The sequence below is a fragment of the Cajanus cajan genome, chromosome 5, assembly GCF_000230855.2.
Source record: "Cajanus cajan strain Asha chromosome 5, NIPB_CcT2T_4, whole genome shotgun sequence".
NCBI lineage: Eukaryota > Viridiplantae > Streptophyta > Magnoliopsida > Fabales > Fabaceae > Cajanus > Cajanus cajan.
In genome coordinates this window covers 552,937-623,780 of record NC_138521.1, presented here as the reverse complement: position 1 = coordinate 623,780, position 70,844 = coordinate 552,937, and the positions used below count along the sequence as shown (strand labels likewise).

The window sequence follows — 70,844 nt, the reverse complement described above, 5'->3', positions numbered from 1 at the left end:
TTAAGTGAATAACATTTTTATCTTTAACATTATTAGGTCCTAGGAGTTTAATGACTAGTCATTTGCTAGCTTAAACTCTCCTTAACAAATTTGTTCTTTTAAAAAAAATATATATATGTTGCAAACAATAACGTTAATTAAGTAACACTTCTATTTTTAACGTTATTGGAGGGATTTATTGATTAGTCATTTGCTAACTTGAATCTTTATGCAAAATCTATTTCTTTAGATAAAAATATAAAAATATAAACATAATTTTGCTTTACGTATACATTATTTTTATGATTAATGATATTAATTGAGTAGCATTTCTACCCTTTAATATCATGTAAATCTTTTATTATCAACAAATAAAGATCAATAGCATTTGATTGAATAGCAGTTCTATCTTTCATGTTGTTGGGAGGGTTTATTGATTAGCCATTTGCTAACCTAAATCCTTATGATGTTATTTTTTATTAAAAAAATATACAAAAGAAACATCTCTCATATTTTAAAAAAAGAGATATATATATATATATATATATATATATGTATACACCTTTTTGAGGAATAAAATAAATGTTTATAAATTTATATAATTTTGCGCAATTAATTAAAGGTACTATTTTTACGGGCGTTGTAGGGTGTTAATACCTTCCCTACACGTAATCGACTCCCGAACCCAACTTTAATTTTAAAGATTATCTTTTAAAGGGTTTTCCAATGTTTTTCCCTTGAAATAAAATATTGGTGACGACTCCATTGAATATAAAAATGTTAGCGTCATCCCGTCGTGATCCCGGTTACGACAAAATATATATATATATATATATATATATATATATATATATATATATATATATATATATATAATGTTGAATACTTGATACCGTAAATAATAATATTGATACACCGTTGAATCCAAATTTTCCCATTACCTAGTACTATTATGAACAATAACTAGTAAATTATTTTACTTTGCTGAGAAGAAATTGTACTTAAATTATCTGGAAAATATTTTTTAATACTTTCTGGACATAAAAGTAAGTAAGAAAATTGTTAATTATAATTATAACTAATTAATAAATTTAAAATATAATTATAAAATCCTAATCAAATATATTCCCTTTAAAAAAATTCACTAAATATTAGATTGTTAGTTATATGTCCCTATCCAATAAAGTCCTCAAAATCTTTTAAATGTGATAAAAAAAAAAATTGACCATATTTATAATCAAATTAATTGAATGAGAGGAATTGGATATCCATTATCCCGATTAATCCGCCTCAAAGCACGGCTTTAGCCTTTAAAGCCTTCCGCTAAATCCTCCGTCTAAACTCTAATACGTGCCGAGAGTACTACTAGCACCATTTTTTAATATATTCTCTATTATAACAAGGTTTAGTCCTATTCACAAAATCGAATAAATATTCCATTCTAAGATATAAATTTTTTTAAAATAATTGAGAATTGTTTTTAGAAATTGAATGTCGTTATTGATTCATGGTATAACATGTAGTAAATGAAAATCCCATTCTTTATTCTACAAAGTTGTTTATATTTGATTATGTAACAGGTCAAACATACTGAAATGAGAGAAATCTAGATATTTGTACAAGTGTGAGATTTGTACTAGGGGTGTGCATAGTTTGGTTTTTTAAAAAAACCGCACCAAACTGCACCATACCATTTTAATAAAATAAACTGGTTTATAAATTATGTAAACCACTTTAACAAACCAGTTTAAAACTGAATTACTTTAATAAACAAGTTTATAATCGGTTTAAAACCAGTTTCATAATAAAACTGGTTTTTGAACCGGTTTTAAGAAATAAACCAGTTTTAACTGAGAGAAATATAGGTAGTTTCTTGATGGATTTGGAACTGGGTAAGAGAAACCTTTACATTAATGTGAAGTAACAACCAACAGTGTGTAGTTCTGTAACTATTACAGGCTTACAGCATCAGCATTCAAATATTCCATTCTACCATCACATAGGCATAGCAGTGAAGTAAGCATGAAGGTTGAGGTTTTCAACGCAAAACTGCCGTTCTAGTAGTATTTTCAATGTTCTTTATTCTAATTTGAATTGATTATGCTAATTGCTAAATCATTGGATGAAACTAAGCAGATGGTTTATCAAATTGGTTACTTGATCCACATAAACTGCAAACATATCTGACTTATTGAATGTATAAAATATCTCGTTGTGGTTTAAGTCCATGATTAAAAAAAATCGTTGAGTTCATTCCCAACTTGACTTTTTCTAGATAAACAGTCATAAGTAAATGAGCCACTCTCTTAAGAAAGGAGTGATGTTATTATATTACAAACTTGATGAACGTAGCAAAGACGCACTTTCATAAAGCACTTTCTGAAAATTAGTAAATTCTTAACAAATTGGATATACTGTCATTCTGCAATTCAAGGTTACATCAATTTAATATAATAGCACATTGCATCTTTATCTAAGAGGGTAACAGTTGGCTGCTACAAAATATGCATGCCTGCAAACTAGGTGCACAGAGAGATCTAATTTAGCGTCTGAGAGACAGAGAGAATGCGAGAGACAAAGTGAGTGCGAGAGACAGAGAGACTGCGATGCGAGAGACAGAAAGACTGCGAGTCCGAGAGACAGAGTCACAGAGAGAGTCTCCTCTCTGAGTCCGAGCGAGCAACAGAGTGAGTGTGAGTCCGAGCGAGCAACAGAGTGAGTGTGAGAGTGAGTGCGAGTGTCTGAGCGAGCAACTAACCAATCTGGAAATCCAAATATATTAATAAACCAAACCTTTAAAAAAATAGGTTTAGTTTTTTCGTTTTATTTTAAAAAATTAAATCTGGTTCAGTTTTATTATAATTGGTTCTAGTTTTTTAAAAATGGTTCAGTCTAGTTTTAAATTCAGTTCAATTTTTTAAATTTTTTTGAACACCCTTAATTTGTACTATTGTAGATGATTTAAAAAAATTAATTTGTATTACTTATACCATTAAGATACATCTACTTTTAGTAACTTATTACTTAAGAACTCAACAGTTAATCATGTTTGACTTAGGATAATTTAGAGATTGGTAACCTTCTGGAATGTTTTTTAATTATGAGTGAGGACAAAACACGTTGAAAAGTATTATGTTGGTTTGTGGGGACAGTCAATGATCCTACAGGCAGTTGAACATCTCAGAAAAAGGCTACTCATAAAGGGTTTTGATCAGTGAAGAGTTCTTATTAACGAGAAGTTGTGTGAAGTGTCATGGAGTGGAGCTGTTGAGACATCAAATCTGAGGGGTGTTACAAATGATATCAAAGTCTGGTTGATTCAAATCGAACTATGTATCGTGATTACATGTTCTGTGTGTACTATGATTTGTCTTTGGTTGTGTTTCATAGTATGGTTGTTTCCTTGGTTCTTTTGTTTGCTTGTTTATTTTGATACTTATTACTTATGTAAGAACTAGTGATTGTGAGTGGCATCGCTTGTATTGCTAGCATAGGTGCGAGTAACGATGGACAACACTTCATGTTAATCAATTAGAGATTGTTGGAAAATCTTTGTTCATGTGGTTTTGAACCTTTTAGATGAACTCTTTGATTTTTGTGCAACTTATTCCTTCATGTTATATGTCCATTTGTCAAAACTCAATTGGTTAACTTCTTCTAATTTATCATCTTCGTGCAACTCTAACTTGTAGTCTTGTTTATATTCCTAATTCTTATTTATAATGTCCTTTGCAAGTTATTGTTGAAATTCTAGTTGATTTAATTTGTTTGCCTTTTATTTAACTATATGTAATTTTTTTAAATGGAATGATTATCTTCCAACCAATTCTTGTTCAATTGCTTTAATAAATCATTTCTTTTGGTGAGAGTAAGAGTGCGGATTTTATTTTTGTCAATCAAATTAACTTTTATTTAAAAGAAAATGATAACATATACATGATACTTGTCTGTTTGAAACTTGAGAAAGAAAGTGAGTTAACTGAGATTCCCTAAGTGAAAGATTTCCCTGAAATATCCTGATGGGATCCTCCCTTCCATGGATGATTTCGGCTCCTTGAAGAGGGACTCCTTGCCCAAAGATCTAGGCTCACCAAAGGATGATAAATGGAACGTTTAGGGTGAAGGGGAATTTAGAAGTGAATAGATGAAGGTGGGGAAAGTGTATGGTTGCTCAAGGTGGGTTGGCTCACTCCAAAATGAAGATGGAGGCCACTCTAGGGTTTCACTCTCCAAGGGTGGAGAATGAAGTAGGCTAGCCGAATTAACCTAGTGACTAAGGATGGGATTTTGAGGCATAAAATGCTCACTCAATATCATATAATCCAAGGTATTTACAAGGTGTGGTGCATTGGGTATAAGGGAAGAAGATAGGACCACCATCTCAAGATTCCAAAGTGGTCTTAACCTTGAAATAAGAGACAAAGTTGAACTCTTACCATATAGAGATTTGAATGAACTTGTTCAACTTTGTTCTAGAGTGGAGCACCAACTCAAAAGGAAAACTTTTAGAAAAGACTCCACTCTATCTTATTCCAAGAGTTTCAAGAAGGAGGGCCCCTCTTCCAACCCTTTTCCTAAAGCAAAAGAAAAAGAAACCTCTCAAAGGACATCTTCCAAAGAAACTAAGACAAGTGACATCAAGTGCTTTAAGTGTCTTGGTCGAGGGCACATTGCCTCTCAATGCCCAACAAAGAAAACCATGATTTTAAAGGGCCAAGACCACTATAGTAGCCTTGATGAAGCTACTTCTTCTTCAAGTGATGAAGAAGGAATCTTAGAGTCCGAGGAAGAAATCTACCCTTGTGAAGGAGACTTGTTAATGGTTAGAAGGCTCCTTGGAATCCAATCTAGTGATCTAGATCATTCCCAAAGAGAGAACTTGTTTCATACAAGGTGCAAGGTTTTAGAAAACACTTGTTCTCTCATTGTGGATAGTAGATCTAGTTGCAATTGTTGTAGCACTAGATTAGTGGATAAGCTAGCCTTAACTACTATACCTCATCCAAAACCTTACAAATTACAATGGATCAATGAGGAGGGAGGTATTTTAGTTAATCAACAAGTGAATATACCTATCTCCATTGGCAAATACCAAGATGAAGTTTTATGTGATATAGTGCCATTGGATGCTAGTCATATTCTACTTCGAAGGCCTTGGCAATTTGATAAAAAAACTATTCATGATGGCCTAACCAACAAAATAAGTTTCCATCACTTAGGCAAGAAGATTGTGTTGTGTCCTCTATCACCTTCTCAAGTGTGTGAGGACCAACTCAAAATGAAAGTCAAAAGAGAGGGAGAAGAAAAAAAAAAGTAGAAAACAAAGGAAAGAAGAAAAAGACCTTCCCCTAAAGAATAAAGAAGGGGAAAAGAAGGTGCCAAGTTTAGAGGCAAGTGTCCCTTCTAAAGAAGTTGCTCACAAAAGTGTTCTATCCCTTAAAAATGACATCAAAAAAACACTTTTGATTGAACAACCTTTGTACCTTCTCTATTTCAAAGAGACACTTGCTGTCACTAGTCATGAGCTTGAGTTTTTACCTCATGAGGTTCAAAAACTTTTAAAGGAGTTTGATGACCTATTTCCTCAAGAAGTTCCAAGTGGACTTCCACCCTTAAGAGGAATAGAACATCAAATAGACCTCATACCGGGTTCTAGTCTTCCTAATAGGCCCGCCTATAGGACTAACCCTCAAGAAACCAAAGAGATAGAAGCTCAAGTTGATGACTTGTTGAAGAAGGGTTAGGCTCAAAAGAGCCTTAGACCTTGTGTTGTCCCCGTTCTCTTGGTGCCTAAGAAAGATGGAAAATGGAGGATGTGCACTGATTGTAGAGCCATCAATAACATAACAATAAAATATAGGCACCCAATCCCTAGGCTAGATGATATGTTAGATGAATTGCATGGAGCCATCATATTTTCCAAGATTGACCTTAAAAGTGGTTATCACCAAATTCGAATCAAAGAGAGTGATGAGTGGAAAACCGCTTTTAAGACCAAATTTGGTTTATATGAGTGGTTAGTGATGCCTTTTGGCCTCACTAATGCCCCTAGTACTTTCATGCGCCTAATGAATCATATTCTTAGGGATTGCATAGGAAAATTTGTGGTTGTCTACTTTGATGACATCCTTGTATATAGTAAGACCTTAGATGAACATCTTGGACATCTAAGGCAAGTCCTAATCATTCTTAGAGTCAACTATCTCTATGCCAACCTTGAAAAATGTACTTTTTGTCAAGAACAAGTAAAATTTTTTAGCTTCATAGTTGGCAAAGAGGGAGTACAAGTTGACTCCGAGAAAATAAAGGCTATCCAAGAATGGCCCACCCCAAAGAGTGTTGGAGAAGTTAGAAGTTTTCATGGCTTAGCTAGCTTCTATAGAAGGTTTGTAAAAGACTTCTCCACACTTGCATCCCCTCTTAATGAGCTTGTTAAGAAGGATGTACCATTCCTTTGGGGTGAAGCCCAATAAAAAGCTTTCAAAAACCTAAAAGAGAAACTCACCAATGCACTCATTCTAGCTCTACCAAATTTTGACCAAACCTTTGAGCTAGAATGTGATGCATCCGGTCTAGGCATAGGTGCTGTGTTACTTCAAGGAGGTCACCCCATTTCTTACTTTAGTGAAAAACTCCATGGGGCCACCTTGAATTATCCCACTTATGACAAGGAACTCTATGCTCTCATAAGAGCTCTACAAGTTTGGGAGCACTACTTAGTGACTAAAGAATTTGTTATTCACACCGACCATGAGTCACTCAAGTATCTTAGAGGGCAATGGAAGTTGAATAAAAGGCATGCAAAGTGGGTGGAATATCTTGAACAATTCCCCTACATCATCAAATATAAGAAGGGAAAGAGCAATGTGGTAGCCGACGCTCTTTCAAGGAGGCATACCTTGCTCTCCACCTTAGGAACACAAATACTTGGCTTTGATGATGTAAAAGAATTGTATGAGCTTGATTTAGACTTCCAAACCACTTATGTCAAATGTCTCCAAAAGCCTTTTGATGGATTTTATCTTCTTGAGGGGTATCTTTTTAGAATGGGCAAACTTTGCATACCCCAAGGATCCATTAGAAAGCTTTTGGTCAAAGAGAGTCATGAAGGAGGTCTCATGGGCCATTTTGGGGTTGACAAAACCCTAAGTTTCTTAAAGACTAAATTTTATTGGCCACACATGAGAATAGATATCCAAAGGCATTGCTCCAAGTGCATTACTTGTTTAAAAGCTAAATCAAGAGTAATGCCTCATGGACTCTATACCCCTCTTCCTATAGCTAGCTCCCCTTGGGTAGATATTAGTATGGACTTTGTGCTTGGACTTCCAAGGACTCAAAGGGGATTTGACTCCATCTTTGTGGTAGTGGACCGTTTTAGCAAAATGGCTCATTTTATACCATGCCACAAAGTGGATGATGCTAGCTATATAGCTAAACTTTTCTTTAGGGAAGTGGTCCGCTTGCATGGTCTACCCAAAACAATTGTGTCCGATAGGGATGCTAAGTTCCTTAGTCACTTTTGGAAGGTACTATGGGAAAAACTAGGAACAAAGCTTCTCTATTCTACTACTTGTCATCTAGGGTTGCATTTGGAGTATGCATGGCCGAAATTCACAAGGCAAATGCACTCCAAATAAAATGCAAATTAACCCTAGATGCAACTTGGTGGCCAAGGATGGAATCTTTGGGTTTAGATTGGCTATATCTAGGTGCATGATAAGACCATGCAACCTTTGCCCTCCACTTGGACCTAAGCCTTTCTAACACCAAAAATAGGTCCAAGAGCACCAAAAATTGCGTGACCTCCTAATTTAAAACCCTAGCCCAAAATTAAAACCCTAATCATCTAAAGCACCCCATAATACAAGGGTAAAATGGGAAATACAAAAGAAAATAAATTCTAAGTCCTAAACACCCCAAAATACAAGGGTAAAATTGGAAAATAAAATAAACCTTATACTAATGAGGCTTAGGAGAGAACTAATACTCTATGATCATGAGGAGAGTGTCCCTTGGTGTGTGAGTTCCCTCCTCCTCTTCAACTCTCCTAGCCATGGACCTAATGATGGGGCCCACATGTGTCTTCAAGGATGGTCCTCCACCATCCCCTCCTTCTTGAGAAACATCTGTCCTCAGATTAGAATCTTCATCCAAATCATCAGCTCCTAAAAATGGTGTGAGATCACATACATTAAAAGATGAGTTAGTGCCATATTCAGAAGGAAGGTCTAATTTATATGCATTATCATTTATTTTATGAAGGACTTGGAATGGTCCATCTCCCCTAGGGTTTAGTTTTGACATCCTTTGAGTGGGAAATCTATCCTTCCTCAAATGAAGCCAAACCCAATCCCCAACGTCAAAAGTGATTTTCTTTCTTCCTTTGTTGTTGTATTTGGCATATTTTTGTGTTTGCTTTTCAATTTGACTCTTGATCTTTTCATGATATTTCTTAATAAAATCCGCCCTAGATACTCCTTCTTTGTGAAACAAGGAAGGGGTAATAGATCAAGAGGAGTTATTGGGTTAAAGCCATAGACATCTTCAAAGGGTGAAAGATTAATAGTCTTATGGACTACTCTATTGTATGCAAATTCTAGATGGGGGAGACAATTATCCAAAGTTTCCTTATTCCCTTTGAGGAGTACCCTTAACAAAATGGATAGGGATCTATTTACTACTTCGGTTTGGCCATTGGTTTGAGGATGACAAGTAGTAGAATAGAGAAGCTTTGTTCCTAGTTTTTCCCATAGTACCTTCCAAAAGTGACTAAGGAACTTAGCATCCCTTTAGTACAAAAATTGTTTTTTAAGAAAAGTGTGAAAGGGCTTAGTGATTCCTACTTGATAAGACTTGGTTTTTAAGTGATTCCTTGTAGTCCACCTCCCTTTGATAGTTCAATTTGTACACTTAGGCCTTTTTTACACCAATCCTACACCTTTAAAAACTCTTTGTGAAAACCTTTTATAACTCACTCTTTGTGAAAACCTTTTTTCAACTTTTTTTTTAAAACAAATTTGTGAAAACCTTTTCTTGATCAAAGATGAGTGATCATTCTAGTGTACATGGTCATAATTCTTGTAGTACTAGGTCTAGTGTTAGAGATGAGATTAGAAAGTTAAAAGAGTACATAAGAAAAAAAGAAGAGGAACACATAAAAAGAGAGGAAGAAATTAGAAAAAGGGAAAAAGAAAATGCTAGGAATAAGAAGGAAATACAACAATTACTTGCAAAATTAGTTAAGGGGAGAGAAACTAGTGGATCCAAACCTAGGAATGTTCCAACTAGATCTCAAATAGAAAAAGAAGTTAGAGTCCCTAGGAGTATGCATGAGGAAGAAAATACAACAAGAGAGGTAGAACTTAGAATAAAAGAAAAAGAAAAGAAAATAGAAAAGAAAGAAAAAAAAAAAAGTATAGAAAAAGTTCAAGAGTGGTTAGAAAATGAAAAACAACAACCAACACTCTTAAAGAAGAGTAAGGAGGATAATGTCTCTTCCAAAGGGCTTATGCTTGAAGAGAGTCACTTTCCCATTGAAAATGATTTAAAAAAGACTCTCTTCATTCATCAAGACCTTAACTCTTTCTCCCATGTTGCCACTAGTCATGAAGTGGAGATTCAAAAACAAATCCTTTTTAAAGAAAAAGAATCTCAACTTCAAGATTTAGTGAAGAAGAAGTGAATTTCACTTAGTCCCACTTCTTGTGCTACTTCCTTGGTGGTGCCCAAGGAAGATAAGCCTTCTTTCTTTAAGACTCTTTCTACTTTATTTGTCCTCAAAAAGCACCCAACTTTTGATTTGTATGATTTTTTGGATACATCTCATGGTGTCCTATTTTCTATTTTTGATCTTGAGGGAAGTTCAAACTTATTTGAACTTAACTTGGTTACTTCCCTACAAGACAAACTTATATTATATGAGTTTTCTAGACTCCTCTTCACACCTTTTTCTCATATGTATCTAACAAATAATGCAATACAAAGTTGTTTAGGTAATTGTTTAGTTAAGTTTTCTTTATTTTCTAGTACATACCTAGGTCACTACATTGGGTACCTCCAACAAGATATTTTAGTTTTTGAGACTAATGCATTAGTGTGCTATAGTTTTAGTCTGTTTACCTTTTTAGGATTTGGTTATACATCTAGACTTCACCATGGGGAAGATCCTATCTTTTGCATCAGAGAGTCTAATGCTTATACTATTACCTCTAATGCTTATTTTTATGTTTTTGTTGGTCATGATGCCCACCATGAGGAACCTCTTGATTTGAGGTCAAATCCTTTTCAAGAGGGAGGGAATGATGGAATAACACTAAGGTCAAGAAGTCCAAGAGGTGATGTATTGAAGGAAGCAAAAGGAACGGGTTAGTGTTAAAAAACCATAGGAGGAGTGAGGCCACTTTTGGACCTTAGCTCCTAAGTTTTTATTAGCATAGCATTTATTTTTATTCCTATTTTGCCATTGTCTTTGATTTCCTATTTTACCCTTGTATTTTGGGGTATCTTAGACATAGGATCTATTTTACTTGTATTTCCAATTTTACCCTTGTATTTTGGGGTATTTTAGTCATAGGGTTTATTTTCTTTTGTATTTCTCATTTTACCCTTGTATTATGGGGTGCTTTAGATCATAGGTTTTTATTTTTTGGGCTAAGGTATTTGATTAGGGTGAGAACAAAAACTAGACGTATTTTTGTGGCTATTGGACCTATTTTTGGTGTTAGAAAGGCTTAGGCCCAAGTGGAGAGCAAAGGTTGCATAGTCTTATCATGCATCTAGATGTAGCCTAACTAAACCCAAAGATTCCATCCTTGGCCACCAAGTTGCATCTAGGGTTCATTTGAGTTTCATTTAGTGTGCATTTGGCATTGTGAATTTTGGCCAATGCAACCCTAGATGCCTCCCACTCCTATAAATACCCTAGGTTATGCATCATGTAAATACTTTGGAAATTGAATATAAAGAGAGCATTTTTGCCTTTATATCATCCTTAGTCACCCTTGGCTAAATCCGGCCACCACCCATCCTATCTCCACCTTGAGAGCAAAACCCTAGAAGTGGCCTTCATCTACCTTGAAGTGAGCCAAACCCTAGAGTTCCCTCTCACACATTTCATCAAACACCTCCTCCACATCTTCCATTTTCGTCCATTCTCTCACAATCCCTCCTAAAATCACACCCCACCTTGAAGAACTTGATCCTTGGAGTAGGCGTCCTCCTCCTTGCTCACCATCTCATGTTCATGCAAGCTAGGATGCCATCATATCCCCTATAAATGTGTCTAGTTTATCACTTGAGAGGGAAACTAAGTTTTCCATAGACTAAGTGTTTAGTACAACCCCTATGTTTGTAACACCCTATAGGATGTACCCTAAAGAGTTGGTTGTACTTAAGATACAAATAAAGGAACTTTTAGAGAAACAATTCATTCAGGCAAATGTATCACCTTGGGGAGCGCCTGTGTTGCTAGTTAAAAAGAAGGATGAAAATATGAGATTGTGTGTAGATTACCACCAACTCAATAAGGTGAATATTAAGAATAGATATCCTCTACCTAGGATAGATGACCTTATGGATCAACTAGTTGGGACATGAGTGTTTAGTGAGATAGATTTATGATCAAGATACCACCAAGTCCAGGTGAGGTTTGAGGATGCTCTAAAGATTGCTTTTAGGACTTGCTATGGACACTATGAGTACTTGGTTATGCCTTTTGGTGTGAGTAATGCACCTAGAGCTTTCATGGATTACATGAAAAGGAACTTTAAAAACCATAGCCCATATTTAACTTGTTGATAAAAGCCAACTATCCTTTCCTTATAATGTAATCATTTATTAATTTGAAATCTTCCGTTTTAGATAAGAAAATAAAATATTCTCAATTAACCCACCACCTAAATCTTATTTTTTTATTATATAATTATTTAAAACTTATAAATCAACCTCTATATATTAAAAACAAATCTTTATCTTGTATGAGAATGTTTTTAGGAGTTTTTCTCTGATAAGAGAGTTTTTAGGGATTTGTTTTAACTTTTTATCTAATTTAATTTTTATTTACCATAATTATTTTAAAATTAAAATTTATTTTTAAAATAAATTATCAATAAATAAAAATAATATTATGATATAATATAAATTATTTATCATAAATATAAAATATAATTTATATTTTTTAAAAGTCTGTACTTATACAATTTTTAAATACGATTTATATATTCAAACATAACATTTATTTATATAATAATTTATTATAAATTTTAGTTACACATAATAAATATTTAGTTTGTGCATTGCACGTACTAAAATAGTAGTAAATAAGATGAACATATCTCTTTAAATGATTTTGAAATCGTATTTTTTCTTATCTTTTTTGATTTTGCATCAATATTCTAAAGTTTCATATTAAACTAATATGATTTTGCTCGGAAATAATAAAGTCTTGTTGTTTTATCTAGTAAATAAGATAAACATATCTTTTTAAATAATTTTGAAATCTTATTTTTTTTCCTTATCTATAATTAGGGTGTTACAAAGTTTTGTTTTCTCATAATGTATCTTAATTTTTAGCTTAATATGTTTGATAAAAAAGATTTATCCTAATTCAATTTTATCTCTTTAACAAGTTTAATAATGAGCATAATTCCTATCTATTATCTATAAAATTACTATGAAATATTTAATCATGGATGAAACAAACTCTTTTATTTTTGTTCACAATTTCTCTTGCCTATATGGTTCATAAAGAGAGAAAGATTCGACTTAAAGAAATAGTGAATAGTTTTATCAATGCATAAATATATAATTCTTTGATCACTTTAATTATACTTACCACACACTCTTAATTATGATAAATATAATATTATTGAGATTTTTTTTATTATTATTAAGAAATATTTCTTGTCGAATATGATAACAATCTATTTCAAAAGTTTCACATGTACTAAATTATTAATATAAGATATAATTCAAATTAAAGATCATTATCATAAAATGTCTAATTTAGTTGATAATATTTTAATATTTGTTGTGAAAATATATTTTATATAATTTAATTTATGAAACTAGTTCAAAGATTTTTTATACCATCATAAATTATTATATTATGACATAATTGTTTTTATTCTTATTATAATTATCATGTGATTTTCTAATTAGTTAGAAATTTTTTTACATAAACATTTTATAGGAATTTGCTATATTGTATAATATGTAAAGTGCAAATTTATATGTAAGAATATTTTATATTAACAATGTAGATGAATTAAATTCATCTCTCTATAACTACATTTACATATGTAAAAGTATTTCATATTGAGATAGTATATAAATTAAGTGTTTAATTTTTATGTATGTCCTGTCTAAAAATTTTTTTAGACTAAACAATCAATTTAAAATCATAACACGGATGTAAACTAATACATTAACATGAATATATTGAGGATAATAACAAACGTCATGTGTAAGCGTTGTGATTTGTTTGGTTGCGACAGAAATTTTATTGCTTTTTAAAACAAAAAGACAACTTCTAATAAAAAAATAAAAAAAAAATTAAAACGACAGCCAATAAGTAGGGACAAAATAACAACCATCTGTCATTGAAAATGAAATCATACTCTATTTCATCTCCTTCCTCTTCAACTAACTTAAATGGTTAAGATTTATCATTTGTTTATGCAATAGAAAGTAGTTAAGGAATAAGGTTGTATTTAAATTTATCGTATATAAAAGGATACCTTCATTTAGTTGTCATACTTTTTTAAAGAAATTTATACTATTTTATAGTGACATGAATATAATGAGAGTAGATAGATATATCCCTTAATTTTAATTAAATTATTAATATATATTTAAAAATATTTATTTTGTAATCTTAATTGTATATATTTATCTCGTTAATGGTTATTTATATATATATATTTTATATGATGATTATTAATTTTTTTTAAAAATTGTTCCTACTAATTTAGGATCTTGGATCCATCATTGCTCCTTAATTATATATATATTTTTTCCATTAACATATTTCTTAAGGTAAAATAAGAGAAAAAATATGTGTAAAAAAATAATTATTCACTCTATCAAAAATTAATAGACTTTTTAGTTATATATAATAAACATTTAACATATGCAATAAACTAGTTAAAATACTAGTACTCATAGTATCTTTTAACAATTAGAATGCACGCTTTTAAAAAACAATTAATATTTTTTTACCAAATTAAAAAAAATCACTTTAATTAGAGATATTTTAGTCTAAAAATAATTAAGATTAATATATAAGGCAATATAAATTGAGTCTTAAACAAATAATTATTTTAAGTTAAATCTTATAAATAGGAACAAAAGTAATATTACATTACTCCTTCAACATACAATGACTGTATTATATAGTTTATATACACATATTAGAGATTATAATAAATGTATCACTTTTTATATAATTTGACTAAAATAACTCACTCTTTTAATAAATGGACTACTTTTAATTGTGAATGTTAAATAATTTATGAAAGAACAAATTAGAAAAAAATTGTAAATAATATTATATTAAAAGTGAAAACAAAATTTATTTTGAAAATTTTTCTAAATGTTAAAATTTCAGTCGTTGAGAGATGGATAGAATAAAATGTTAAAATAAAATCCCTTTATTTTAAATATTTAGTTTTTTTAGATTAATATACATTAATAAAAAAAATATTTAATAGATGTAAATTTAGACTAAAAGATAGTTATTAATATCTCATTATTTAAACTTTATTATCACATTTTTGTAAAAATAAGTCAATAATCGATGAAAAAAACATATTAAATATGTACATAATTAAAAAAATATTATTTATATTTTAAGAATCTAAAATAACATTTATTTTGGAACAATTTTTTTTAAATAACTAAAGATTTGGACGGTGGAAGGACTTATTTTGAAAATTATTTTCTTTTCTTGCACAATATTAAATGACACCGGTGTAATTTTTATTAAGTATTATATCTCTCAATAACTTTATATTAAATATAAATTTTATAAATTTAACCGTTAGATTAAAAGTTCTTTACTCTTAGATCATACATACAAAATTTTATATTAATCCAAAATGATTTGATATTCATTATTATAAAATAAAATTGAAGTAATATATAAATTTGAAAATATAATAAAATATAAACACTTTGATTACTTTTAAATTATTGTTCAATTTTAACAAAATTTGATATAAACATATAAAACGATATGAAGTTATAATTCAACGATTGAATTTACAAAATTCACATTTAATATAAAGTCATTGAGCAATGTAATACTTGATAAAAGTTACACCAGTCTTGTTTGAACTCCCCCCTCTATATATATATATATAATAAGTTAACGCATTTATATTATTAGATGTCTTTATATTATGTTATGCGTAAAAGTTGAGGTTATTAAAGTATTTTAACTCATTATAAAAAATAAAATTTGTTTAAAATCTTAACTAAAATTATAATAAAAAGTATTTTATTTTGTAGTTATATTCATAATCTAAACCCTAAATTTCTATTTGTTTTCTTTAAAGACATCATCATTCTCAAATTGTGTTATCATTCTCTAATCTATCAATATTTTTTCTCTCTTACCTTCTTACACAAAAGAGCTTTTTGAAGAAGTTTCTCTAGATATAATTTTTCCCCTATTTTTCTTATTATGAATTATCTTAGGTTTCTTTATTTTCAATTTTTTTTTATTTATTTTGTTCTCGTCTTCATTTTTATGTTTATATTTTATTTATTTATTTTATTTTTTCTAAAATATACAATTACACATATAGGTTTGCATTTTATAATTTTAATGTTTATTTTTTTACTTGATTGCGTGTAAAAATATACTCTTATTCAATAAGTTTTAGTTATTCTTTATTCTTCCAAATTCTTTGATGGGATTTATTGATTTTTTATTTTAAGATTTTTATTTGGGAGTTTTATGAATTGTTTGGTTTAATAAAAAAGAAAATTGTTATACTTCCTCCTTTCATTGAAAATCGTAATCTATTTTGGCTCCCTCCAATAACCATCTAATTATGTAACAATCAAATAAAAAAATGCATAATGTTTGTATGTAAAAGAACTTAAGTTTATTTTCTTTTATTTTTTTTTACAATATAGTTGTAAAATAATTTACAAAATCATTTAACATTTTTTTAATGTTTGTTTAAATAATAACTAGGATTTTATAACCAAATATATAAAATTAATAAAATTTATTTTATTTATTATATAGTTATAAAATAATTGAATTATTTTATCATTTCATAATTTGAATTGACAAAATTAATAAAAAATAGTTTTAAATATTATATAATTTTATAAATGTTTTTAAACTTTAAATTATCCTATGTTGTCTTTAGTTGTGCATTAATCCTTATATAATGTGTAATCACACTTTAATGAATTCAAATAAATTACTTAGTTATCACACAGTTTTACATAAGTGTTATGTCTTATTTGTATCAAAAATACATGTCTAAATAAAAAAAAAACTTTTTTATTAGAAGTTCAATTATTATATATAATTGCTTCATTTATCATATTTATTGATATATTTTCATAGTTTAGTTTTTAAAATAGTTAATGGTGAAATACCATATTATTTGTGTTAGCATGGTTTCAATTGTTTTGTGATCAGTTTTTTACAACTCATTTGTTTAACTTGCATATAGTATGGTGCTTACATTTTGTAGGATATTATGTATTTTTCAAATAAATGATTTTGACTAGAGGTAGAATGATCCATTTTTTTTTATATTATAATAATTCATAAATATCAATTTCATTTGTGTCTAATATAAAATTTACCTTGTATTTTTTTCTTTTGTATGCATTTTTATTATATTTTATTCTAATTTAATGTAGAGTTGCTTAAACAATAATTATTTCATAAAATAATTGTAACACTCCTCATATTTGATATTTCAGCGGCTCCACTCTATGATATTTTACATAGTGACATACCTCATTGGTCGAAACCCTTCACTAGTTAGAACCTTTCATGGGTAGCCCTTTCATCACAATACTTTATATAGTAACACTATCTCGTTGGTTAAAACCTTTCACTGGTCAGAATCCTCTATGAATAGTCGTCCTTGCTGAGATGTTCGTTCGCTTTTAGGATTAACGACTGATCCCATAAATCAACACAAGACTTTTTAGTGTGTTTTGTTCTCACTCGCACACTTTTTGAGAAGATCACTCATCCCTAAATTACTTTAAGTCAAATATGTTTAACTGTGGAGTTCTTATAGAATAAGCTATCGAGAAATAGATGTATCTTGTTAGTATAAGTAATACAAATTAATTCCTTTAAGTTATTCTCAACTATACAATCTCACACTTATTAATTTCTAGATCTCTTTCATTCTGATGTGTTCGGGCTATTACAATATCCAATAGATCACATCCATGCCCATCTCTTACATCCGTGAGCATGACACCATAATTTGGAATTTAAGTAAGAAGGAAGCTTATATAGTCAAAGTGGCATATTATTACACCATGGAAAAATTGATCACCAATGAAGTCCATCGTGCCTTAGGTAACTGATGTTAATATAGAATCTGAACCTACCTCAAAGGATGAAAATCATGCTATGGAGATTAATGAGAGGTTGCCGACTAAGGGTGGGTAGATGGACCTGGGTCCGTGGACCGGTCTGTAAGCTCGCGGATTTCGCGGATAACGGACCTGTTTTTTTTCAAATTTGTATGACTATGTTTAATTTTTGAGCCCGACCCGTGAAGTTCGCGAACTTGGTAAATTTAATCCGTGAGCTCGTGGACTAGTCCATGAACTTCACTAATTAATATTTTTAAATATTTGATTTTGATATTAAGTTGCGTATTTAATTTTTAAATTATTATGACATTAAAATTATGTTTAGTTGGTATATATTTGTCATTTAAATTATTATTATGACATTTTGATGCTTTTATTATTGAAAGTTTGGTACTATTATTTAAGTATTTATAATTATTTATTTTAATATTTTAATATTTAGTATTTTAAATCATTTTAACTATTGATAAATTTTGATAAAATTTAACTTATAAATAAAAAAATATTTTTTCTTCTAGTTTTATATATTTTTATTTTTAAAAAATTTATTTTTTTAACTATTATTTAAGCTTGGAAACCGGTCTATTATTTACGAATTTTGGCAGGCTAAATATAAATTTAAAAAATAAATTTATTTATTTTATGGATCGGACTTATCCGCGTTCCGTATACCCAACCCTATTATCGACGAGACAAAGGCTGCAGACGAAAGGAGTTCCATACTCAACTATCTGTGTTTTTTTTTGCGAAATTAATATCCAGAACGAGTAACATCTTCTTCGACTGCATTGAGTCCCAACGTAGGTGGGAGGAAGTTGGGCTTTGGTCTACTATCTGACGCATAGTATAAAAAGGTGATGACCTCACTAGTGTCATGTTCAAACTGTTGCATACTTTACCAGCATCTCAACGTCAAGATCTTGCCACTAAAAGTAAGCATCATAATATTTTTTTAATTATTTATTATAAAAATTAATAAATTTATTATATATATAATAGTTTATGTTGGAAAGAAAATATAAAAGTACTTTAGATTCTCAATACATAATTTATTATTAGTTTAACTATAAAAACAAAATTATAAAACAGTATTTATTGAATAGAAAATATTTTTTTATTCATAAAAATTACGATGACAATAATAAGATTTAACACAAAACTATGTGAATCGTAAAGAACATGATTAACATCATTTACCAATTTCAATAAAATTTATTTAATAAAAAATATATATTTAAGAATGTTCCATAGAGCAATTTTTTTTTGTCTGCGAATAGCAATTTCTTTATCACCCTTATAGTGTATTTGGATGGAGAATTTAAATAGAGTAATTCATTTATTTGAAGAATTTCAAATTCTTTGAGGTGAAATACCTTGTTTGGATGAGGAATTTATAAGGAATTTGAAATTCAAGCATTTGTGAAATTCCTTGAAATAGTAGAATTTCAAATTCTCCCAAAAGAGTAAGAATTTGAAATTCCTCATATTTTTTTCTTCTTATTTCACTTATATATTTTATCTTATCTCTTATTTCTTCATGTTTTTAATTATTGAATATTCAAAAAATATTTTTAAAATTATTAAATATTATTTAATATTAATTTTTAAAATTATTAAATATTTAAAAATTAGCAAATATTTGTTTTTATAAAATTTAATTTAAAAATCTCAATATATAAATATATTTTTAAAATCAATTTTATCATGATAGAATCAAATTATCATATCCAACCTAACAATTTAAAATTTGAGAAATTTGAATTGACTTATCCAAACAAAATATTTTAAGAATGATAGAAATTGAAATCAAAGTAATTCAAATACCAAAAATTTAAAATTCCTTGAATTTGTAAAATTTCTCATCCAAACACACCATTAATTCAATTAAAAATAATAACAATAAAGATTTCACCAAGAAAACATAAATTTTCTCGTATGGAGTTCTGGTTCGAAATGTTTTTAAGGAACATCTTATTTAGTGTTATTTTTTTAATGAAAAATAATGTCAGGGATGAAAAAAAAGCAAAAAAAAAATGAAAATTGTTATAGATAAGACAATTTTTTCAAAAGGTTTAATAGATTGATTTTCCTTCAACTTTTTTTTTTTTTATAAAAAAATTCTAATTAAGTTCCCTAATTTAAAAAAGTTGTAATTGAGTCTTAATTTTTTTTTATACATTTTTTTATTTGAATGTATAAAAATAATTTAATTTATTAGTATAAATCATTACAAATAAAATTCTCTAACTTAATAATTACGTGTTTATTTAAAGTATCCTTAATTTAGTTATATAATATAATATAATAAATATATCATGCAGGCATGTATAGAGTTTGTTTGTTTGTTTGTTTTTTTTTTTTTTTTTGTAGAGAGGCACATATAAAGTTGAATAATATAATATTTATATTCACAAAAAATTTACGGATAATTGACCATACATAAACCTAAGGCTAATAGATAGAAAACCACTATCAAATTATAAATATTTTTTATAAACACCCATTGGCCTGTATCAAGTATCAACATAATAAACTCCCCAGATTCTGGTAAGTGAAAAGTTTGTGCAGTGAGACTTGCCTCAGAGAAACCTAACAAGCTTGATCATATATACACCTTTTTTTTTTTTTTTTTTTTTATAAGTACGTCTTCTTTTTTAAAAAAATTAAAATTTTAAAGTATTATGAATTTTTAATTTTACATTCATAATATTTAATTTAATATTTTTGTTTTACACATCTTCTTTCTCTTTTTCAATTTTTACATGCACTCCCTTACCTTTCCTTCATCTCACCTATTTTAATAAAAAAAAAAATCTAATTAGGTAAAAATTATCGAGAAAGTCACACATATTTATAATATTGTCGCATTCTAGTTCTATATATGAAAAAGTGAAAGAAGTTAGGGAAGAAAATATTAATGTAAAAATCGAGAGAGTTAAAACTACATACCAAAATAGGTTAAAAAATTGGAGAAAAAAGAAATGATGCATGTGAAAATTGAAAGAAAAAAAAATATATGAAAAAAAGAAGAGTTGGAAGTATAAAATTAGAAAAAATTTAAAAAAAACTACAAATATTTTATAATTTTTAAAAAAATAAAGGAGGTGTACTTATAAAAAAAAGGAGATTCATGATATATACACCTCTTTTTTTCTATAAGTACACCTCCTTTTTTAAAAAAATAATTAAAATTTTAAAATATTTTTAATTTTTTTTAATTTTACATCCATAATATTTAATTTATTACTTTTTTTTTCACACATCTTCTCTCCTTTTTTCAATTTTTATATGCACACTCTTACCTTTCCTTCATCTCACCTATTTTGATAGCATGTGAAAATTAAAAAAGAAAAAAAATGTGAGAAAAAAAGTGTGTGAAAAAAAGAAGAAAATAACAAATTAAAAGTTAAAGGTATAAAATTAGAAAATAAAAAAAATATATTATATTTTATAATTTTTTTGAAAAGAAATAAAGGAGGTGGACTTATAAAAAAAGAAGATGTATATATCATGAGCCAAAAAAGGAAGTGTATATATATCACGAGCCACCCAACAATAGATATTGGGCCGAAGAAGGTGGGTAAGTATCCAAAACGCGGCCCAGAAGCCCAGTTTCATGTCGTTTCTTACTAACGGCTCAGATTTATGGAAGCCCAAGCAAGGAGTCACCGGAACTGAACGGGTTAAAAACTGAAAATCAGCAACGTTGTTATAGAACGGTGTGTTCTTTCTTTCTACTCAGATCTGCATCTGCTTCTTCTTCTTCTTCCTCTGTAGATTCTGCTTTCGTGTGATTTGGAATTGCGTAGATCTGATCTGATCTGAGAGAATTGCAGATCAGAAATGGAGAAGTCGTGCACTCTAGTGGTTCACTTCGACAAGGGAACGCCGGCGCTGGCGAACGAGATCAAGGAGGCGCTGGAAGGAAACGATGTCGCAGCGAAGATCGACGCGCTGAAGAAGGCAATAATGCTCCTCCTCAACGGCGAGACGATTCCGCAGCTCTTCATCACCATCATCCGCTACGTGCTCCCCTCCGAGGATCACACGGTGCAGAAGCTCCTCCTCCTCTACCTCGAGATCATCGACAAGACCGATTCGCGCGGCAAGGTGCTCCCGGAGATGATCCTCATCTGCCAGAACCTCCGCAACAACCTCCAGCACCCCAACGAGTACATCCGCGGCGTCACTCTCCGCTTCCTCTGCCGCCTCAACGAGTCCGAGATCATCGAGCCTCTCATTCCTTCCATTCTCTCCAACCTCGAGCACCGCCACCCCTTCGTCCGCCGCAACGCCGTCCTCGCCGTCATGTCCGTCTTCAAGCTGCCGCAGGGGGAACAGCTGCTCGACAGTGCGCCGGAGATCGTCGACAAGTTCCTTTCCACCGAGCAGGATCCCTCCAGTAAGCGAAACGCGTTCCTCATGCTTTTCTCGTGCGCGCAGGATCGCGCTATCAATTATCTTTTCTCAAATATTGATAGGATTATTGACTGGGGTGAGCAGCTTCAGATGGTGGTGTTGGAGCTCATTAGGAAGGTTTGTAGGAGTAACAAGGGGGAGAAGGGGAAATATATTAAGATTATTATAGCATTGTTGAATGCCCCTTCCACTGCTGTAATTTATGAATGTGCTAGCACTCTTGTTTCGCTCTCCTCTGCTCCCACTGCAATTAGGGCTGCTGCTAGTACCTATTGTCAGCTTTTGCTTTCCCAGAGTGATAACAATGTGAAACTCATTGTTCTCGATCGTTTGAACGAGCTCAAGAGTTCCAATAGGGATATCATGGTGGAGATGGTCATGGATGTGCTTCGGGCACTTTCCACTCCCAATCTTGATATTAGGAGGAAGACTCTTGATATTGCTCTCGAACTCATTACTCCTCGGAACATTGATGAGGTTGTTATGATGCTCAAGAAGGAGGTTGTGAAAACTCAGAGCGGGGAGCATGAGAAGAATGGAGAGTACAGGCAGATGCTGGTGCAGGCTATTCATACTTGTGCTATTAAGTTCCCGGAGGTGGCGAGTACTGTTGTGCATTTGTTGATGGACTTCTTGGGGGATTCCAATGTGGCTTCTGCCATGGATGTGGTTGTTTTTGTGCGCGAGATCATCGAGACCAACCCGAAGTTGCGGATTTCTATTATCACCAGGCTGTTGGATACTTTCTATCAAATCCGTGCTGCAAGGGTGTGTTCTTGTGCACTCTGGATTATTGGGGAATATTGCCTGTCGCTCTCGGAGGTTGAGAGTGGAATTGCAACCATTAAGCAGTGTCTTGGTGACCTTCCATTTTATACTGCTGCTGAGGAAGATGGCCAGGAGACATCAAAAGCTTTACAGCAGGTTAACTCAACCACTGTGTCTTCTAGGAGGCCTGCAATTCTTGCAGATGGGACCTATGCCACCCAGAGTGCTGCTTTGGAAACTGCCATGTCACCACCTACCCTTGTACAGGGGTCTCTGTCTTCCATTGGGAACTTGAGATCACTGATTCTCTCGGGTGATTTCTTTCTTGGGGCAGTGGTTGCATGTACCCTGACAAAACTCGTCTTGAGGTTGGAGGAGGTCCAGACCTCAAAAGCTGAAGTTAACAAAGCAACTACCCAGGCCTTGTTGATCATTGTCTCAATGCTGCAGCTGGGTCAGTCTTCAATTCTTCCTCATCCGATTGATAATGATTCTTATGACAGGATTGTCCTCTGCATTAGATTGCTCTGCAATACGGGTGATGAGATAAGGAAGATATGGCTGCAATCTTGCAGACAGAGCTTTGTGAAAATGCTTGCAGATAAGCAGCGCCGTGAGACTGAGGAGATTAAAGCTAAGGCTCAAATCTCTAATGCGCAGCCTGATGACCTTATTGACTTTTACCATTTGAAGAGCAGGAAGGTATGATAACTGCATTTATTTACTCTTGATTATACTAGTTATCTGACCCATGAGATGCACGGAACATTATAATTGTCTATCTAGTTTGTTAGTTTTTGTTCTTATATTTTATATATTATTATCATTTAATATGTTATCAATTTTCTTATACAAGATATATTGCCGCAAAAAATAGGCCTTCAAGTTATGAGCACCCCCTGTTAGCTCATATAGGTGCTTAGACCAATGCAATCAAACAAATTAAATAATTTAATCACTACCCCACTAAAAGGTGGCAACATGAAAACAATTTTGCTAGATTGTGAGTGTAGATGCCTTTGAATGGATGAAGAGTTATGTGAACTTCCACTGACACAGCAGTAATATATGTTGGAGTGACCAAAACTGAAACACCCCATTCCCACACTGATATAGTTAAATTGCTTGGATTTCACTATGCATAAGGTTAGGATTTATATTTGGCTTTGGTATTTTCCATCCTCCCCCCTCCCTTATTTCTAGATGAGACGGAGGTTGTGTTATTTGAAAAATGTAGATGAGATGTTTCACAGGATTATCTCTCAACTTGATTTTCTGTATGAATAGTGAACACTTCATTTTGTGTATGAACAGTGAACACTGGAGGGAATAGATACATATTTTTTTTATTTATAATTTTTTATTGTACTCAATTTTGTTAGCAATAATTTGTTTACATATTTTATTTTTGGGTAAATTATGTTTTTGATTCCTTTAGAATTTTTTAAGTTTGGTTTTAGTTCCTATTTTTTTTGGTTCTATTTTGGTCCTCTAATTTGAAAATGCACTACTTTTGATCCTTAAAGTGGTTTAGGTAGCGCTTTATAACCATTTTTGAGTGCTATCTAAATTATTTTAATTACCAAGTGATGCATTTTCATATTAGAGGGACAAAAATAGTTCAAAAATATTTCAATAGACTAAAACCAAATTTCAAAAGTTTTAGAGGGACTAAAAACATATTTTTCCCTTTTTTTTATATCAATTTACAACAAATAATATTTGAACTTGTAGACCTCTGACCCTTCACAACTAAACATATCTCTTGCATGACACATGACAAAAATAGTTCAAAAAAATTTCAATGGACTAAAACCAAATTTCAAAAGTTTTAGAAGGACTAAAAACATATTTTTCCCTTTTTTTTGTTATTATCAATTTACACCAAATAATATTTGAACTTGAAGACCTCTGACCCTTCACAACTAAACATATCTCATGGATGACACATGATAAACAACAGTAAAACCAATAGAGCATAATGGTAGTTCATTAATAATTACTCATTGCTATTGAATTTCATGATACCTTTTAGATTCTAGCAAAGACAACTTCTTATTGTTATTTCCTTCATAATGATAATAAGGAAAAATTACAGAAAGTCACTAAAACATGTGGGTACTTATCTTCATAAATCAATTTCTATTAAAACTATTATACCTTATGCAATTTTATAGTTCTCATAACCTTCAATGTCACAAGGAATAATCTGCGTTATTGAAGTTGCGAGGAATCAAAAGAGAATGAAAAGGAAATGAAATGAGAGATTGAAAAGATAAAGAAAATGATTACTTTGTGGGGTACTGTGTCGCTAAAAATTATAGATTCCAATCTTGTGCAATCAAAAGAGAATGAAAAGGAAATGAAATGAGAGATTGCAAAGATAAAGAAAATGATTACTTTGTGGGGTACTGTGTTGCTAAAAATTATAGATTCCAATCTTGTGCAAATAACACCAAGTTTGTGAATGTGTATCTTAAGATTTCTTGAGTTCTTTATTTTGCATGATGTGAATTTTTCTGTATTTTATGTTAATATTAAGTTGTGATAATATGCATTGCTTGAATTCATGATGTTAAATTGGCTTGTGTCACTTGAGTGTAATTCCTGCCAGTGGCTTATAATACAACAAATTTTGTAGCAACATCTGTTAATGTGTTTAACACACTAGCTTTTCTTGTGTTTCTTTTCTAATGTTCAATCTGTGGATTTTTTTATATTTTTTTTATATATATATATATTTTTCTGAATTCTTCAGGGTATGAGCCAACTTGAGCTGGAAGATGAGGTTCAAGATGATCTCAAACGTGCTACCGGAGAATTTACAAAGGATGCAGATGATGCAAATAAGCTCAATCGCATTCTTCAGCTCACTGGATTCAGTGACCCTGTTTATGCTGAAGCATATGTAACAGTGCATCACTATGACATCGTTCTTGATGTTACTGTCATCAACCGTACCAAGGAAACTCTTCAGAATTTGTGTTTGGAGTTGGCAACCATGGGTGATCTCAAACTTGTTGAGCGTCCACAAAACTACACTCTAGCTCCAGAGTCAAGCAAACAGATTAAAGCCAACATTAAGGTTTCGTCAACTGAAACGGGAGTTATATTTGGTAACATAGTCTATGAGACATCTTCTAATGTTCTTGAGAGGACAGTTATTGTTCTAAATGATATCCATATTGATATCATGGACTACATTTCTCCTGCATCTTGTGCTGATGTGGCATTCAGAACTATGTGGGCTGAGTTTGAGTGGGAAAACAAGGTATATATCTTTCCTCTTTCTCTCCTTGGGTATTTTTTAAAACAAGGGGTAACAAAATTATGGTGCTAACTTTCTTTCCCATAGCAATCCCACTTTCACACAAAATTTTTTTTGGTACTTTAGCGTTTAGAGTCATGGTTTGCTCTTTTAATGAGACCTGGATGTTTTTATTAAGTATGAGTTCATAAAGTTATGATATGAAATTTGTTTTTTAATAGCACTTTCTCTTCAATATATGCATTGGTTATGGTATCTTGATGGTTGAGATCATGCTATTTGACTTTGAATTTCATATATTTCTAGTCATATCCTGCTAATATGCATCAAAGGCAAACACCAACAACAATGAATTCATGGTGTACCCATGTCGTTGGTGTTTCTAGATATACTTATAATACAGGTATGATGCCAAAATTGGCACATCCGTGCGTTGGAAGTTATCACAGAAGCATAAATGTGATAGGGATACATGTATTCGGCAGTGTATTTCTTCATGAACTGGATGGTATTTCTGATTCGTTCATTAAAATGAATTTTATGCTTAGGTTGCTGTAAATACAGTATTACAAGATGAGAGAGACTTCCTGAACCATATTATCAAGTCTACAAATATGAAGTGCCTGACTCCACCGTAAGTTCTCTGACTCAGCACAGGTCTTGTTGTAGACGCTAATTTTAACCACGAAAGATTGTGTGCAGACATGCAAATTTATGACAGATATTGTATGTGTTCCAGAGCATCTACTACTTGGGAAAACCTGTTTGCTTTTGCTTTTTCCAAGAAAAATGTTTTTAAAATTAAAAAAACAACTAAAATAGTTATAAAAAGCTGTAAATAAACTATATTTTATCCAAAAGACATTTGTGGAAATTGATAGTTCAATAGCATAAACAGTGAAGCTCCACAGAGATTTTTTTTAAATGCTGATCTTTTCTCCATATTCATTTTGTTGAACCACTTGATATCTGCATCTTCGTTTCTGAAACTTAACTTTGCTTGTTATTTTATTTTTTTGGTCACGGATGAGTTTTATTTTGACAATATATAACATCATTCTAATAAATTGTAGAATGTTACTTATCATTAATGTAGGGACATTGTCATGTCTTGATTTTACGGGGATTCAGTCCATATAATCATTTGGTTTTATTGTGTTTTGTTTAGATCGGCATTGGAAGGGGATTGTGGTTTCCTTGCTGCAAACCTTTATGCTAAGAGTGTTTTTGGGGAAGATGCTTTGGTGAATGTGAGCATCGAAAAGCAAGCGGATGGTAAGTTGAGTGGATACATCAGAATAAGAAGTAAAACTCAGGGAATTGCCCTCAGTCTTGGGGATAAGATAACTTTGAAACAGAAGGGAACCGCTTGATAGGAGCAAATGCCCCGTTTTCTCTAATGTTTCTCCGGTTGTATGTCTTATCAACTTTGTGTAGCTTCTGGTGGCGGCTAACTTCAAGCTTGGTTATTGCTTCAAATTCTTGTGGCTCTTGGTAGCAGCCGACTTGTTAGTATTAATATTTTTCCCTTTTAAAGTTCCAATTTTGTCTGTATTCTTTCCTTGGATATTGCTCAAGAAAAATCCTTATTACCCATCATCTTTTATTTTTCTACACATGGGAATGGACACCGTATATTGATATGAGATTCAATCAAGTGACTATTTGTTCTGGTTGGTCTTGCTTGCATATATCGCCAGCCTTCGGATAATAATCATCAATGATTAATGGTAGCAGTTATCACGTAATTACTTGTGCCTTGGCGATCATTAATAGTTTTATAATTTTACGTTCGTGGTTTCCCTTCTTTCCCCGTGGTTCCGTTGTTTCTTCTTTCAATAACTTTTGTTTATATAACATTTGTAATTTTAACATCCCCTCCTTGATTAATTTAGAAACATCCAAAAGACACCATAATTCTTTTATTGGTTCAGAAATGTATCATATTACTAGTAAGAGTTAAACTTCAAACCTGCATCGTTCATAGATCATAATTCATAAGCTATGACCCTGCTCTAATGAAACAAGAGTTCGTCTCTATGGAGTTTATTGTAGCACAACTCTGCAAAGTGTGCGATTCTTTGTAACATTCGATTGTATTTTCATTGTTACGGAACAAGTTGAGAGGGAACAAAGACAATACAGTATGTACAGCCTTTTACTTGTTTGGATACGATTAAATGAGTGTTTGGTATAAGATTTGATTTGATTTTTATAAAGCCATCTGAAGTAAACAAGAAAATTAAGTCTAATTCAATTTAAATGAAATATGAAACTCAAATCAAATTAAAATATTTTTTTGTGATTTGATTTGGTTTAATTTTGCGGCTTTTAAGATTTGATATTTAAAATTTAACTAAAAATATATAATATTATGTTATTTATTTAAAGATCATATGTAAAAAAATAAAAGTAAAAATATATTAAAATATTTTGATCATTTAATATATTTAACATCAATGCTTATTTTATTATTTTAGTAAAAACATTTTTTTAACACAAATTTTAGTTATCATATTAAATATTTTTTCTCACGTATATATATATATATATATATGCGTGTGTACAATTTGTTCTTTAAAAAAAATTGTAAACAATTCACAAATTTTTATTCTAAAATTCATATTAGTAACTTACAATTTTGTAAAATACTTTTTAAATATTATAACGTATATTTGAAAAGAAAAATACTTTTGAGTAGTTTAAAATTTTATAAAACATATTTTATGTTATGTATCAATTTTGTATATATGTATTATGTAATATCCCACCTTTTCATAATAAATTAATACAAGATTTTTAATTGATTAATTGGGATTATATTATATTTTGAGTGATATTTTCAAAATAATAATAAATACTGTTTATTAGTTATTTTCAAAATAGTGAAAAATAATTAATTGGACTTTTTATCAACGAGTTATGCAAGGGTTAGGGTTAGCGGTTTATTTAAATATGTTAGTAAGGTTAAAGTTGCTTAACTTCATCAATTAACTCGTGTGTCTTGTGATCCAAAAAAGAAGGAGAATTAGAGATGGTTGGAGAGGAGCTCAAAAACTCAAACCCAACTTTTAGCATCCATCAAGGTAAGGAGGGAGTGAGAATCTCACTCCAAGGTGTAGGTTATTTGTTGGGTAGAAAAATTAACTCTCAATCTCGTTACTTGCAATTAAACCCAAATTTTGTATGTAACTATAAAGTGTATTCGTTGCCTTTTGATTTCTATATATGTAAGTGTGTTGTTGATATGTAAATTGCTCTTAGTTATGAATCTATAAGTGTTTGTGGGTTTTCGAAAAAATCCTAAGGACGAATAAAAAGTAAATTATTGAAGAAACAATGACATATAGTAATTACTTGTGATAGAACGAATTAATTAGACTTAGATATCCTCTTATAACATGAAATCGTGACGATGGTAAAATCCAAATTGAGAGTGTAGCTCGTGATTTTGTAGAACAAGTTTTTACTGATATCGCATCAAGCACCATCTTGGGCTTGCTAGGTGTGTAAGCCCAAAATGCTTGCCACATCATTGACGTTAGGTGTGAGTTCCAAGGGACTCCTTGTTGTGATCTTGTTGGGCACAGGAAGAGTCACACTGAGGCATGATCCTTCTAGAGGCTCGCGACCTTAATCGTGTTAGGTGTTGGGCACCCCATGTTGGACATCGTCCTTATTTGAGATTGGTATATGTAAAATTGTGTTTTTGATTATATTAGCATTGATTGACGAATCACATGAATAAGTTGAGTGAGTTATTGAATTACTTGTGTAATGTGAAGTAAATGAATAATATGTGATGTGCTTAGGGTTGAGAATTGAGAATGTATGAGGAGTATTGGAAGCCTATAATATTGTTTAACATGAATCATGTGATATATAAGTGATCAAGTGAGCAAGTCTAAGTATAACTTAGCGGTGAAGCAAACTGAGAATTAAGAGATTACGTGGATATGATTTTTGTGATCATGCATGAGAGTTTGTATGTCATTCATCATTTGCATAATTATGTTTTTGTGTGATGAGTACTATATGAAATACGTTGTTAGAAAAGGTCCCCCTTATATAAAAGTTTGGGTATTCCATGACCTTAGAGATAATTAAGTTTGAGAGCCCTAGTCCTACCACTTTGTATGCATAGGGTGAAACTTGACTAACATAATTATTCCGATGTGCCACTAATGCATTTTCTTCTAGTATAAATTGCTATGATGGATTGACCCAATATGTATTCTTAGACTACTCAAACTTCGGATGGTGATAAAGTATTTTACTAGTGCCACATGCATGTAGTTAGGAGAGTCTTGTCCTTGCATGAGCATAACATACCTTTGTATATTAATTATGTTATTATGATGATATGTGGTGTGATAGGATATGGAATGTTCATTGTTTTATTACTACATTGCGATGAATAAATTATTGTTATTGATTATATTTTATCTAGTTATATATTTTGTATGTTTGTAGCTATCCGTCCATTTCCTGCATCAGTAGTCAGAGTGAAATATGTTCTTACTCTCATTTGTCTTTTGTGTCTTGTTTTTGGTATGTTATGCAAGTGACTTTGACTTTGGAGGAAATTGAATTGGTGATGAGATTGCTCTAATAGGATGTGACATTGGGACTTTAGTACAAGGGTTATTTTCTATTTTATTGCATTAGAGATTTTTATTTCTTTTCTTGAAAAAAGTTTTTGCAACATTTGATATTTCTTGTAATTACTTTAATTTTAGTCTTGTTATGTTTGGAGTTTTGAATGTGATATCTTTTACCCTTAGTTTTCAATTATTAAATAATGTTTTTCAGAATATTATTTTATGATATTGAATTTATGTATGAGGAGTAGAGGGTGTCACACACTATGCATTTAGATTTTTTTTTACAAATAAGTGTGATTTGGTTTGATTTGAAGTGGTTTCACATTCTAATCCGAAAACTGAATCAAACCGCGCAGTTTTAGAAATTTAAAAACCAAACCGAATCGCTAATTTGCAATTTTTTTTATCAATTTTTAATTTTTTAGATCAGTTTACAATTTTTCATTCGGGTTGATTCTGTTATGAACACTCTTAGGAAGAATACAAATGTTGACATTCTTTATTTGAAAACAAAAAAGAAATAGTAAGTGTAAATAATAGAAAAACCTTTTAATTATGTACTTAAATAAGTAATAAGTAATTACTTAACATTTTCACATGACACATTTTCGTGTTATGTCAACATTGTGTCATCTACCTAATTGAACACCATGTCATCCATTAATTTCATATCAACTAAAATTGTTGGACTTTTAATAAAAAAATGATTGAGAAAATAAAATTGCACGATTATGTTACTTGAAAAAGTAACTAGTTTCACATAATTGTTATGCTAAAGACTAAAAATATAATTAAGCTTAAATTTAATAAGAGTTATTGAAATAAATTAAATTATTTTGATAAGTTTCATTCAAAAATCAATAAAATAAATAAATAAAACTTTATTTATTTGTAACAAGTATATCCTCCAATAGTCCAAGATTCATTCTTTGAGATATCAAAGTGAGTTTTTATTTATTTATTATTATTATAGAATCAAACTATCAAACCATTGAATCGCAAGTTATTTTTATAAATTTAAATAAATTTTGTAAGAAGTTTTTATCTCGCGTTAATCACGAGTGTACCTGTAAAATAACAACTTCGTAACTTGTATGCTTTTTCATTGTGACATTTGCTTCATGACACCAGTTACAAGACAAATTAAAGGCGCGTAAAATCAAAAGGAGTTGCGTGCAGCGAAAACTCGAAGTTCGTTGTATTTTGTTGGGAGATTGTGGAGGCAATTGAAGCAAGACTAGCAAGCAGGTGTTGGTCGTCTAATAAAACAACAAAGCTAGGCTTGACCAACACAATATGAGGAATAAACAATGACTACAGAAATTAGTTGTGCATATGGTACCCTAATTCAAGGAAATTCTACCGCCTGGTGGTTGAGATTACTGAGATGTTTGTATTCCAAGTGAAGTTATCTCCCTTTTACTTTGTTTGTTGAGTTTGGTGAAGGAATGTGAGTGGGGGCGATGAACAAGAAACCAACAAAGATTATCTTTTTCATTAGACCAACCTTCATGTGTAACTTAATGCAATCTAAAACTAAAAGCCAAACTAGTAATCATTTCAAGTTAGTACTTGATTTGCCATTGACATGGAAATCAAAGGGGATCTTGAAGCAGCCAGAAATAGCTTGACAACTAGTTTGGAAACATCAAGCGCTATTGCCTCTGCATTAGATGAGTCTGGATCAAGATTGGAGCTACTTAACCAGAAATATCTGTCCTTGCAAGCTTCCCTTAGACCCATCTCAATGCAAAGGTGCACATTAGTTAACATTGACCATGGTATAGACAGTGTTCTATGTTCTGCTGCTGCCGTCCTCAAGGTTTTTGACTCTGTTAATCAGTTGGAGCATTCTCTCTTGAAAGACCCTTGTTCTGATCTACACACCTATGTCTCAGACACAAAGAAGCTTGAGGAGGCACTGAAGCTCCTCACTGATAATTGCAGGTTAGCAGTTGGCTGGTTGAAGGGCGTTTTTGAGTTCTTACAAGACAAAGCAATTACCAATGAGCTTTACCTGTTGAATATGAAGAAATCTTTGAGAATATTGCAACAATTGCAGGCCAAGGAGGAAGGTGCTCGCCTTGATGGAGGACTTCTTAGTACTGCTTTTGACAAACTAGAGCTTGAGTTCCACAGGCTTCTGATAGCAAACTCGATGCCTCTTCCTTTGGTTTCGTTGACATCACACATTGGCCAACAATTTTTGCCATTGACAGGTTCTTTGGCAGGGAAGTTGCATGCCATCATTGAGAGATTACATGCTACTGGCAGGCTAGACAAGTGTCAATCTATATACGTTGAAGTTCGAGTTACGAATGCTCGTCGAAGCTTGAAGACTTTAGATTTGAGTTACTTCGAGACTACAACAGCTGAATTTGAGGCTGGGCAGTGTATAGAGAGTTACATAGACCAATGGGGCAGCCATTTGGAGTTGGTTGTGAAGCGATTGCTTGAGATTGAGTGCAGGCTCTCTACTATTGTCTTTGAGAAAATTGGGCCAGAAGCATGGATGGGGTGTTTTGCAAAGATTGCCACTGAATCAGGGATTCTTTCTTTTATTCAATTTGGAAGGATAGTTACTGAGAGGAAAAATGATCCCTTCAAGTTGCTGAACCTGCTGTCCATATTCAGGGTCTTAAATGGCCTAAGACTAGAATTCAACCAGCTTTTCAGCTGGAAAGCTTGTAAAGAAATTAGAACTGTGACAGAGGATCTTATCAAAAAAGTAGTCAATGGTGCCAGTGAGATATTCTGGCAACTTCCAGCACAAGTTAAGTTGCAAAGGCCAACTTCTCCTCCCCCAGATGGCAGTGTTCCCAGGCTTGTAAGCTTTGTGACAGATTACTGCAATCAGTTGCTTGGTGATGCCTTTAGGCCACATTTGACACAGGTTTTGAGAATACATCTTAGCTGGAGAAAGGAATCATATGAAGAGGGTATTGTTTTAAGCCAAATATATAACACAATCAAGGAGGTTGCGGTTAATTTGGATGCTTGGTCCAAGGTCTATGAAGATATCACTTTGTCCTACCTTTTTATGATGAATAACCACTGTCATTTCAGCAATTTGAGGGGTACTGTGCTTGGAAATATGATGGGAGATTCTTGGTTAAGAGCACACGAACAATATAAGGACTATTATGCAGCACTTTATTTGAGGAATAGCTGGGGAAAGGTTCTACCTATTCTTGTAGTTCAAAAGGACATACTTTCATCCTCTGGTGCAAGTGTGACAAGCCAAGATTTGGCAAAGAAGCTAAATGCTTTCAATTTAGCTTTTGATGAAAGGTACAAGAAACAATCTAATTGGGTAATATCAGATGAGATCTTGAGGGAAAATATATGCAAGCATTTGGCGGAAGGTATTGTGCCAATCTACAAAGCCTATGTCAAGAATTATTGTTTGTTAATTGAAAGTGATGCTAAGGTTGACAAGAATATGAAATATACTGCGCAGAGTTTGGAGAACAAGATTTGGTCTCTGTTTCAGCCAAAGCAGAGGAAGGGTAGTAGCATTAAACAGACAGACTTGATTACTAAAATAAAAGAAGTCAGTCATCAATTCCGTTTGACTCTAGCTGCTCTATGATTTTTTCTCTCTTGTAGTTAACATAATGGTAATGTAACTCTAACGTAATGTCTGTGTAGAGAGATACAAATCATTTGCACGTAGGCCTTCACTGCTACTTGTATGCAATCACAGTTAAAAGCTTAATTAATATTTTTAATAAAGATAACTTTCACTTTCGTAAATTTATTATCTTTTAATTTTTAAAGTTTCATTATTCCATTTTTTTATAGAAAAAAGATGTATATAGTAACATGAATAAATGCCTCTCATGGAATTATATATATAAGTTTTTTCTTCTCTTATAATGTATGTTACGTAATGTAATTACTTTTCCATTTTTAAGAAAATATTGGAAAAAAGATTTTCAAGTAACAAAGTTGCATTCTTCAACAAACTCTAGTTTTAGATTATTCTTAAGCTTAAAGTATTTATCATATTACATGAAAAATATTTTAAGATACTTACATTTGGTATTAACTTAGACACGAATCAATCACATCATATTCACGCAACATACATTCGTCGCAATGGAAGTGACTTACGAATCTATATAAACTCTACCCATAGTGTTACAAGTTTGAATCTTGAAATAGCCATTCTGACAATTGCTTTACCTAATTACGACCTTTATTCAAGGATTAAGCTGATAACTATGCCTCCGGTGATATCCAATCAAAATAAAGAAAAGAAAAAGAAAAGATATAATTAACCTTATATTCTATTCATAACACTTGGCATATGTCTGTATACTACTTGTTATTTAAATGTCACACATTTATAGATGTATGAGTATATGCAAACACCTACTTGAATCTATTGAACCCGGTTTTAATCTCAAAATGCATTGCCTATACATTATACCACGTGCATAGGATTTTTCCTGCTTTTGCTACAAAACACCTAAGAACTTAGAAGTACATCAAACATTGCATCAACTCTTTTGTTAATTAGTATATTTTTTAAGATCGGTAAAAGCAGTTCAATATCCTGTCATAGCCCGCTCACCACCCCACTCAACTAGATGAATCAAAACTTGGCATGCAAAAGTAAATGAAGCCACGATAAGACATGAACATATTCCTTGAAAAATTACCAACGATGGATATTCGACAAAGATGAGAAAATAAAACAAAATTGGTGTGTAGGTTACAGAAAACAGGACTTCACTGGCTTCAATTGCTTAACCTTGGTAAAGTCTGGATGTTGGAAGTTCCTTTCAACCTCCCAAGCGAGTTGTGACATACAATTAAATGTGGACTTGGCACCTTTTTCATCGGTGACTTCTCTGGGGAAAGGAATGCGGACGTCAAATACACCTCTGTGAGGGGAAGACAAACGCATGTCAAACCCCAACCGATCAACCCATATCATCTTTGCTTCCGAAACCTTCCAAATACAAACAAAGATAGCACAAGTAATTTAGAGTGGGATGCTGTTTAACAAAGTGTTTCCGATGACATTATTTAATAGACATAGATAATAAACATGTTTGGAAAACTTCTCTAAAAACACTTACAAGATAATGAGTTTATGCATAAACTAATTTTTAAAATTTTTCTCTTTCTCATATTAGATTCTTCAAAAACTTATTTTTAACTTATTTTAGCCATAGAAAAACTTATCTTATTTTTACATTCTATTTTATTTTTCTATGAATATTGAATACTTTTAGAAAGGTTTATCTAGATAGACTAGAGTGTTAGTAGTTACAAACCAGAAAATCCAAATCAACGTAGACATTGCAAAATCGGGTAATGTCTTCCATGTTGTTGGTGTTGATTTCAGTGACTAAGTTGAGTGCAGAGTCTCGAAGAGGATCTGGTTGAGCATTTTTGTAATCTGAAGACGTGACCCACACGCCATCCTGCAGTGAAGCAAATTACAGGCATAACCATAAGAAGCTAAATTGCAAGGTTAGATAGATTATGGTAAGGTTAATGAGTGTGAAGTTGGTTTCTACCTCCTGAATGTCTTCCAATTGCAGTACACGATCCACGGCAATAATGTAAATAAAATCTTGATCAACTTCTTCTCCAAACCGCTTCCTCCACACAGAAACAAGACGCTACACACAGACATACACAATGAGACGGGGTTTGATTTGATAGGGAAGGGAACTAACTAGTTAGTTTTCATTTGGAAGCTAATGAGTAGTGACTAATTCCTCGAAGTACTGAAGCTAATGACTAATACTTGAGATCCACTCAAAGGACTAACATCTCTCAGCATACACACAAACTATGCTTAAGGGACTACTTAGTTACCTTTGGATCTGGTGGTTTGGTAAGGGTTCCTTGAACAGTGCATTGAGGAGTGCGCAATCCAGATTGTTGAAACTGATAAACAAACAGAAAGGAAAATAAATCAGTTGAAAATAGATAATCAAGAGAGTGTATTAGAGAGTGAGAAGAGGTACCTGAACATGAAGAGAAGAGGGAATGTTAGTGTGGGAGGAAGTGAAACAGAAAAAAGGGGTGCCATATTCGGGGTCAACCGCGAATCGAACCCCAGTACCCAGAGGCCAACCTTCTTGGGTCAACGTACTTAGCGTGCCCACGCGAGCCAACTCCATTATGGTCCTCGATACCTCTGCCGGATACGGCTTCGTTTTGCTCTCACTTTTCATTTCCAATTGGGTCGACGACGACACCGAGCATTTTGGGCCCCCATTTCTCATTCTCCAAGAAACGAAACCTTTTCTTTTGGCCGCGCTTGATGGTGCGAGCGTCACCCATGGGCTCGCCCTCGCCGCGCCCAACTGCCTCGTTTGAAGAAGCATTTCTTCACTCTCCGATCGCACCCCTCTACTATCCTCTGCAAGTAAAAAAGATAAGAAGAAACAACCTGTCGCTACGCACCACCTCAATATGTCGTTTTTTTATTTCTCGCTAACTAAACGACATTCCGTTTTGGTGCGTTTTTATTTATCCACAGTAGACGGAGCGTTTTGACTTTTTTTATCTTCATGCCATGGCGATGACGGCAGCAGCCACGCCGCCACCAACATGCTGGCACCGGCACCATCACTGTCCAAGTTCTCGTTCCTTTTCTCGCCCGATGCATCAAAGGCTGAGAGGTAGGTGCATGAGTTGATACCACCTCCAAAGTGTTATGCTATGCTACTTCTATTGAACTAATTGGATGATTATTTTTCTAGGTTTGGGATTGTGCAGAAATGGGGTTATGGAATCTACTTGCGGTGCTGTATCTCGGAGCAATCAATTGTATGTGTCACCTTGGGATGATAAACCGTTTGAAATCCTTCCAAGTGGTAAAAAGGCTTACTTGGATGAACAGGATGTGGTCACGTTTCTTGATCCTCCTAAGAACTTGATCCCTTTGGAACCATCTTCCTATAATCCCGCTGCATACCTATGGTAGGTAACTCATGATGCAACTCTAACAATGGCGCACCTACTTCTCATTCTCACTCAATCTCTGTTCAGGAAAAAAATTGAGGATATTCCTGAGGAAAGGCGTCATCGACTTCTGCGATTGTTGAAACCTAGGTATTTTCCTTACTCTTTTTTCTAAATGCTTATATTATTTCGCATTCATCTTATCTAACACTGGGAATTTTTGTGCAGACTCGTGTCAATGGCTTGGCAGATAGCTGGTACACGTTATGAGGATCCTAAGTTAGTGAAGAAAAGTGCGTCTACTTTTTTGTCCAACTCCAACAAAGATGATGTTATGCTTGAATATTATAATTGCAGAACAAGTGGAGGTTAGTGAACTGATTCATCGTCGTCATTGTTGTTGGTATTAGTCACGGTGAAGTTAATTACAACGAATGCATTTTGTTTCCTACTACTCCTCATTGTGAAGGAATGGACCAGTAATTTATGGGCTACTTTGCTCTCTAATACCACGCAGGCTTGAATTCTAGTGGTCTAAATGTTTTCCCTTTTTCTTATATATGCCCAAGTTTTTTCCTATTTGATTTTCCTGGAATCATAATAACCTTTCATTTAAATTGGAAAAGGCTTCTTTCCCTGCAAATTTGATCTGTCTTCTTTGATGGCTTCATGTTCCAATACTTCTGCTGGCTGTGTACCTCAATATGTCTCTGGGTTGTAAATATTTGTCATCTTTTTGTATGTATTAGCTTTTCGGCTTTAGCATGTCTTAAGCTTTAAAAACTAACGTTATATTAATTCTGAACTTTGTTAAATAGGATCAATGCCAATTTCTTGGATAAATTCCTTCAGGAAGGTAAAATCGCCTTTTCCTTTTTGCCTTTTTGCTCTAGTACAGTAAGGACATTTGAGGAATTGACTCTTCTGCTACTTTTTAAGGCTATATTTTCTTGCAAGGACGGCCAGGTCTATGGGAGAATCATCAGTAAGTTTCTTAACTTTTGGCAGAGAAATGCATGATGGATGCCCTTACACAAGCACTCATTGTAGTAAAATGTCCATCAATCTTAAATCCCGTTGCTCCTTGTATCTTCAGGTTGTGTTGTCAGTCTGATCTTGAATGTCAATTTGATGTCCAATTACATGCAACAACATATATGGTGTCTCAATTGTTCATATGGATTCAAAATATTAAAAGAAGACTTATTTTTACATACAGAATACACTCAGTAACTTGCACACGAACATACAAAAGTAAAGGAATAAAGGAAACTTATTTTTCTTTTACACAAGACTTGTTATGAATCCATAATATTGAATTCGCATTCCCTTTTCTTTACACTAAGGAGTGAAAATAAGTTTATGATTTTGTCCAAAACTAGAAAGTCATATAATGTACATTGTCATAGTTAGCTTTATGCCTTTACCTGTGTAGTGGTTACACTTTAATTCGTTAAATCATGGTTTCTGAGTACTAATGCTTCAATAATCTGTATAGAATTATAGAAGAAGATCAAAGAGGTTGTATAATCTTGCTGGTTTGCCTTCAATATGTTGATATGACTGGTTTAATCAAGGATCTTTGATGAATTCAATTGTGCCGCTTGGCTTTTTTTTTGTATCCCATGGCTGCATTGTTTGTGGTTAACTATTTCAAGCTTAAAATGGATTGTCCTTGCAATTAGCAATAATTACATATTTTATGAATTTCACAACCACCCAGGTGGATCAGCTTTGGCTGCATTTGCTGACTCCTTCGCTCCGTTGTATTTTATGGTGAGACAAATTAAGGAAGTTATGTCAACTGAACAGCCATGTGATTTAGCATATGAATTCGGGGATGGAGTATATGATATCAAAGAACTCCCATTAGGCTTCCCAAAACCAGGTAGGGACCTTTTTTTGTTCTTTTTATACATGTATGTTATATTATTTAAAGTATTTATATCTATTAAGGGTAATTACACTAACCTACATCATGTTTTTTGAGCCAATGATGTATATAAAGTTTTTGTTTTCGAGAATTATACTGACTTTTAGATGTTAAATTTTAACCTAAACTTTCTCTGTGATATGTCTGCTTGGTGTATTCTTGGGGCATTATTTTCTTGGGGACTCTTTTCTAGTTATACTGTACCTCTTCATTGCTTTACCCTTTAATACACTAGAGGGCAAGCTGGGTGGTCTTCATGTCATTGTTCAAATTCCTGGCATACCCCAGTTTTATTTAATATTTAATTGGCTTTTGTTTTTGCAGTTAAACATCCTTATCCTTTCAACGATCAAATTGTTGTGTATGTTCGCTATCTAGCACCTGGGGTTTCAGTGGGGCAAGCATGGCAAGAAGGAACGAAGTTGGAGCAAGTCCCACGAAAGTTATGCGGGGAGATTTTAATGGTCAAGGATTACACATCATTACGACAAGATCAATGAAGAAAGTGGTTAATCTTCCCTTAGTTAAAGTTAAACGAGTCTTTTGTTAACAGTTGTGCACATATCAACGATGTTTCTATTAAGTTATGATGTCTGAACATATAAGTTTCTAAGGCTTATATACGAGGGAAATATGACTCCATGTCCATTTTTGCTGTTTCTGTACGGACGATCTCAGTTTAGAGCTAGTTGAAAGAAACGTACGTTGGACGTGATGTTACATGTTCGGCTATAAGATAAGGTGAAATGAGAAATGACTGCTACATTCTCAGCTAGTTTAATATCCTCATTTATTCTCAAGATAGTTTGTACTTCATATACATTAAATATTTAGGTTGAATTCTAAAAGATTTAACAGTACTCTAAAATATAATTTTCTTTCTGTTACATCAAAGCAAAGTTCAACCTCACATGCGTTGTCGATTAGAATTGTATTTCCCTTTCCTCAACAAAAACGTTGTAGTTACAGACGACTATTCAATTGTTTATGCCTGTCTTGAGTTGAAGCCTAAAGTTGAAATGAGCTAATATGTGAATTAAAATCTGAGCTGATAAATGACTTTTGACTGCTTTACAAATTTTATTAATAAACCTCGAGGGTCGAACGTGATTCACATGAACCGAACAAACATACGGTGTAAATGGTGAGATGTCTTTTCTCCTTGTTTTATTTATTTATCCTTATGGGTGAGAATTGTCGGTGGAGTCAGTGCAATTCAGTCATAATGGGACACTTGGAGTTAGATGGAAAGGAACACTGCTTATGGTGTCACCTTTAAAGAAGGGTCCAAAGATTTTGCAGCAGTAACGTCCAAGGATCGTTTGGTATGGCACTATAGCTGACTGTTCCACTGAATCCACAATCACAATAAGTCAAGTTTCTTGAAGCATATTCTTACTAGATTTAAGCCTTCTCAATAAACAAATCTCTACCAACCTTACTTTGGTATTATTATATGCCACTAAAGTATTGTAGGTCCAATATGAAGCACCGCATAAACGAAAAATCTTGTAATTTTTACTCTGTACGATGAAGAAAATACATTTTGAGGAATGCTTTATCATGGCTGTATTTTTGTTAGACATTTAATATAATTTAAAATGCTTTGTTAATGAAGGTCACTGTTTTTGTGTCCCTCCTTTGTTTTGTATGCTATATTTTTTTATTCTTTTCCAATGAATTTCAGAAGGTTGAGGTTTGCACTTTACATCAATCAGATTGTAGGAAGCACATGAGCATTGACCCTTTTTTCTCTCTATCAATAACTGTATGTTTGAGCGGTAGTTTCGATTCACGCGAAACATGTGAACACAGTCAACACTCAACAGCACAAAACAGAAACATACGTGAGTAATTAACTTGGGTAAGTTTATCTATATCGATATTAATCTATATGGAACATATCCTTTTTAGTAATATTTTCACTTTCATTTAATAGATTATTATACTTTATTATTATTAATATATATATATATATATATATATATATATATATATATATATATATATATCAAATCCATAATTTAAACGAGATTTAAACCCAAAATCTTAAAATTCAATGATAACAATAACACAAATTAGAGTAACATATTTTCAATTTTATTATTTAATTTAATTTTTTTTATTTTTAATAGAAATATGAAATTTCTCGACTTCACAAATTAAAATAAAAAATAAGCACAATGTGTCATTATCTCATCGTTTATTTTACTAAAATACTTTTAAAAAAGCATATTATATTATTAAAATTTATTCAACCATTTTTGTTCTCTTTGGCTCCTTGTTCGGAATAAGAAAAATAAAGAATTACAGTGCATCTTCACCTGATAGTAATGCTTACATTTCCACATTCACGAAAGACCAAAAATAGATTTGCATATTATAAACAGCATTAAACTCAGACCAGGAAAGAATTATTTACATGGAAAAAAAGATGGTGCAACAAAAACTTTTGATAATTATTTTTTCCTTTGTTCTTTCAACAAAAACGTCTTATAGAATATAGTTAGGAATTATGTTTTTTTTTTTTTAGTACAAAACCATCATTTAAACATGATCTCGACTAACATTTATGCAACATAAAAAAATAAATTATATGACAAGTATTTAAATTTTTTAATTAACAAAAAAATGAATAATGCTTGATTTTGTGTTATGTGAACATTAATGAAAATTTTAATAATCTTGGAACATTTAATAATTTCTTTCTAGATAAGATTAAGATAAAAAAAATGGAATGACAAGAACACAAATTTGAAATGGACATTTTATGTTCCTCCATAAAAGTAAAAGTACACTCATTGTTAGTTGGTAGTGGCCAGATCATGTAAACCCATGGGACAATTTAAAATTTTGATAGGAAAGATTTGCTCTTTTAAATTCGTGTAAAATTTTGGCTATAATCTCTTAGTAAAGTGCTAAAAAAAGAGTGTGTTCGTTATGATGGATTGAGGACTTGAGTATTTCAAAAGCAGAAGAGATTATGCTTTGTTGAGGCAGCAGGGTCCACCATCCTAGCTTGAGAGGTATGTGCACATGTGCCCTACAATTATTGAAAATGCGATTGGCATGAGTCAAATGTGGGACTCGTATATGCCCTAAAATATCTTTGGTTATGCTTAAAGCTTGAATTAAAACAAATAGGTCCCATGTGGGACACGCACATTTCTCATCTATCAGCAAATCCAAAATGCGTATTAATGAACCAATTCTCCGTCAGCATGATACTATATACTGCTTAATGCTTTCTTTCTCCCCAATCTTCACTGCCTGCCGACACTATTTTCTTTTCTTTTACCATTCTAAACTGATTTAAACGTTTTAAGTCACCAAATTAAACATGATATACATACCCTTTTACCAGAGCATAGAGTAAATCCAAAATGAGAAATATACCTTAATAGCATGAATATATTGCAAGCTTAGGCTTAAAACATAGTGTCGTGAAGTGAAATTTAGATCCAGAAAAATATTAACCTTCACATCTAAAGTGAGTAGAATTTTTAGGCAGTTGTAACATATCAGTGTCATTCAATACATATGTATGAAGTAAAAGTGATGCAAGCAACATGATGGCAGATTATACAGACACAAAATGAATCAGCTCAACGTCACAGAAAATTGAAAAGGGAAAGAAAAATGGTTGTACAGTGATGGACAACAATACATGGACAAGTAAAGCCAGGAAAAAAAAAATCTATAAATGCACTTGAAGAATAACACTTATTTATGATATGACCCAGGGTAGCTTTCACTTCAGCATGTTACCCGAGCCATATTCAGACAACTTGAATATAACTGCCAAACCAACTATCTTAAAGCAATTCATATTGGTTGGCTTCTTTCATTATTCAACTTTGTAACAATCAAATTTGTATTTTACACATCTTTCTGATCCTCTAGTTCATTTGTTCGCCAATTAAATCCAGACCCACAAGGAGGAATGACACACCTTGAAACAATAAATAGTAAAAGTGCATGCCTTGTGCTGATAACAGGCTCCTAACTGCAGCAGTCAGCAATAAGAATGCAAGGGCAAGTTCTTTCTTATATATCTTGTTCGTTTTCTTTACAGGAACTGTTTCTTGGCTTTCCTTTATTTTGTTAAGCTCAGCAAGTCCACTATCAGAAGTCCCTCTGTTAAGTTGGAGACTCATGGCCTTTGAATCCCATTCTTCAGCAGCTAATAGGTCAGCCTCTGATGACCGACCTGCTTTCTTCGTAACTATCCATTCATATGAACTTCCTAATTGGAACAAACCGGATACCATGGCGTTGAATTTGGTTACTGACATTGTGTTCTCAAATAGTAGGTAAGGTACAATGAAGGGAAAGGATTTTGGGGCAGGAAGAATGTTCAAGAACGACATGAATACAGGAATATAACAAATAACCCAGATAGGAAGCTCAGCTTCTGGGACAAACATTGTCAAAGGAAGAATAATGCAGAATAATGTGAAAGAATAGAATGGGAGGATTAGCTTTCTAAGCAGAAAGAATAGAAATATTAGGTTTGTTTTCTTCCAGAAGGCAATCTGCAACAATATGACATCAGAACATGTTGTTTAGATTGTGTTTTTCATCAAAGTAGTGCACAGACAATAAAAGAAAATACTTCACCTTGGAGGTTATTATGGCTGGAAGGCACAAACGAAAGAGTTGCATAGGACCAGAATGCCATCGATGTTGCTGTTTCCTATAAGCTTCATATGATTCAGGAAGCTCACAAAGCACCTGAAAGAAGATTATTTAGACTAACTGCAACCTAAATTGTACACGTCAACAGTTCTTTTTCACAAGTATTACATCCCAAAATTTAGTGAAACGTCTTTCAATTACTGCAGATTATTACTTCACCCCACCCAGTTCAAGTTCATCCTACTTTTCCAAATCACTATATATTATTATCAGTTGCAGGCACATAGAAATTAATATATTCTTAGGGCATTAGCTTTCATTAAAACCCAAAAAACAAACAAAACAAAACATGTCTTCTGAGTAACAGAACAGTTACCTTTACATCATTGAGAAAGATAAATTTCCAACCATTCAGATGGGCTCGGACTGCTATATCCATGTCTTCTACAGTTGTTCGCTCAAGCCAGCCACCAGATTCTTCAAGTGCTTTTATTCTCCAAACACCAGCAGTTCCATTAAAACCAAAGAAGTTAAGGAAGACCCCATTAACCTGCTGTTCAACCTCAAAGTGGAAGCACAGATTAATATTTTGGAGTCTTGTCAGTAAGTTCTCATCCTTGTTTACAAAAGCCCACCTAGCTTGGACTAATGCCAGCTGAGGATTGCCCTGCAATGCAGACTCAAGAATGTAAAAGGGAAACTAAAGGATAGAATATGCAATAACAAGGAAGAAAAGAAAAAATTTAGTCACCTTAAAGTGTGGAACAGTTTGCTTAAGAAAATCTGGATTTGGTTGGAAATCAGCATCAAAAATTGCAACGAACTCGTAATCTTTCACGTAATCACAGCTCATTGCAGACTTTAGATTACCCGCTTTGTAGCCAGTTCTAAACATCCTATGACGGTAGATTATGTTGACACCTCTTTGACTCCACTTAGAGACTTCTCCCTTGATTAACCACTGTATGCTCTCATCATCAGAGTCATCCAGAACTTGAATAAGCAACCGATCTTTTGGCCAATCAAGTTGGCTCACTGCGGAAATAGATTGTTCATATACCTACACTTAATGACAAACTTATCAACATCACTATTGGGAAGAGTAATAATCCATATTCCATAAAATCAACACTATCCCAGTGGCAAGGCATCACAGCTACTCTAGTTAGTTACTGCCTTTGAGATAAATAATGAAAGAGGGACATTATTATTATTATTATTATTATTATTATAATTCAACATAGCATACTTTATGATAAGAGCAAGTGAAGAAAAATTAAGGTGGGGCGAATTACCATCATCATCATAATATGTTCAAAAGAACCACTTAATGATTGATTGATTACCACCACCGACATATATTTTTGGTTTTAAATAAAAAGCAACACGTACTAACTACACAGGATTAAGATAAGAGTGTCACCTCTTTCTCATTGCACATGGGAATTTGAACAAGTACCATAGGATATTCCTCGTTGGATCCTTCCAAATCATGTGAGTTGAGGGGATCTCCATCAATGACGGGCTTAATCTTCTTGAATTTGATCCAAAAGCAACCTAGAGAGAGAAGCATTCGATCCACAGACTGAATTAAGAAGAGAAGAATACAGAAGGATGAGAGAGATTGAATTGGAGGAGCAATATAGTCTGATCGAAACTCCAACCACCTAACATATGCAGTGTGAAACCACCCTTTGATCTCCAAAGTTTGTGGAAGGTGCAAATTATGGTGGTGAAAGTAGTGCCACCCTTTGAAGTGAGCAACGAGTTCAAAAGACAAAAATGCCAAAGCCATCACCAAGAATGCAAGAATTACACGGAACAGAAACTTTGCCTTGGCAGACATCTCCGTCTCCACGTGCCCCAAAAACAATCTTTTCTTAGCAGCATGGAGCAATGAACAAAGGGAATTACCAAGCCAAGCAAGGCAACCGACAACTCTATGAGCCTTGAGAAACAGAAGCCATGTGAACTGCTGTGCATTTTTACCTCTGTCTTTGTCAAGTGGCTGAAATGCTGAGTCAGGAGCATCTATTTCAAGCACAGAGTAATTGGGGTTCTCCATAGTCACCACAACCGGGTTCCCTTTCCTTGAACTAGAACTCGAACTCTCCTTAACACCCCACCACTTTGAAAAATCTATGCTTCGACTTGAACCCATTTCAACACAAACAACACGAGCCTATTTTTCAAAACCACCAACACTCACAACTCAAGTGTTAGCACACCCTATGGCCATTAGTGAGAAGAAGTTGAAAAACCATTTTGGATTTTCGGGCTTCAAGTTTTAGAAACAACAGTTTAAGGAAGGAAAGAGTCACAAACTCATATCATGAGTTGTGTTGTGTCGCGTCAGATCCACCGGTTTAGAATCCTATGAGTAGCGAAGTACAAGCCATATTGTGCTCTGAATGCAGCAAGAGAAGGCAAAAAGGTTAAGAGAAGCACAAGTGTGTGTGGAAGTGAGCGTGGGGTTCTTTTGTTTGTCTTTCTTTCTTTATTGGAGTTGGCGAGGAGTTTGAAATTACCAAGATGGGTTAGTCTACTCATGTTGAAGAACCAAGAAGTAATCCATGTGGCCATGACCAGTGAACAAGTTACTGCATCTATAAACTAAACATTAAACAAAACAAACAAGACCGTCAACAAACAAACAAAAAAAAATTGTCTAACTCTCCACTGCTACCATGGGTCAGATGGAATTCATTCAACTCTATTGGTGAAGAATTATAATGACCATTTGATAGTCCACCAGCGTATACATTTCAAGTAGCAGTTTCTTTACATAAATTTTATGTAGAAACACTTTCTGAAAAGAAAAGAACAATTAAACTTTTTATAAATTAAAACTAATTTATATATAAATTAAAAATAAAATTTTAGAAAAATCAATAGGAGAAAGTCTCTTCAAATTAGTTTGTACATAAACTAATTTTAAACTATGAAAAAACTAATTTTATTTTTTTTTAATATTTTTCTCTTACCAGTAATAGAAGAACTTTACCTAAACATTCCTCAAGAAAAGAACAATAAGAAATTATGAGAGACAAAATGATAAATATAGTAAAAAGAAAAGAAAGATAAAAAGAGTGTAAAATAGGTATAAAAGTTGAGGTGCACGTTATTTTCCTCCTTATTTTATATCACTAAATAAATTTTATATGAAAGTTGTTGCGTAGACAATAAACTTTAGTCAAATTTATAATTTATTTAAATTTCATTGTTTAATAAAATATATATATATAATATTTTAGAGAACACCATGTTAATATATTTTTTTTCAATGCTAGAATTTATGCTGGTCAGTTAAAGTTAATAAGCATATGCTTAGATTAGTTGTGAAAAATATTGTAATTATATTTTAAATTACAGGATGAGAAAAAGGTAAGTGGGCCTAAGGAGTAATTGGGCTTAGAGGATGAGGATAGTCCATATGGTATAGCATAGCAGTGTGATTGTATTTGTGATTGTAATAGACGCATAGAGAAGAGCAAAAAAGAGCATTGGTTAGGAAAGAAGAAAGAGTGGAGATGGCGTCGAGCGGAGCGGTGCCGTTTTGGAGGGCAGCGGGAATGACCTACATTACATACTCAAACATATGTGCGAATCTCGTCAGGAATTGCCTCAAGGAACCTCATAAGGCCGAAGCCCTCTCTCGCGAGAAGGTTCATTTCTCTCTCTCCAAATGGGTCGACGGAAAACCTGAAAAACCTAGTATGCTTCTCTTCTCCTCTTCCTACCCTTTCACGGATTCAATTATTATTCCTACGTTCAATTCCTTTTCAGATTATTAAATCGTCCTTCGCCCAAATGTATAACCCTAAATTCGGCATCGCGAATTTTGATAGGGCTTGCCAGTTTCACTTTCTGTTATGGGAGGATCGTACCCGTAGTATGCGGAGTTTCCAGATCAACTACTCCCTTCCCTTAACATGTTCCATTTCTATTCTTTTGTTATTTGTTTATATGTTTTTAATTGAGATCAAATATTTACATGGTTCTCTAATTTTTGTTACTGATTTTGTTTATTCTTAATTCTGTGTATGTATGTATGTATGTATGTACCAACCTTGGGTTCCATTTTGTATGTATGTACATTGCTCTTGACATTGTCTACTGCAAGTTACTACCTTGTTGTAACAAGGTTTATTACTTTATGTAGATTAATGGAGAATGCTTTCGCCTTATCGTTTGCTGCAGAACAAATTTATTGGTCTAAAATGTTGCATTAGATGAGGATTGATTGATTGAGAATAATTTCACCGTTGGATCCTCTTTTTTGTTTAAAAAGAGGGTGGATATATTTTTGCTTGTTCACCACTGTGGCATTTTTTTGTTACTCATTTCTCAATGTTTGGCAGCTAACATCATGTTCAAAGTTTTGTATTTGATGTACTCTGATGAAAGTGTTCAATTTTCTTTTTTCAGCTGTTCGTTCAGACACCCCGCAGCATTGATTCGTAATAGTTGGAAGCTTTGAGATCCGGAAGTTATTTTCATTTTGAACATTTCTTTGGTTTTCTATGTTTGATTCCCCTGTTTTTTACCCATGAAATGGCACATGCACTGGATTTTGATTTGCATGGTTAGTCTTGTAATAATAAACGTTTAAACGTATGATTTTAAACTTGATGGCAATTGGCTGTATAACTCTAGTCTGCTTCTAGGTGCTGAAATGGGAAAGCTGCCCTATTGGGTCATAAGTTTATAAAAAGTTTAAAATGAAAATACCCCAATCCAGAATGAACAGAAAACTGAATTGAAACATGTCTAATAATAGAATTGGAAGCCTGGGCTTAACAATGCATGTTTGATGAAGCTAGGTTTTAAACATGGCATCAACAGAAGCATATTTGAAAATGTACCTCATGGAAGCCGGGATGCCTAAATGCTTCACAGTTCATTTTTTATACTGAGTGCCGGTGGAACGTTCAATGATGTAATTCGCGAAAGGAAAGTGGCATATATCATAAATATACAATACATTATACACCTGTCAAGCTGTGTTGTTCTTAGTAGTCATGGTGGTGGTTAGAATGTCATTTTAATGGTTAAATGGCTAATGATGGAGGGGGCGGGGGGGTTATCTGGCCGATGATTCGTTGTTAGCTATGGCCAAATGGCATTAATGAGTACTGCATCTTATGGCCATTTAATTGCCAATTGGAGGGGTAGTTTCTTTCTTCAACATATTACAAACAGAAAGTGACATTTATCAATCCAATTGCAAAACTTGCGGACTAGAGAATGGCTGGCTGCACTTGATATGATGCTTTTCTGGAGTGCTAATGTCGTTTTTTAGCCTCTGACGAAACAAACGCTTCAAACAGAAGCATTGGGCATCCTAGCTGAACGTTATATTATATACCTGTCTTTTGAACGGTGGGTGGCGGTTGGCTCAAATCTAATCATTTCTTATTCTTAGTAAGTGAATAAGGATAAGAATTCTAAGTAGAAACTTGTTTTCAAAATGATCAAACAGTTAAAAGTTGAACACCTATAAAAGAAATATTAATGTGCACGTCATAATTACCAATGTAACATTTCCCTTCAGTATTTGTGCAATGTCTCTGGCTGAATCTTATGATTTCCATTGTTTACTGTTAACGGATTATCCTATGATTTTCATAATGTATTGCTAACGGATTGTGTTAAACATCATGTGGCTGTATAGAGGTTGTATAGGATCAAAAGATTCTTGATCCTCTGAAAGGGGTCTAGAGTAGTGTCATTAGAACACTTGAAATCACGATGCAAATATTTATTATAAAATATATATTGATATTTTTGCTTATTAAAATTTAACTCTTATTTTACACTTTACATATTTTTTTATGAATTATTTTTAGAGCAACATTATAAAGTAAAAAAATCTTTAACTAGAAAAAAAAACGCTTTTATTCATTCAAGGAAGATCAGATGTTGGCCACAAAATTTTAAAATAATAGAAAGCAGGTTATCATTTTTATTTTTTTTTCAACGTAAAAAAAAAATCCTTTAAATTGAATGAGTAAGAGAATTGTGAGGTTTCATAATCGATGTGAAAAGTAGAAGGTAAGGAAATATGCATAAATTAAAAGAGTTGTTGAATAGCCAGCTAGATTCTTTCGAACGATGAAATGGCTAATATTGATTAATCTTTGCTACTGTTACATGTTTTCTTTTCAGGTAGTCTCATGCATGTGCTTTATCCTCCTATTATTTTGTTAATGATCATTCAATTTTATTATTCTCCACAGGTTTTCATTCATCCACGATATCAATAATCACTTTTCTGTCTCATAGATGCGGTTGATCTATACATTATCATTTTGATCTACCGTCTAATTAGCATTCAATTAACCAACAATAACAATGAGCCCTGGAAACAAAAAACTCCATAGAGCATCTTAACAATTACAGCAAGGGTTTTTTAATAACTGTTTTACGGGGGTGAGAGAAAATGAGAAATATGATGGAACACAAAAAAGAAGATAGGAAAAAAAAAATGTGAAAAAGGAAGTATGAAAAGGTAAAATCTTAACAATTAATCATTAAATAATGAGAAACAATATTTCTTTCATATGCACAATAGGTTATGTTTAAAATTAATTTTTTTTATGTCTCTTCAGACCACACACACACACACACATATATATATATATATATATATATATATATATATATATATATATATAATAAAAACAGAGATAAAATAATATTTTAACTTATGTTAAAGTTTAACATGAGATTTGACTCATTCCCTGTATTTACTATTTTTATAATTTACTAAGAAAATAAGGAGAAATAAGACAAAAAATTTCCGCTGCAATTTAATACCCAACAATGTTTAAAATTATTAGTGATGTACTGGATTATATTATACCATTTAAAAACAGTTAAGATGCAAATAAACAATCCAAAAGCTATTACAACTCTTCTAGCCAAAAAAAAAAAACTAACTTGATAATGATGCTACATCCTAATATTATGAACCGCATGCTGCCTTTGATATATATTGTCTTAATTATGCACTTGAAAACATGAGGGAATAGCCTACGTACATGTCTTGAACTGAAAATGAATAATTATTGTTGCATTATCAACTATGACTCTTTAGATAAAATTTTCTAATGAGTGCAAAATACACCATTTTTTATCTTCATTTTTATTCCGTTTTATCAAACGTAGAATGTATAAGATATAGAATAAAACTCATGTATTATATCTCATTTTAGAATGTATATCAAACGCTACCTAACAATTATGCAAGTAAGATTGCTATTTGGATTGTGCATTAATGGGCTAATATTTGTATAAGAACTGTATTTAAAAAGTTAACTAAAATTCGCCGTCAAAAAAAAAAGGTTGACTAAAATTCTACTCAAATGCTTGGTATAAAAAAAATTGTTGAAGAATTCCGAATAAATGGATCGAGTTTGTTTGATACCGAGGAGAAAAAGAAACACATTGTATCCATGTGCGTATGTTATTGACATGGCATGCAATATAATTGGTGGCCGCTAAACAAAAGAACAAAACATACAAAGTAGTATCATAAAATAGAAAGAAAAAAAATGGAAAATATCTGTCTGTTATAAAACCTTGTGAAATTTCACCAGATATTTATAATGGTAAAAATCTGAAATTGATGAATGAAAACTTCCATCCAAATATTTTTCTTCTTTGGGACATCCCGGTGTCCACATATGTGCTAGAAATCAAGCTTTCCTATAGAAAGTAAAAAAAAGCTTATATGATTAGTTGATTACCATTTTCCTAATTACCGAGTAAATAAACAATGATCAAGTCATTATCGAATATCTTACTCCCAAATTTTTTCAAATTAATTTAAAAAATTTATGCATCCACTTTGGGTACAAAGGGTCCATCATTTACAGGTAAACAACAAAAAAAAGAAAATGTGTTTGTTGAAGCAAGTTATTAGTTGAAGAAGTTAGAGCGAAAAGTAAATTCTATTTATTTAATTTTGAAAAAACGAAGCAGTTAAAGAAAAGTAAGGCGTGGTGTGCTGGCATTGGCAATCTTCGCTTCTTCTCTCTCTCTTGTAAGTCTCAACTCTTACCTTCACCGCGTTGTTAGGGATCAGAGAGAAATTGAAATTGAAATTGAAATTGAAATTCAAACGAAACATCGTCTCCGCATTTTCTCCTCTGTGCTGCTGAGTAAGTTTCTTCTGTTTCTAGATTCGTGCGTGGATCTACTTTTTGAATTTCGGTGTTGGAACCCTAAACTCGAGGATTCAGTTGGAATCTGTGGATATGGCGACGGGGAAGACATCTCGGTCGAGAGCCGCCGTGGCGAGTGTGAAGGAGAACGGACCGAAGCTCGAAGAAGGTCTCAATCCCTTCAAGTCTGAGAAATTCGACGCTGAGTCCTATGTCCAGTCAAACTGCGCTCTCAACGATAAGGTTTGTTTTCCTCTTTATTGTACTCAATTAGATGCATGTTCAATGATCCGTCTTGTTTTTTTCATTTTCCTTAGAAGCGCGAGTTTTCGCTTGCGCTTGTGCCTCGTTTTTTCATCGTTCAAAATGTGAATGTGTCTGTAATAACAATCACTCGCTAGTTTTTAGATGTGTTTGCTAGGGTGAGAGGCAGATGTCGAAAATTGCGTGCTGCTTGTTAAATTTCTCTTCACGTTTTCTGCACGGAACTAAACAAAAAAAAAAAAAAAAAAGTTAATAATGTACGATGAACAATTGGCAAATGATTTCTCTTCATGAGTATATATTGATACCTCGATAATAGAAGCCTAATTATGCCTACTTGATGCAAGCGGTGAGGCCTATGAAGATCATTCAACTGGTTAGACTAGTAGACATATGAAGTTTATCCTTGCTTCATTTTTTAATTTTTCTTGATAATAACAGTAGCATTTAAATTGCATTCTTAATCCAGAGGAGAGTCCACTCCTAAAAGCTAGGAAGTGAAGAGAGGAGAAGCTCTATTTTAGATTGGATTATAGTGTCTCACACCCTGGCAACATCTGATATCCTTTCTCCATCCTGTTATATTTGTAGTTTCTTTCGTACCTTCTCAACTACTTCTCAACTACGATCTATATGGTTTGGCGAAATGCCTTCTTCACACTATTCAGCATTTACCTAAGTCTCATGTAGTTGCGAAATGGATTTGATGTATGAAAATTATCAAAGAGCACAAGTAATGCCAGCAGTGATAACCACATGATCAAAATTTTACATCAATTACTCATGTGTAATGGTGATACCTTTTATTGGATGCGTCTTGTTCACACCATGTAGAGAAAAGTTTCCACGCTCTTTGTATTAAGCATGTTTAATTTGTTCTTCAGGAAATTAAGCAATTGTGCTCATATTTAGTGGACTTGAAGAAAGCATCTGCTGAGGAGATGCGTCGAAGTGTCTATGCCAACTATGCAGCCTTCATACGGTTAGTTCTGTTAGTTTGTATAGATGTTTTGAAATCTGCAATGGTCCTTAAACTAGTAAGGAGTGGATTCAAGGTTTTGAAGTTGTACTTAAATTTTGTCAGACAATATGTAAAAAATATTAACATATATATTTTAAGCACATGAGTGAAATTATAGATGCAAAAATGTATGTCTATTTTATTTTGTCAAACTAATTCATGATAATACAATAAATTAACGTGGATGGGGAGAGACAAAGGTGGTGTGACCATGTGGAGATGCAGCTGTTTCTGGAAACTTCTTTACAATATTAATAATAATTAACAATACATGAACAATGATTTCCACGTTCAGCCTATGGATGGAGAGAGAAAATTAAAAAAAAAAAAATTGAAAATTCTATTGGTTGGTTGAAAAGAAAATGAAGAGAAAGTTGAAAGGAAAGAAAATTCTAGAAATAAACTTTCCTTTCTATGTTTTCTCTTCATTTCAAATTTCAAAATTTTCTCTTTTTTTTTTTTTTTCCTTCCTCAGTCCAAACCAAGGAATTTGGGTTTAGCGGAAAAGGCTAATCCCCTACAAAATGACAAACCAAGGTTCAAATTCCCACTGGGAGAGATGTCTGCATTTAGTGCCCGATAATGTCTTTTAGCATAATTACCTTTGAGAGAGGATACCTGTCGGGATAAAAAAAAAAAAAAAACAAGGGTGAAGGATGATGGGTTCAAATCATTTTTATTGTGAGCATATCCTCTCTTGTTCAAAGAGGGGAAAAAGGGGAAAAATACTTAACTTGGTCAGTCAAGTGTCATGATCTCTCCGTTTATTCTTTTTAACCTCAAGCTTATATTAGAAATATATTATATTTTTAAAATTTATTGAAGGGTTAAGATCTCATGTAAAGTCACTGCAGAGAATCATTCTCTTCTCATTTGCTAAAATCCACTCTCATGTAAAGCTCGTGGCTTCAGCCCCTAAACCTATAGGGGTCATTTAAGCTTTGTGCATTTGAAGTATCCCTCTGATACACTGGGATTCGCTCAAAGCATGCATACAAACCAAGATGATACATAAACTAAACTCAACCTTTTTACCAACAAACAAGTAGTCCTCTGCCACATCCCAGTTCTGCCTTTACTTCCCTCTAAAATGAAGTATCTAGAGTGATAGAGGAATATCTTTCAACCAGTCAACCCACAACCAATTTGCATGGTTTGACCGGTTCTCACTCTCCGGTTTTCAGGCATGGCCAGACCACTTCCCAATTGGTTGGGTTTTCAAAATGCTGGTTTTTATGCAATTTGAACATATCTTATGATGCTTGAAAAATTCTAAAGATGTCCTAATATTTCAGCCGTATCCTCATATCAAATCAAATAAATATTAGGTTAAACATATAAATTAGTTCCTATAGGTATTGTGGATTCTCAATTTGGGCCTTATACTTGAAAACTTATTAAATTGGTCCTTATACGTATAAATTTTACTGGTTCGGTCTTTACAACTGTTAACTCTTTCACATTCTGAAGTTGGTCTCTATACATACAGTGTATTCTTAGTTTGGTCTTTATGTATAAGGACTATATCAAGAATGCACTTCACATGCAAAGACTAAATTAAGAATGAGCTACATATATATGGACCAAATTAAGAATGCGTAAGGAAGTTAACAGTCAACACATAATGTCAGGGACCAAATTGATATCGTTTGCATGTATAGGATTGATTTAATAAATTTTATGCATAGGGACCTGATAGAACTGGTACCAACCGAATATGAAATTCAGATTTAATAAAAATAGAATGCCGGAACTTTATTAATCGTAATATTGCTTCTTGAGACGAATTACAACTGGACACCAATAGCCAGCTACCTCAAAACCTAATTCTTCCCAATTCCCTCCTCCAATAGAGGTACAATATCCTCTATTTAAAATAAATCTCATAACTGAAAATAGATAACTAATCAAAACAAACTATTAAAAGATAAACCTAAAAAATAGATAAATTATTTAAAATAGACAACCAATAATGATAAAACAGATAACTCAATTCTGTTCGGCTAACTATTATCATTATTTTCCCTTTTGTGGCGCCTCCTATATACCTTAGTAATAGGAGGTTTCGGTTGAAGTCTATCAGGACCAAACTGCAAATCCACAATATGTATGGGGGCTAAATTATATGTTTAACCTAAATATTTTATCAGTATCATTTGACATAGGATGTTTAGCATCTGACACTAACATTTTTTCATTCTGATTTTATTTATGAGAAATATCTCCCTGTATGTTTGGATTTGGTGGTTGTATAAGTTTACCATCTTTTTTTTTTTGGCTAAATTACTCCAACTTTCCTTCTATTTTGCTTTTCTTACACAAAATCCCACCTATTTCTAAAACCTACTCAAAACCCATCCTATTTTATAAATATGATAGATACACCTAAACCCAAAACCTTTTTTTTTAAATAAAAATTGACAAAAATACCCTTATTAAAGATTTTTCTTATTTACATAAAATCCCTATTCCCTTCTATTTCTTAAACACTATACAAACTGCCTTCATTACAATCTAATACCTCTATGGTAATAAAGACTTGAAATGATAAATATTTAAATATACAAATGTTAAGATAACATTAAGATAACATTAAAATAATTAAAGAAATTAAAAAAAAAGGTTATTAATAACAAATTTATCAATAACAAGGATTATTTCAAAATTATTGTAATAAAAAAATGCAATAAAAACATGATCATCTGAATTATTAATCATTAAATCAATAAAATATGATTTTATTATTTAATTTTTAAAAATCAATTTAAAAATAGTTTTATTGTATCTTATTAATAATCATGTGGTTTAGTTTTTATTAGATTTTTCATTTCAAAAATTTAAAATAATCTTTTATTTTGAATGTGAAATGATAATTTATTTTATTATTTATTCTTATATGTTACTCTAATTTTATTCTAAAACTTCCGTCATTTAATAATTTAGCACCTTCAAATTCTTACTATAATAAAGAGGAACTTAACTATAGTGTGTTTATATAGAAGGGGTTTTGTGTAATGTTTAACAAATAAAGGAGGTTTGTATAATGAGACAAAATATATAATAAGGATATTTTTGTCAAATTTATATGAAAAATAAAGATTGCGAGTTTAAATGTGGCATATTTGTAAAATAAGAGGTGTTCTGTTTAGGTTTCATAAAGAGGAAGTTTCGTGTTAGAAATGCAAAATAGAAGAGGTTGAAGTGATTTTCTCTTTTTTTTTTTTATTATTATCATTATACCCTTCTACATTTGGACCTTAAAAAATAGCTGCTGCAATGTGTTTTAGTTATTGTTAGTTAGCTGATTTTTTGATGGTCATATTTTGAATCAAAGTAATATTTAAATGTTACAGAACATCTAAGGAGATATCAGATTTAGAGGGGGAGCTTTCTTCTATTAGAAACCTGCTATCTACACAAGCTGCCTTGATACATGGTTTGGCTGAAGGAGTTCACATTGATTCATTATCACTCTCCAATTCTGATGGTTTTTCAGTAAATCCTACATCAGATTCCGAAGATAAAGAGATATCAGATCTGGACAAATGGTTGGTTGAGTTTCCTGATCTCTTGGACGTTCTTTTGGCTGAAAGGCGAGTGGAAGAAGCTTTGGCTGCTCTTGATGAAGGAGAACGTGTAGTTTCTGAGGCAAAAGGGATGAAATCTATCAACTCATCTTTACTTTTATCTCTACAGAATTCCATAGCTGAACGTCGACAAAAGTTAGCTGATCAGCTTGCCGAAGCTGCTTGTCAGCCCTCCACACGTGGTGCTGAACTTCGTGCATCAGTTTCTGCCCTTAAAATACTTGGAGATGGTCCCCATGCCCACAGCTTGCTACTAAATGCTCATCAGCAACGATATCAGTATAACATGCAAAGTCTTCGGCCATCAAGCACCTCATACGGTGGAGCATATACTGCAGCTCTTGCACAACTGGTATTTTCTGCAGTTGCACAAGCTGCAAGTGATTCTTTGGCTATTTTTGGTGAGGAACCAGCTTATACTTCTGAACTTGTGATGTGGGCTACAAAACAAACAGAGGCATTTGCTCTTCTGGTGAAAAGGCATGCATTAGCTTCATCAGCAGCTGCAGGAGGTTTAAGAGCTGCGGCAGAGTGTGTTCAAATAGCATTGGGTCATTGCTCATTGTTGGAAGCTCGTGGCCTGGCTCTTTGTCCTGTGCTGTTGAAACTTTTTAGGCCCAGTGTTGAGCAAGCACTAGATGCTAATTTGAAACGAATTCAAGAGAGTACTGCTGCTTTGGCCGCGGCTGATGATTGGGTACTTACATACCCTCCTACAGCTAATCGTCAGACTAGTAGACCTTCAAGTATATCCATTAGTAATACAACAGCATTTCAACATAAACTTACAAGCAGTGCCCATCGCTTCAATTTGATGGTCCAGGTGAGAAAATCTGTTATGACTTGATATTGATTTGTTACACGGAATGCAGTTTGGAGTGGTTTCAGAACAGAGATGTGGCATTGATTTGGACGGTGTGAATAGGTGTTCTAAAACTAAGTGTACAAAATATTTGTTATTTTGATTCTGTGTATTTTCTCTCTTTTAAGTGAAGATATTTAGAATTTTTTATTGCAATCTTGGTTTACTCCTGTTCATTTATAAATAATATCCATCTTTTGGTCTATGATTTTGTATGTTTTCTTATTTGGCTTCTCAAAAACATTTGAACATTTTTCTTACTGAGATTGAACAAACGATTCTCTTCTTACTGAACAAACTGCTACAGAACACATACTCATCTGCACATTTTAATGTTTTTAACTCTACTAGGTTCTTTCCATGTTTCTTGTGTAGTTTTAATGGTTTATATTTTTAATTCACTTTATGCTGGATGTTCTCTATGCTTATACAGGACTTCTTTGAGGATGTAGGACCACTGCTTAGCATGCAGTTGGGAGGTCAAGCTCTGGAAGGATTGTTTCAAGTTTTTAACTCCTATATAAACATGCTCATAAAAGCATTACCTGGATCAATGGAGGAAGAAGCAAACTTTGAAGATTCTGGAAACAAAATTGTACGCTTGGCTGAGACTGAGGACCAGCAAATTGCGTTGCTAGCTAATGCCTCATTACTAGCAGATGAATTACTTCCACGTGCAGCTATGAAGCTTGCCCCCATAAATCAGACTGCTTACAAGGATGATTATCGAAGAAGAACCTCAGAAAGGCAAAATCGTCATCCTGAACAAAGAGAATGGAGGAGAAGGCTTGTTGGTTCAGTTGACAGATTGAAAGATACATTCTGTCGTCAACATGCATTGGACCTAATTTTTACTGAGGAAGGTGATAGTCATCTTACTGCTGACATGTATATAAATATGGATGGAAATCCAGACGAAATTGAATGGCTTCCATCATCCATTTTTCAGGTATTTTGGAAATCTGAATTTATTGTGAATATATTCTACAGATTTTCAGACTTTTGTGCCTCATATTGTTCTTAGAGTGAATATGAAACTGAGTAGTGCTAGCTAGCAAATTAGCAATACACCCTATTATTAGTTGAAATTTAGTGGAAACTATTAAATCATGAGAAACATTGAATAAGAAGTGGAATCCACAAAATTTTGTGATTTTCAATGAATTTCAGCCACAATAATATGTGGTCAAAAAAGTATGTTGCCAACAATTCTCTTTTAAATTTCATTTTTTCAGCTGTGCTAAGGATAAGATGTGTTTTAATTTGAAGTCTCTGTTTGCATTCTGAAATAGCTAATTAACCAATTTAAGGGTTCTGTTCTATGATCAACAATTTCATAACAGAAAAGTGAAACTGTTACATCAGATGGCTGACTACAGAAGTTGTTAGTCCTAATATATGGATTTTGGAATTTTTTATTGTTTTGTATTTAATTTTGTGGTTTTAATTTTCCCGTCTACCAGAAGGGAATCAAAATTGTTCCGTTTTTTAGGTATACATCCCCTTTTTAATGATAAAAAGAAATTCAAATTATATATAATAGTAATTTACCTTATTGCCACATCATCCTATTCATTGGATCCTGTTCCTCTAAAGTGAGTTGCTCAGTTTAAGGGTTAAGTAATTAATATCAATCATTAATAAGAAAATCAACTGTAAATGTTTGATCAACAACTAAGGTTACTTTCTTTACCCATACTCGTTTCAGAAGAGAAAAATCCCTAACCATTATATGATGTGGCAACAGGATGATTTCATATTGAATGCTTGAATTTGATTTTAAAGCAGAGTATTTCCACCTTTGAATTCCTTTAACAAAATTACATTCCATGTTCTACATTGGATATTGGATTAAAGAACTATTATTCTTCATAACTTGTATCGCATATAGAATTTTTCAAATCGATTTTTTTTTTCTTTTGCAATATGAATAATCTTTTCTTTTTTGCTAAAATCAATACAAGTTCTTTTCTAACTTTTTTGCCGAGTTATACTACAAATGCTATTCGAGATCTGATGAGGCTATTATGTTATTGTCCAGGAGCTTTTTGTAAAACTGAACCGAATGGCCAATATAGCAGCAGATATGTTTGTAGGGAGGGAAAGATTTGCTACGTTGCTCTTGATGAGACTTACAGAGACTGTTATGTTGTGGCTTTCAGAGGACCAGAGCTTTTGGGACGATATTGAGGAAGGGCCAAGGCCTTTAGGTCCCCTTGGGCTCCGACAGGTATAATATTGGAATTTTTTATTATATATTGATGATTTTCTTTTAATTTTGGTTTTTCTTACACCACTGAAGTAATTGTTAGAAACCCATGTATGCTAACAGACAAGAACTGATGCCTTTAAATGCAAAACTGAATAGGAGAGTTTTATTTAGGATAAATATTTGAGGCAAGTTCTTGTATCACACTATAACTCAGAGATCGAAGTAGTGGCCTTTTGTTGTAACAACCAGGGCTTCAAACAAAAAACAGTTTTAACTTTGTAAAGAAATTTATACTATCAATCAATTAGAAATCATGGTAGATACGACTTTTAAGGTTTAGGGTAAAAATCAATCAATTTACTATACATTTCACTTTTTGATTGAATATTAGTGTAAAATCTTTTTGTATTATCGGTGAATAGAATACTTTCTCTACAAAATACAAATAATTCAAACCAAATCAAATTAGAAGGCATGAAAATAAGCTACTATAACACAAGTAACTTAGATTTTATTTTTTTCATTCCACACAACTTCTGCATTATTGCCATTTTGTTCTTTTGTACCAATATCATTTAGTCGGTGCAATTATCAAACACATGGAGAAACAAATTTAACTATGCTAACCATTTAGATTCTGGTCCTACTCTCATCTCCGTCGCTTGAGGAACGCATCTATTTATACATTGAAAAGTGAATTCATTCCTCTGCCTTAAGAAAATTGTCTATGTCCTGTTGTATTGTTTAAAATTACTACATTCTGGCATTGCTGAATGTATTGGTGTTTAGAATCTTTAAAAGTGTAATAATAATGATTTGCTGACATGGAAGATCAATAGATGAAAACTTTACATGGCAACTGCAACGTTAATCATGGCCATATAATTTTTTCTTATATTGTGCAGTTCTATTTGGATATGAAGTTTGTCGTATGTTTTGCCTCCCATGGACGGTACTTGTCAAGGAATTTGCAACGAATTGTTAACGAGATTATAACAAAAGCAATGGCGGCATTTTCTTCAACAGGAATGGATCCATATAGGTAGGCTACTGGTGTCACCACCATCAACGTTCTATATATATTCTTCTGCAATTTTTAGGTTCCAAGTTGTGGCTTTTGCTTATTTAGTTGTTTGATATATATCCCATTGCCAGAGAACTGCCTGATGACGAATGGTTTAACGACATGTGTCAAGATGCAATGGAAAGACTAAGTGGAAAACCCAAAGAAATAAATGGGGAGAGGGATCTTAACAGCCCTACTGCATCTGTCTCGGCACAGTCAATTTCGTCCGTCAGATCTCATAGTAGTTCGTGAGGCATAGTTTCATCCTTGTAAATTAAGGCATTCGGGAAATTGTTAGCAGATTTTTATACTCTTGAAGATCTATCTCCTCATTGATCCTGATGTTCAACCTTCACTGTAATCGGTTCCCCTTCATTTTTACCTTCGCTGAATTTATTTGGGGATAACCCTGCATTTGTGTAGTCGTGTAGATTAAATTTTCCATAGCCAGATGTTTGCTAATAGTTTTTCCACCTGTCGATTTTTGGCTTTTGGTTTGTAAATGTTGACTTCATTATTTGGTTCATATCCTGAAACATTATTCTTTTGAAAGAAGTGCACTTGATTTGATTTTTTTTTTTTACGTTGCTCTCCCCTTTTTTCCGTGAATCTGATGGTCAAGTAACGATATACCGTAGTTCAAGCATAAACGAGGATGTATTTCACGTTGAATTGTATGCAAGTTACATATTCCGTACTGTGAATAGACAAGTGCCTTGAAATCATGAGCAAAATGCTTACTAAAAAATTCAAGTTTTTAATATATATACTTGAAAACCTTGCTTTCACACTTCAGGCAAAAATTCTACCATAGTCAGTAGTCAGTAAAACAATATCTACAGCAAAAAGACTTGGATAAAATTAATAAAGCAGCTGAAAATATAGTCAGCGGCAAAATTCCCATCAAACAAACCCAAATTGGTAGCTTAAGTTATAAAACAAGAATCCGACACTACATCGATGTTTGGCAGAATTGATTAAGTACAACAGTTGACCTCTCTCGTATGATGCCCAAAAACAAGCTAAGTTGCAATTTCCATGGCAAAAATTGTGAATTGATATAGTCGTATGAGCTTTCAGGCGAAATCCAAAAGTTGCAGCTCAGCAGAATAAGGATTCCAACAACATTACTCTTTTTGGGTTTTTATTCTTAACCTATCAGTTACTTCTGTTACACAAGCAAAAGTTTTGCTACAAATAGTATATTTTGAAAACTAGCACAGAATTAGCATGTCGCTGACAAAATAGTCAGTCAGCTGTTAAATGAGAAACTCAACATTCCTATAACTCAAAGGCAGCTTCACTTGATAATAGACAGAAGTTCCAACCTAATTTGATGGTTCACCCAAGCAAACAAAATTACCTGCAACGATATGGCAGCAGCAGTAATGGATCTCCATTATCAAAGTCTGCTTTGTAGGTTTCAAATCCTGTATAAATCAGACAACATATAACTCCCGGGATTCCCTTTAAATAGCCCTGAATAGCTTGAATTTCAAAGCATCAACATCAATGCTCTGATCAAATGGAGTCATGTATGACGGATTCAATGGTAAAAACAACAAAATATGGTGTAATATGACAATGGTAATGATTATAGAAAGGATGATCATTGGTATGACATCCTTATTTCTCCATACCCTAGCCAAGTCGTGCCATGAAATCAAAGTAAGCATCACCATAAGATGTCATGTCAAATAAGCACCAAATGAACCTAAAGTTGGAAAATAGAAGCCAAAGCCTGATTGAATAAGCATTCCTAATGCCAATGTACACAGAAAGTATATATGACCATAAAGCACACACTTCAAACAAAATTTAGACTCATGCATTAATTCTACAGGTGATAACATCATCTAAACAACTATGAAAGTAATTTGGAAACCAACACATGCTGCCAAGAAATGCATTTCCGATTAGTATAACATAGCCAAATGTATGTATATGATGCCACTGTGCATTCATTCACATGAGCAAGGATGCTAATGGCGATGACTTGATGATCAATGGATGCATGTGACAGCTGCAAGATGCATCCTATTATGTAGTAATATTGTCGGAGCATAAAAGAACAGAGTACATCCCCTTCAAGCTACTGATAAGTCATTGTTGGTGGAGCTCCATTTGCACTAGGAACAGCAATAGGAAGATTATCTTTCCTTTTTCCGAATGGATTTTTTGAATATCTACAAAGAAGTTAAGAAAAACACAACAATTCCTAGCATATAACAGGATGTAAAATTCACAACCAATTTTATACCAAATTAGATGCAAAGGACGGCAGTGTTTTTTTTTTTTTTTTGTGCAAATTGAGGGATAGGGGATGGTAGGAAGAACCAACAGTCAAAAAATATGAAGCCTGAACCATAATATTTACAATATAGTTTTGACCTAAGAAGCACTAATACTTTCCTTTTGCAGCTGTATTCGTGAAAGATTATACTTCAAAACAACTGATAGTGTCAGGAAAATCCTCTGAAAAAAATAGTTGAATTGAAAGAAACCCATGGTTCTAGTATCATTGATGCACAGGTACATTATAGACGAAAGAAAACATTTGTGACACATTTTTACAAATGCAAGTATTTTAGGAAAAAGGCCTTGTGTAATCCCCAGTGCTATAACCCCAGATGCACAGTAAATTTTAGAGAGAAAATTTCGAGGTACTTGACAATATAAAAAAGGATACTGTATCCGCATGCCAACAGAACCAGAACTTGGGATAACAGCACCCTGCAGATTATGGTGCACATTGGTTGCACTATTAACATCCTGCAATAGGTCATTGAATATCAAACTGAGGAAAATTTACAAGAAATCATATAACAAGTATTCACCAAGTCATAAGAAATATATATGTCAGACTATAAAAGCTACAAATATAATAAAGGCCACTTACTTCAAACTCAATGAAGCAAACTGTATGCCTCTCCTGCCTTAAAATTTTCATTTGCTTAAAACCAGGTTGTCTGCAACACAAAGTCAAGTTGAAGATATTTTGCCCTTACTTGAGAGCATAGTATATACCACAAACTAAATAGAAGAGCCAGTGTTGAGGGATAAGATGTGCTTACACACTGAAAAGGCCCCTCACTTCTTCCTCATTTATGTTCTCTCCCAAGTTTCCAATGAATAAGGTGTTGCAAGGAGGATTATCTTTTGTGTTCTGTACAAAATAATAAAGTTAAACACAGTACCACACCATATTACATACCATACAAAACAAACTCTGAATGATATACAAAGAATTTTTATTAATTAGCAAATTAAATTAACACAACCCAAGTTTTCAGCAATGTGGAAAAACAAAATAATTCAGCAAGAATTCAAGTAACAGCCACCTATGGATTTATTTTTTCTTGCCATAAGATGACCCAATACATTATATCAACTCCTATATATTAAACAAGAACCTCTATCTAACACAAGAACATTTTTAGGACTTTGCTTCGACAAGAGGAATTTTAGAAACTTTTTAACTTCTTATCTAATTTGATTTTTATATATCATAATTATTTATAAATTAAATTTTTATATTTTAAAATAAATTATCAATAAATAAAAATAATATCATACTACAATATAATTTATATGTTTCTATCAAAAAGATATATAATTTATATTTTAAAAAAATCAATTTATACCAATTTTAAGTATGATTTATATATTCAAATATAGTATTTATTTGTATATATAATTTATTATAAATTTTAATTATATATAATAAATAATTAGCATGTGCATTGCCCAGGCTAAACTACTAGTTATTTGTAAAATTGAAAACTCCTTCAGTTTCATTATGGAGAACATCCTTAGTGATTCCAGATTAGATTTAGTGGAACCCAATTTTTCATCTTACTTACACTGACACAAGTAATCTATGAGCAATCATTCCCGGAGAATTTATAATTACCACATATTAGCTATTAGGTCTAGCAAAACCTGAAAAACACATCACTTCAAGAAAGAGTTTGGAACTAGTACTACTTTTATTCAAAGATTCTTCTAGCAAATGAGATTCGTACACTGGAATCACCTTTTAATGTATTTACCAATATAATTGTAAAACAATGCATTCAAGCTTTCACACAGAAAATAATTCTTTTCTGGTATCAATTAATTTAATCTTGCCTCTATATCAATAATCATTGATAAAATATTAATCGTAATCTTCAAAAGATGAGACAAAATAGGTACGTACAATCATTGATAAAATAAGAATAGTAATCTTCAAAACATTAAGCAAAATATCCAACAAAATCAAAGGTAAGTGCCTCCCTGCCTATACTCACTTTGAAGTTTGAAATATGATACTAGAACTCTATCATGTCAGCTCAACATGCCATGAACATGGTATTATGCAGATAAATTCATCAATTTTAAAAATTAATGTTGTAATATATACATACACACACACACACAAAGAGAGACATATATATCATCAAGAGCAGAGTTACGATCCTTTCTGACCAAAAGAGATTTTCTTTAAGCAAGCATTGCAGACTACGATAACAGAGCATTTAAAAATTTGTCCTTCCCTTTTAAAATACAAGGTGAACATTACAACACAACGAGTAATGATATAATCATTGATAGGAAGATCAAGTGAAACTAAAGCACTGTTCATACTTTCGGTCACACTCACCTGAACTGGAACATAACTGCTGGGTGCTGCTATGGGAGCAGGAGTAGGCATTGGTACAGGTGCAACAGGATAGCCTGCATATGGATCATACGGAGGAGGAGGAGGTGGAGCCATGTATCTGGACCATAAGAACAAACAAAATGTCACAAACTAAAAGCAAACAAACTGACACAAATTTAGAGCCTGTTTGGATAAACTTCTCTAGAAGTACTTCTGGGAGAGAAAAACAAGAAGAAAAATCAGAATAAGATAGAACTAGCTTATGCATGAGTTAAAAATAAAATTTTGGAGAAGCTAATAGGAGAACTTTTACAAATTAGCTTATGCACAAGCTAGTATTAGCTTATGGAGAAGCTCATTTAATTTTACCTTCCTATTTTTCTTTCCTAGAAGTGCTTTTAGATAAGTTTACCCAAACAGGTCCTAAGAATTTGTTCGTATACAAGCTTAGAAGTGCTTTTGAGGGCTTTTCTACTGGAAATAACTCTTTCATTTTCAAAAGAGAAGCTCTAAAAAGCACTTCTAACTTGTATCCAAAGAAGTTCTAGAATATATGGAATAAGATACAAACGAAAATTGTTATATTGAGATTACAAATTGTTATATTGGCAGTGTTTACCCATGTGGTCCCCAGACAGGTGGCGGGGGAGGATGAAAAGGAGATGGAGTTGTATAAGCAGTGTGTGTATAATCCCCGGCTGTCCTCAAGCGTTTACTTTGATCAAAAGCACCCGCATCAGCTCCTATTCCTACAAAGAAATCAAAATAAGCACATCTACAAAGTGAATAAAAACAAAAAATAAATTAACACGATACTTTTGTTTTTTGTTTTAATAAGGAGGTATAATTCCTTCCATGGGATAGAGTGCAAGTGTAACCTCTAGTAGTGATTAATCGAATCCAATCCCAATCATTGGTAAAGGAAAACAAGTGAAACAAGTGTCGAAACACTCTTGTCAACGATTAATGGTAAATTAACAGAATAGTGAACTATTGCGAGCAGGAACAGGTGATTAACAAGACAAGCTAGATAAATGTGGAGCTAAGGTGTCGGTTACGGTTTGAAAGTAACAGGCAAGGGGAAATGGCATTAATTTGAAGAAACGGCAATTAAGAGATCAAATGAACGTTGCGGTGTGGTATGAAAGAGAGAGAAACCTCGTTTGACGAAGAGATTCTTCTTGGCCATCTCGGTGTGAAGAACGGACTTGGTGTCGGGATCGAAGAGCATGTCCTGAAGAATGTCTTTGGCGGCGAGAGCTTGGTGTGGAGCGGTGAAGAGAGCGAAACCCATTGGCTTTTCGGCTTTGAAATTCAGCTGAGAAGCTTCGAAACCTGGCAACCATCTCAGCAGATTCTGCAGTTCTCTCTCTTTCACGTCTTCGGGGAGGCCAGTTATGAATATGGTTCGAACCTCTTCGCCGGCGTGGGGAGGAGGAGCGGCGGCGGGTGGAGGCGGAGGAGGAGGCGCCGCGGCTGCCGGAGGCCATTGCTGGTGGTATGGGTGGATGCCGGTGCCAGCCATTGCGTCCGGAAAATGGATCAAAACTATCAAACCCTAACCCCAATCCTCTCTATACCTCTATACCTCTATACCTCACTCCGCAACCGCAACTCTTAAATTAAATATAAATAAAAAGTACAATGCACCATCTCTTTTAACTTCAGATCAAATAAAATAACTATTTAGCATAAAATATTTCCACCAAGTTTTCAAAAATTTCCTTTTTCATATTATACTAGCATGTTCATATTATGTGAATAATTATTACTAAACAATAAATGTTTTTACATTTTTTTAGCGATAATGTTTTCTAAAAAATAAATTAACATCTATCTCTTTTAACTTTTCATTTTCATCTTTATTTTTATTTTTTTTTCGACAGCAGTGACTAATCACCTCGCTACGGGAGGCCAAGATTTAACGCAGCTGCATATACAAGGCAGGATTCGAACCCCTGACCTTGCTTAAGCGTGGATCAACCCCTACCGCTGAACCACACGCGCTTGAGGTTATTTTCATCTTTATTTAAAATTAAGTTTTAATAAAAATGATTATATTTATCGGATATGGTAATCAAGGATAGTTAGGATTTAGCGGATTTAAACTTAACCTACAACGGTCTTTAAAAAAATCTTAACCAATAACATCATTACTATGTTTAAGCTTAATATATTTAACTATTACGAGCATTTTTCTATAACTTAATTTCTCCTATTTAAAAGTATAATATAAACTAGGTAAAAAAAATAAAAATAAAAAAAGGTATAATCTAACTAGAAAGAATATTTACGTGACCTGTTTTATTCAAGGCTTATAACTAAACCTAATAATGCAAGAATAAATATTATCAAACTTAATTATACAAAGTATTTAATAATTACATTAATTAATACTTGAACGGAAAAAAAATCACTTTTTTGTTTTACAAATACTATGTTATATTTAATAAATACAAAGGGTTGATATTATCTGAGGGGAAAAGGTTTATTTATATATATTGTTGAATTATTACTATTAATTGTTATATTGTATTATATTTGCGTCTTTGTACATTTTATACTTTTAAATTGTTACATTAAAATACATTTTATGAGGAATAATAATTAAAAAAGAATTTTATATTTTAGGAATTTAAGAAGAGGAGCCCGACATTTGAATAAAACATAAAAATAAAATAAATATTAGAAGAAGTTTTTAATAGGTCTTGCTTGCGACTTACATGCAATATTAACAAATAAGAGTCATTAAAAAAATTGACAAGTACAAATGTCTACCTATTACTAAATAATGAGTAAAACATGTTAACTATGATATGTATATCAGATTTTTTTATATATGTAATAATTGCACAAAGGGATGGTTTATAACTGTTAAAAGAAAGCTTTTTTTATGTGTAAAATAGATTATAAAGATGTGACCAGCAATAAGTTTAGATTTTTTTTACTACTACCCCCAATTGCTTCTCTCTCAAACATTAAACTAATGATAATGATCTGTTTAAAGTCGAAATTAATTGGATGAAGTGGATAATTTTTTTTTAATAAAATGCAACAATAAAATAAGAAAGAAACTATCCCAAAGTCATGCTTGCATTGTTCATTGTACGTGGCTTTTCGTATGTGTATATCTAAATATGAATTCCTTCCCGAAAGAGAAAGACTAAGAAAGTAAAAATTTAAGTAATGAATCCCAAATCTTGCCTCTATGAACATTTCAAAATCCCATAGATATTAAATATTATTAAATATTAATAAAATAATGGATTCCTTTTTCTTAAATATTTTATAAGAATTTTGTTTTACCTATTTATACGAATTAAGTATTCCAACTTATTCTATATTATGAATTATTGACAAATAATTTTTGAAAAGAATATCCAAATACCAAATCTCATCTATATATAACCTCCGCAAAATAAAACAAATATTTTTCTAAAAATAAAATAAAAATTCATCCTCTCAAAAAAATAAAAATATCATCTTCTATCGTAATGAGTTTTTTCAATAATTTTTTTAACCTAATTTTTTCAACAACAAAAAATGCACACAATACTTTTATGGTTATGAGTCAAAAAAATTTACAAAAAATTCGAAATATATATTTTATTTGATTCAAACTCCTCTTTTTTTTTCTCAGATCCATTGTAATAATGAGAAAATTTTCTACATGACACTTGCAGTTTACACGCGCATAGTCAATTTATGGTGATGTTATATGTAAAACAGACTAATTCAAAAAAATATATATAATACTGACCCAAATCAATAGAGAAAAATAAAAAATTATAAGAACTAAAATAGAAAAATTATAAATTTACAATGACAAAAATTTAAGAGATCTAAAATGAAAATAATAAAAAATTAGGAGGATTGAAATTAACATTAAAACAAAAATTTAGGAGGATTGAAACATAAAAACAAAATTTTGAGAAGATTAAAATAAAATAAAATAAAATTTAAAGGAATTAAACTTATGAGCTAAATATTTATTTGAGTTAATTTTATAAATTTAAAATCTTAATTACAATAAATACATTAATACAAATTTTTTAAAAAAATAACTATGATAAATACATTAATGAATAAAAAAAGAAATTATGAAAGTTAAACGCATAATTTTGTAAAAATCATATAATGATACAATCACCTTACAAATGTATAAAAAAAAATATAATAAATACGTATTAAGTACTAAATATGAAATAAGTTAGAAATAATAAAATAAATCATAACATGTGGATATAAAATAATAAAAAAAATTAAACAAACAAACCCACATTAACATAGTTTTTTTTATAACTCATTCTTACCTGATTGACTCATATTAAAAATAAAATAGTATTTCTAATTACATTTTTTTTATATCTCTTATAAATTACGTTAAACAAAATACCTCTTTTTTATCATTTTATTCTTGAGTAACTCATTTTGACATTTCTATGGTATCATATGTTTTGTTTTTGTTACTTTTTATTTATTATATTTCTTTCGTAACTTGATTACAACTTATTCAACTTCTATAAAATTTTAATTTGCAATAGATTTTATTAGATGATCACTAGAATTTAAGATTTTTACTCTATTTAAGTACAAATGAAAATAAAATATTTTAAATTTACTTTAAAAATAGAAATTTAATCTCTTTAAAATAAGATTATTTTAATTTTTATTCTCTTAATTCTAGTTTTTTTTATAATCTTCTTAAATTTATTTATTTTCATTTTGATATTTTCAAATTTCAGTTATTTTAATTTTAGGAAAAAATATTACAAAGAAATTTTTTTATAAAAAAAAAAAGACTAAAAACAGATCACCTGGACTAAAAAGTTACAATTAGTTAAGCAAATATTATAATTAGTTGAATTTTTTGAAATGAAAACGAGTT

At 32.3% G+C, this 70,844-nt stretch overlaps 8 protein-coding genes across 10 annotated transcripts; 5 read left to right on the top strand and 3 right to left on the bottom strand.

Annotated features, from left to right (window-relative positions):
- The first annotated feature begins 21,245 nt into the window (after window positions 1-21,245).
- On the top strand, window positions 21,246-27,699 carry LOC109807664 (coatomer subunit beta-1). The gene is made up of 4 exons (XM_020370238.3): window positions 21,246-23,457; window positions 25,514-26,026; window positions 26,572-26,657; window positions 27,192-27,699. Exons 1-4 carry the CDS (start codon window positions 21,412-21,414, stop codon window positions 27,394-27,396), a joined length of 2,850 nt encoding a protein of 949 aa, XP_020225827.1. The 5' UTR covers window positions 21,246-21,411; the 3' UTR covers window positions 27,397-27,699.
- Window positions 27,700-28,904: 1,205 nt separating this feature from the next.
- On the top strand, window positions 28,905-34,789 carry EXO70G2 (exocyst subunit exo70 family protein G2). The gene has a single exon (XM_020371168.3). It carries the CDS (start codon window positions 32,216-32,218, stop codon window positions 34,217-34,219), a length of 2,004 nt encoding a protein of 667 aa, XP_020226757.1. The 5' UTR covers window positions 28,905-32,215; the 3' UTR covers window positions 34,220-34,789.
- Window positions 34,790-35,265: 476 nt separating this feature from the next.
- Window positions 35,266-36,980, bottom strand: PGR7 (proton gradient regulation 7). Its single transcript, XM_020371583.3, has 5 exons — window positions 36,618-36,980; window positions 36,466-36,537; window positions 36,162-36,266; window positions 35,916-36,065; window positions 35,266-35,587 (listed from the first exon to the last, which is right to left on the bottom strand). Exons 1-5 carry the CDS (start codon window positions 36,978-36,980, stop codon window positions 35,348-35,350), a joined length of 930 nt encoding a protein of 309 aa, XP_020227172.2. The 3' UTR covers window positions 35,266-35,347.
- Window positions 36,981-37,143: 163 nt separating this feature from the next.
- LOC109808544 (WD repeat protein) lies at window positions 37,144-40,268 on the top strand. The gene is made up of 8 exons (XM_020371582.2): window positions 37,144-37,277; window positions 37,359-37,578; window positions 37,648-37,710; window positions 37,789-37,928; window positions 38,379-38,416; window positions 38,500-38,545; window positions 39,284-39,448; window positions 39,818-40,268. Exons 1-8 carry the CDS (start codon window positions 37,172-37,174, stop codon window positions 39,991-39,993), a joined length of 954 nt encoding a protein of 317 aa, XP_020227171.1. The 5' UTR covers window positions 37,144-37,171; the 3' UTR covers window positions 39,994-40,268.
- Window positions 40,269-43,089: 2,821 nt separating this feature from the next.
- On the bottom strand, window positions 43,090-46,820 carry LOC109809888 (putative xyloglucan glycosyltransferase 5). The gene is made up of 5 exons (XM_020373304.3): window positions 45,555-46,820; window positions 44,883-45,191; window positions 44,508-44,798; window positions 44,114-44,227; window positions 43,090-44,028 (listed from the first exon to the last, which is right to left on the bottom strand). Exons 1-5 carry the CDS (start codon window positions 46,290-46,292, stop codon window positions 43,393-43,395), a joined length of 2,088 nt encoding a protein of 695 aa, XP_020228893.1. The 5' UTR covers window positions 46,293-46,820; the 3' UTR covers window positions 43,090-43,392.
- Window positions 46,821-47,596: 776 nt separating this feature from the next.
- Window positions 47,597-48,781, top strand: LOC109809009 (ATP synthase epsilon chain). The gene is made up of 2 exons (XM_020372227.2): window positions 47,597-47,845; window positions 48,560-48,781. The coding sequence occupies exons 1-2, from the start codon at window positions 47,662-47,664 to the stop codon at window positions 48,586-48,588; spliced, it is 213 nt and encodes a 70-aa protein (XP_020227816.1). The 5' UTR covers window positions 47,597-47,661; the 3' UTR covers window positions 48,589-48,781.
- Window positions 48,782-52,021: 3,240 nt separating this feature from the next.
- Window positions 52,022-61,894, top strand: EXO84B (exocyst complex component 84B). Of its 3 annotated transcripts, none has more exons than XM_020371161.3 (8): window positions 52,022-52,178; window positions 52,318-52,542; window positions 53,448-53,545; window positions 56,938-57,994; window positions 58,467-58,982; window positions 60,075-60,263; window positions 61,151-61,287; window positions 61,401-61,894. In XM_020371161.3, the coding sequence occupies exons 2-8, from the start codon at window positions 52,393-52,395 to the stop codon at window positions 61,561-61,563; spliced, it is 2,310 nt and encodes a 769-aa protein (XP_020226750.1). In that variant the 5' UTR covers window positions 52,022-52,178; window positions 52,318-52,392; the 3' UTR covers window positions 61,564-61,894. The 3 variants fall into 3 exon arrangements, with proteins under 3 accessions (XP_020226750.1, XP_082930801.1, XP_082930800.1); XM_083074675.1 differs by having other exon boundaries at window positions 52,119-52,296; window positions 52,378-52,542; XM_083074674.1 differs by having other exon boundaries at window positions 52,120-52,542.
- Window positions 61,895-63,031: 1,137 nt separating this feature from the next.
- On the bottom strand, window positions 63,032-67,576 carry LOC109807041 (RNA-binding (RRM/RBD/RNP motifs) family protein). The gene is made up of 7 exons (XM_020369569.3): window positions 67,115-67,576; window positions 66,576-66,705; window positions 65,957-66,074; window positions 64,386-64,477; window positions 64,211-64,280; window positions 64,001-64,083; window positions 63,032-63,497 (listed from the first exon to the last, which is right to left on the bottom strand). The coding sequence occupies exons 1-7, from the start codon at window positions 67,479-67,481 to the stop codon at window positions 63,404-63,406; spliced, it is 954 nt and encodes a 317-aa protein (XP_020225158.1). The 5' UTR covers window positions 67,482-67,576; the 3' UTR covers window positions 63,032-63,403.
- Window positions 67,577-70,844: the final 3,268 nt, after the last annotated feature.

Coding starts and splice junctions, on each gene's coding strand:
- LOC109807664 (XM_020370238.3), top strand. CDS start 21,412: ATGGAGAAGTCGTGCACTCTAGTGGTTCACTTCGACAAGGGAACGCCG. Junction 26,027..26,571: donor AGTTTGAGTGGGAAAACAAG/GTATATATCTTT, acceptor TTTTATGCTTAG/GTTGCTGTAAATACAGTATT. Junction 26,658..27,191: donor ATGAAGTGCCTGACTCCACC/GTAAGTTCTCTG, acceptor TGTTTTGTTTAG/ATCGGCATTGGAAGGGGATT.
- EXO70G2 (XM_020371168.3), top strand. CDS start 32,216: ATGGAAATCAAAGGGGATCTTGAAGCAGCCAGAAATAGCTTGACAACT.
- PGR7 (XM_020371583.3), bottom strand. CDS start 36,980: ATGCTTCTTCAAACGAGGCAGTTGGGCGCGGCGAGGGCGAGCCCATGG. Junction 36,538..36,617: donor CCTCTTCTCTTCATGTTCAG/GTACCTCTTCTC, acceptor TTTGTTTATCAG/TTTCAACAATCTGGATTGCG. Junction 36,267..36,465: donor CCAAACCACCAGATCCAAAG/GTAACTAAGTAG, acceptor GTCTGTGTGTAG/CGTCTTGTTTCTGTGTGGAG.
- LOC109808544 (XM_020371582.2), top strand. CDS start 37,172: ATGGCGATGACGGCAGCAGCCACGCCGCCACCAACATGCTGGCACCGG. Junction 37,711..37,788: donor CTGCGATTGTTGAAACCTAG/GTATTTTCCTTA, acceptor ATTTTTGTGCAG/ACTCGTGTCAATGGCTTGGC. Junction 39,449..39,817: donor ATTAGGCTTCCCAAAACCAG/GTAGGGACCTTT, acceptor TTGTTTTTGCAG/TTAAACATCCTTATCCTTTC.
- LOC109809888 (XM_020373304.3), bottom strand. CDS start 46,292: ATGGGTTCAAGTCGAAGCATAGATTTTTCAAAGTGGTGGGGTGTTAAG. Junction 45,192..45,554: donor CCATGTGCAATGAGAAAGAG/GTGACACTCTTA, acceptor CATTAAGTGTAG/GTATATGAACAATCTATTTC. Junction 44,799..44,882: donor AAACTGTTCCACACTTTAAG/GTGACTAAATTT, acceptor TCTGCATTGCAG/GGCAATCCTCAGCTGGCATT.
- LOC109809009 (XM_020372227.2), top strand. CDS start 47,662: ATGGCGTCGAGCGGAGCGGTGCCGTTTTGGAGGGCAGCGGGAATGACC. Junction 47,846..48,559: donor CGGAAAACCTGAAAAACCTA/GTATGCTTCTCT, acceptor TTCTTTTTTCAG/CTGTTCGTTCAGACACCCCG.
- EXO84B (XM_020371161.3), top strand. CDS start 52,393: ATGGCGACGGGGAAGACATCTCGGTCGAGAGCCGCCGTGGCGAGTGTG. Junction 57,995..58,466: donor GCTTCAATTTGATGGTCCAG/GTGAGAAAATCT, acceptor ATGCTTATACAG/GACTTCTTTGAGGATGTAGG. Junction 61,288..61,400: donor ACAGGAATGGATCCATATAG/GTAGGCTACTGG, acceptor TCCCATTGCCAG/AGAACTGCCTGATGACGAAT.
- LOC109807041 (XM_020369569.3), bottom strand. CDS start 67,481: ATGGCTGGCACCGGCATCCACCCATACCACCAGCAATGGCCTCCGGCA. Junction 64,478..65,956: donor GCAGTTATGTTCCAGTTCAG/GTGAGTGTGACC, acceptor TATTTTGTACAG/AACACAAAAGATAATCCTCC. Junction 63,498..64,000: donor TCTGTTGGCATGCGGATACA/GTATCCTTTTTT, acceptor ACTTCTTTGTAG/ATATTCAAAAAATCCATTCG.